General features: G+C 39.8%; 2 protein-coding genes across 3 annotated transcripts; both read left to right on the top strand.

Annotated features, from left to right (window-relative positions):
- Nucleotides 1-13,854: 13,854 nt before the first annotated feature.
- On the top strand, nucleotides 13,855-31,929 carry LOC127463088 (transmembrane protein 68-like). The gene is made up of 7 exons (XM_051772141.1): nucleotides 13,855-13,987; nucleotides 19,845-20,175; nucleotides 21,370-21,534; nucleotides 24,257-24,450; nucleotides 29,340-29,400; nucleotides 29,801-29,940; nucleotides 31,825-31,929. The coding sequence occupies exons 2-7, from the start codon at nucleotides 19,848-19,850 to the stop codon at nucleotides 31,927-31,929; spliced, it is 993 nt and encodes a 330-aa protein (XP_051628101.1). The 5' UTR covers nucleotides 13,855-13,987; nucleotides 19,845-19,847.
- Nucleotides 31,930-35,503: 3,574 nt separating this feature from the next.
- Nucleotides 35,504-56,582, top strand: LOC127463083 (transmembrane protein 68-like). Of its 2 annotated transcripts, none has more exons than XM_051772127.1 (7): nucleotides 35,504-35,687; nucleotides 39,618-39,948; nucleotides 42,297-42,461; nucleotides 48,264-48,457; nucleotides 50,620-50,680; nucleotides 52,515-52,654; nucleotides 54,315-56,582. In XM_051772127.1, exons 2-7 carry the CDS (start codon nucleotides 39,621-39,623, stop codon nucleotides 54,417-54,419), a joined length of 993 nt encoding a protein of 330 aa, XP_051628087.1. In that variant the 5' UTR covers nucleotides 35,504-35,687; nucleotides 39,618-39,620; the 3' UTR covers nucleotides 54,420-56,582. The 2 variants fall into 2 exon arrangements, with proteins under 2 accessions (XP_051628087.1, XP_051628076.1); XM_051772116.1 differs by lacking the exon at nucleotides 35,504-35,687 and adding an exon at nucleotides 35,730-36,024.
- Nucleotides 56,583-72,089: the final 15,507 nt, after the last annotated feature.

Here is a 72,089-nt window from a genome sequence, read left to right as displayed (position 1 = left end):
AAAAAAATACAAAGAAGGCTGAAAGAAAGTTCCCCAAACTAGAAATCAGTAAGACACATTTTGGGGAAGAGAAGGAAGCAAAACAACTCTGTATTATGGCTATGCAATTAATCAGGAAATTACTGATCTTGTCAGAAAAAAATCTCTGAACCCATTACAGTAGTGGTGGTCATAGAGCAACTTTAAAAATACACTTTTAGTAATTCAAGCCGGATATATTTAGATAGGGAAGATTTTGCCAGCCAAGATGCTGAGACTGAAGAACTACAAATGCTTTCTTGCAAGCAAGCTACTACAGGGAAATACTTTCAGTTAATGGGTACTAGTGGCAGACCCTAGGTCTTACAGGGGAAGTCATAGGATTGAATACTCATCCCTCTGGACTGCATGTGAAATGACTATCCTTGAGAGAAAATCAGAGATGGCTAAACATCCTGTAGAGCAGGGATAGACAAGATGACCTCTTGAGGTCTCTACACTGTATTTTTATACTTTTACATATATATCTCAAGGTTTTAGTTTTTATGTGGGTTTTTTTGGTTGGTTGGTTGTTTTTTTTTTCTTTTTTTTTTACAGGAGTTCCACTGAATTTTATGTGAACCTGCTCAGAATTTGGATATGGTGTGATAATTTGGGAGGACAATAATAGGGTGGATATTCTGATATCAGGATGTTATGAGTCTCAGCAGAGCTTTTTGAAAGTTTCAGACCACTGTTGTAATACCTGGCTATTTTTTTCAAAATCCTGATGATCCTTTTGTGGCCATAAGGTATATACATTGTCAGAGATGAAAAAGACATTCTATCCTCCATACTTAAGACCTGTTTTTCATAACCAATTGGGAAAAGTGGCAGTTATCATATGCATAAGTTTTAGAAATGCCTGAGGGACTCCTTTGAACTTTACACAGTAATAGTAGTATGTCAATAGAACCTGTTTTTCTAACCTAGCAGATGTCCCTTCGTTGTATGCTAATGAATTTTGTCAGAAACCACCTCTAACTTCCCTCAAAATCTCCATTTATTCTGGGAGTAACCATCTTACTAGATTTCTCCAGCTTTGTACACAGGCTACCTTCTCTGAATCTGGTGCCAGGCCTTTAATTCTGAACAATTAATTTCCCTTTTAAATTATTAGGAATAATTTTGTAGAAGATAAGGAAAATAAAATCTTCATTAACAAATAGAAAGAGGGGAATATGAAGTGGTAACCTTGTATTAAAATACATCCCATCCTGTTGAATTTCAACATGACATTATTTCAACAGATAGTGCAACTCCCACTATTACATGGAGGGAAATACATCTATAATGCATGTAAAGCACTTCAGAATTTTTAATCTGGTTTTATAGAATTCATAAGTAGTTTATGCAAACAAGGGCTAAATAGAAAGGACATTAAGATTTGCTGATGTGAAGTCACAAGTTGCCAACCTCTGGTTCACTACTACTGGCTGATCTCTTTTGTAGAACAAGGCATAATTTTACTCTTATAGGACACACATATTAGTTGATGCAAGTGGGTGCAGATGCATCAAGACACTAAAGGTACTAAAAATTCATTTAACATCACTGTTGTTATTCTAAAAAATTATTCTTAAATAGGGATTTTTATGAAAGTCCTCTTAGAAAAAGAACAAACCTCAAGATCTCAGTCTGTATCTATACATATATAAAATATATAAAGAAAAATATTGATGCAGAATGGCTCTATAAAATGTCAACTGTTACACAAAATTATTTACAGCCACTGCTCTACCCTCTACCCAGGATGATTAATAAGATTATTTCCACATCTGGGTGGTGTTAATGGAAGAGTTGATTATTTGTTATAACTTTGACTAAACTGTTTACGAAATATGACGTCAGTATCATTTATATGACTTATAGTGTTTAGATAAATGACAATATATTGGTTTCAGAGGTGATCTTGACCCAGAGATGTGAAATCAATTAGTGGTTTGTTCTCTCACTTTTACTTGAATGAGCCTGGCAAGTTCTGAGCAGGATAAAAGGGGATCCTGAATCTCAGTGAAGTCCCTGACTTTAAAGAGCTTTTTATACTAGCCACATTTGTGATGGTCAGGAGATACTTTATCACTGAGGCTTCATTGCATGGAGGCACATTCTCTGAGATGAGAAAACTAAGAAGAGAAAAGCCTATGCAAATGTTATTTTTTTTTTATTTAGCTACTGTCAGCTGCACATTTAGCAGAACTGCCTTGTTGGGCGAATGATTCAAACTAAGACACTGTTCTGCTAATCCTACAGGCTATAGGGGACAAGTGTTTTGTTAGGTGTTTTTGGACTATATTACTAGAAAACAGAACTTCTGAAAGTCCTGTTAACTGAGTAGGCCATCTAGACATCTACCTATAACTCATGATGATGTAGAAAACACGCATGTAATGACAGTTGCACTTAACTGCAGACACTTCTCAGCAATAATCTCTATTTTTAAGATTACCTTAAAAAGGACATCTTTTTCAGGCACTGTTTAACTCATTAATTTAACTACATGTTCTCGAATATAAATGGTAAAAATTTCTGTAGCTTCCTACCTGAGGACGGCATGAGTAAGGACATCCTATCAGGAGCAATGGCATTTTGTTTGCAATTTCAGTTGTTAGGTTTGGAATTATGTAGAAAACCAGTACCACTGATGGCTGGAAACAGGAATGATCTCAGCTGGGGGACTGAGTCACATAGCAGGCAGGCAGTCAAAAGGCCTAGGGCAGCAGATGAAAGAGGATATTAATTCAAGATTAAATCTGTAATACCGTGACCAAATCACCAGGGAGTGCACTCTTTAGTATTCACCTTTTACCTAACAATTAGTGGTAATAACAGAGCATTTAAAAACATATGGATATTTTTATAATCTTCCACCAGAATTAATTACTTCACTCCTTAGGGATTAACAAACCTTTTCCTTGGCCATCAAAGGTCAGTAGGCTAACACTGTTTCTGATGTGAGATAGTCCTGAGTCAAAGCTGCTACTGCATTAAAAAACTGGCCAGACTATGCCAACTGCTAGGTATTCTCAGCAGTAAAGTAACTGGAGTCTTGAAGGTGTGCAATCCAGGTTTGCACACTGGAGTGTCCAGTTTGCAGAGCTTGATGATTTTTCACTCCTGAAGTGAATGTATCACTTGTGATCCCTCTTGCTCTCTTTGTGGCCACCACATTAGTTCATGGGATGGAAAATGTCTAGCACCAGCTAAACTCTTTCCTGATGCCAGAATCTCAGATGCCATGTTCATAGCAGATTCTAAAAGAGAAAGGAAGAATACCAACAAGCAAATATCCACAAGGGTAATTCACTTTAAAGGAATGCAGCTGGGAGAAGTCACTCTCTTTTTTAATTTCATGTGGCTGTAAGGACCTGAGTGTCCTGGTCGATGGCAAGTTGAATATGAGTCAGCAGTGCCTTGACAGCCAGGAGGGTCAACTGTGCTCTGGGAGGCATCAGGCAAAGCATCACCAGCCAGGTGAGGAAGGGGACTGTCCCACTCATCCCTGCGTGGGCTGGGGTGACAGAGCATTCCACCTTAGCAGTTGCATAAAAAACCTTGATGCAATCTGCTCTGTAGTTACACTGTCCACCTGGGAAAATAATAGTGTTACAGGGGTAAAAAAGATGGACCTTTTGGTATCTGCAGCATACATCTCAGTTTCAGAGTTCTAAAGTTTAGGAGAGAGCACAGGTAATTTCTCTGATTCAATTTTAACATCTAGAAAAAATTTGTCTCAGAGGTACCCAACCAAAAAAAAAAAGAATACTACATTTGAAGAAGCAGCTACACTGGTTTTTATCTCTTCCAACCTCATGGTAGCTGTTATCATTGAAAAAATCACCTTTCTGAATACCTGTAATGATGAGTAAATTTCCAGAGGCTCAATAGATGGATACAGGGAGTCTCCAAATACTGACATCAGGCCTTTAATAAGTGACAGTCTTTTGCAGATGGGAACAAGTTGGCCAATCCCTTTAAAAAGTTGTGTATAGTTCAATAGGAAAATATTGAAATATATATACTTGTGGAAATATTGAAATATAGAAAGGCCATGCAGTGGATTAGGTTAATTACCAGATTAGCTACCAGATGATATAGTTCTTGACTGACCTAAAAAAGGTAGGCTCCTTCCATTCTAACCGAGCGTTCAGAATGATTACAAAAAAATTGAGCAGGTAGAAATGGGCAAGAGCATATTACAGTACTTATTACAGAATACTCTCAGAAGAAAGTGTGAAAAGGATGACTTTGTTGTTCAAATTATTTGATTTGAGGTGGCCGTGCATAGGAACATTTATATGTTGGGCATGGGAATGAATATGTGTGAAAATACAATACATATTTTTAAAATGAACTGCATCTAAAATTAATTACATTTTCATTACATGAGCAGCATTTAAAATATGAACTACATACTTGTAGAGAAATCTTATTTTAGACCCTTCTTTAAGGCTGTGAAGAAGCCCTAGAGATACGTGAATAGTAAGTAGCCTTTCAGTAAGTAGCCTCACACTGCTAGAGCACTGTAGAAAGAGATCAAATGCAGATGAGAAGCCAGGATCCTGCTCTGTTGAATTGGCAGTGTTACTAAAAATATCTGTAGCACAGTGAGTGAAGTAAAAATGAATGTGGTTTAACACATTGCAGTGGGTCTACTAAATTCAGATTTTATTCTGATACATGTAAAAAATTGTATTTTTTCCTTTGTGGATGACCCTATTTTAGAAACATGTTGAATTATTTTTTTAACAAAGTCAAAAACTTGGGTTATTAAAAAGTTTTTATTAGTAGCAACTGCAGCTAAAAATGTGTCCTGGTTTCTAGTAGCTGGTACAGTGCTATGTTTTGAATTTAGTATGAGAATAATGTTGATAACACACTAATGGTTTAGTTGTTGCTAAGTAGTGCTTACCCTAAATCAAGGACTTTTCAATTTCCCAGGCTCTGCCAGTGAGCAGGTGCACAAGAAGCCAGGAGGGAGCAGGGCTGGGACAGCTGACCTAAACTGGCCAAAGGGATATTCCATATCACTGAGTGTCATGCTCAGTATATAAACTGGGGGGAGTTGGCTGGGAGGGGCCGATCACTGCTCAGGGATGGGCTGGGCATCGGTCAGTGGGTGGAGAGCAACTGTGTTGGGCACCACTCGTCTGCCTTATGTTTTATTCCTCTCTCTTTGTTATCTCCCTTTGTGCAAGTTTGGAGTTGGCTTCCTGCCAAATCTCCGAAACTCGACAACAGGGTCTCCTTCCCAGAGAGGGAAGGAAAAAAAACGAAAAACCAGGCAGCCAAAGTTCTAGCCAAAATATATATATATATTATGTATAAAACAGAGATATACAATGAGAATTATATATATGAATCTATGACCCCAAATAGCTTCCCGAAGTCGAAGGGAAGAGGGGGGAAGGGAGAAGGGAAAAGGATAAAATAGGGTGAAAAGGGACAAATAATAAAACAGATCTACACAATCTAAAAACCCAGCAAAGCTGAAGGATTGGCAAGAGCTCGCCACTTCCCTTGAAAGAAAGCAGTACGTCTGGACACGGCCCAGCACTCCCCCCTCACACGTGGTCGATAACAGCAGTTACTGTAGGCCTCAGCTCCAGATAAGCCAGGCCCAGACAGGGACCACCGTTCTCCAACCTCGCTGGAAGAGAAGAGAGCGAACTCTCTTATCAATGCCTTATTTATACCCTAGGTTACGTAAAGGAATAGCATGGAATACTTCCTTGGTCACCTTCCCAGTTCCTTCCTGGTTACAAGCTGGTTTCCAGGAAGGCCTAGACTGAAACCATCACACCCTTTTAATTGATATTATTGTTGTTGTTATTATTATTCCTTACTTTATTTAAATTATTAAGCTGCTCTTGTCTCAACCCGTGGGTTTTACCTTTTTCCAGTTCTCCTCCCCATCCCACCTGTGGGCCAGGGAAGTGGAGTGAAAAGTGGCTGCATGGTCCTTAGTTGCTGTCTGGGGTTAAACCATGACAAAATGCAACCTTAGGTAATGGTAAATCTAAGACAGAAAAAAGTCACTGTCTGGTAAATCAGCAATTTAATTCTTTACTAGTCATAGAGGTATTGAAAAATCCTGGTTTGATCAGACACAAAGTGTGGCTGATCTCTGAAAATCTAGAAATTGAAAATTTAGAAAATCCCCACTAAGCTGAAGAGGCACTTTGGTACTTTTTCTGAAAGCGAAAGGGGATTGAAAGATATGCAGGGGAGATAAATGGTTTAAGGCAGTCTAATTAAGAAAGTATGAGGATTTGATTCACTTTATCATTACTAAAATATAAGCTTAATTTTTTCCCCATTTTTCAGTTAATAGCATTGTCTTTGTGAAATTACTTGAAATAATGATTTATTATGGTTTAATTGCAAAAATTACATTTTCCATACTCCTGAAGAGCTCCTAAATTTTTTTCTTGTGTCGTGAATTGAACATCAAAAATTGCAACAAAGTAAATGGATGTGTATCAGTGATTACTACTAATTTTAATGGAATATTAAAGTGCTTTAATTTATCATCTTTCAATTCCTCCCAACAGACACTCCTTTATCTTCTGAAATGTCTGTTTGCTTTACAAAAGACTCATGACAAAATAATAATAATAACCATCGTGTTGGAGTGTTGTGAGGGAATCTATATCGCTAGATTTTTTTTCTTTTAGATGGATACAGACAAACATCTATGAAAAAACAGAGGTGGCACTGCCTTAAGCAAGGGGAGAGATCTGATCACTGCTTGAGGTGACCCAGTCCCTTCTAGTTCTGCTCTGTCCATAGAGTGTTGAGCCTTTTCTTCCTTGAATAGAAAATTTTGTCATTATCTGTGTGAAAGGGTGGCTTACTAAGGAGATGGTTCAAATGTCTTAGTGACACTGGACCAAGCATGTTATTGAGGCATTAGTCTGTTGTACTTTCTACCATGAGAAAACTAGTAAGAAACTACAGTTTCTGACTCCTCATCAACCTACAAGTGACGTTTGTCACATTTCTGGTTGTGTTTTCTGGGGTTTTTTTTTTCACAAATGAAACACTCCTGCAATCTGAAATGATGTTGCAATATTTTCTCATTTGTCTTTAAATATATTCCTCTATGAAAAGTAGTGAGGTTTTTCTCAAAAAAAACCCCCTCAAACAGGCTCTAGGGTTTTCTGTCTGCTGTGTCTTAGTCAAGATTATAATTCATATAACCGTTTCTTAGTGATGAAGAGAAAACATTTATAAAATTTTCATTTTAGGAAAAATACTTGAAGGTACATTTTCATAAATGTCCAAACCAAATAGTGTCTTGTTAAGCACTTTTCTCTTAAATTCCTGAAGCATAAAGCATCCTAGGCAGATCCACTCAGCAAAACCCATGCTCCTGTAAGGTTTTATGACCTTTCAACCCTTTAGAAGGCTGCCCTCTTTGGTATGTACATCCTGCGTAGGCAAGCTGAAAGGGTGTATAAAGGGAGGCATGTCACCCACCCTTGATATTACAGCTCATCTACTTCATTTTCATCTGTGCAAATTCTACCCACTCAGGCAATTGCTACATATACACCCACTCAATTGCTTGCAAGAGAAAGAATGTTATTACTACAGTATTTAACTGAAGTCAAGTATTTAACTGAACTAGAGCAAAGCTGCCTAACCTCTTGACAATCAGGACCTGAATTATATTCCAATATTTATTTTGGGATTTGATGGTGAATACACCTTATAATGCTTAATGTGGTGCACAATCAGTGCAAAGGGACCATCAATTAGCCTGTTCTGAAGTGAAGACCTCAGTCCTGACTGTAGTCCAGCCACGGTATGAGCCTTATAACCCTAAGTAATGGAAAGTGTCTAATGAGATAAGGCCGTATTTTACTGTGTCTATAGGTAAGTGAGTTTAGAAAATAACCATATATTCAGGTGCACATAATAGTTAACAGCCACGTACTTTGCATACATATCTGTCAGTAACATCACTACAGGGCAAGTACACTAAACACACTTCAGTCCTGCTAAAAGATGTACACTTATGGCCATCACTAGTATTTTGGCTACTCACACCACACTGGGCTTGGTTCACTCAGCTTAGAATGACACTGAGTTATCAGAGGAATTATGTATGCATGCTTTTGCTGAGGTACCACGGGTGTTGCAACACAGGAAACAGTGTGCAACTACTGCAAACGTTTCTGAACCTCTGTTTGTATTTGGGATGAATTGTTTCTTCCTCCCTCTTCTCTGAACTTTATGACAGCAGGTTGTGACACGATTGTCATAGTCTAGAGGAAAATTTGAAGTATTTCTATCCAATGAACTATATATTGCTCTTGGTTACTTTACCAACTGCTTATTGAGCTTAAAGCCATTGACTTGAAGGCTAAAGAGTCCACCGCGACACTGGATTGAATGGAGGGAAATCACCAGATGTATTTCTGACCTGGATTTAGGCTGACCTTCTATGAAGCATAAAAAAATGTAGCGTGTCTGTGTTCAAAAAGAGTGCCACCAGTTAACATCTAAATGGCACAGGGGTTGAACCAGATGATCGTTAAGGTCCCTTCCAACTCAAACAATTCTTTGATTCTATGATCTGCAAAGACTGTTCTCTCTATACCTTGTATTTCTCTGAATATATAGTATTAATCAAACTACAACTATAACTAAACAGAAAAACTCACCCTATTTCCCCTACCTCTAGGCACATAAATAGCTCAAGGCTATCAGTGCAGTCAATGAAATTATATAGCAACTGCAGAATGTGAGGAGACTGGAGAAATGCAAGGGAGTAGTGAAGGTTGTGGGAAGGAATGGGTGGGGGTTGTGAAACATCAATAGAGTTTTACGGATGTGAAGAAACTGGGGAAGAGTTTTTTTTTTTCAAAGTAGCCATGGTATGTAAAAGAGCTGGGAATGGACAATGGCGTTTCCAGAGAATGAGGCTGTGGAGATTCAATAGAGTTTTGGGTCAACCAAGGGATGCTGGGAAGGGTGCATCTAACCAGAAAGGGAAGCTTTCTTTGCTGACGCTATGATAAACTGGGCAAAGAAACTAGGAACCAAGGTGATGGAGACAAGGCAGAGTTTGTTCAAGTGAGATGGATTAATGTTGAGAATAGAGAAAGAGAGATGTGGAAAGGAGATTATCTCAGCCTAAGAACTAGTTTGGGAAAAATCGAGAGTAAGAATAATGCAGACTGAAATTAGATAAGAAAGAAAGGAAAAATTACATGAATGTCAGTCATGGCTGGGCTTCGCAAACGAAGATTTGGGGATGAATGTCAGTAGAGTGGAGATATATTAGAAAAGAATGCAGAGGACACTTTAAAAATATTAAGGTACAGAGAAAAGAGAGATAACAATACCTGCTAGAGACAATGTTTCTTTATAAATTGGAAGAGGCCCAAAAATTCCTGATGATTTGTTACATCTCTGCTATCAGGAAATGATCCGCTGAAAACCATCAATTAAGTATGCATGACAAAAAGGCAGGTTGAAAACTAGGCTGTAGCAAAGAGTTACCCTTCCATCAAGCGGCAAAATCCAGTCGCAGTGATTAGGAATTTCCAGCGTTGTGGGCTGACAACCACTGTCCCTGCCAGCAGTTAGATGCCGAATCTGGAGCCAGCTGGACTACATTGACCCCGGCGGAAGAGAAAAATAAGATTGAGGATATGAAAAAGAAATGAGGAGACTTGACCAACAAAGTAGCCTCAGCTCTCATAATCTTGCATATGTCAGAGGGATGGCTTACATAGAGGATTGGAGCTCTTCCTGGAGCTAGGAGTGCTGTTGCTCAGGTCAACATCTTCTGCTTCAGGGCAAATGAACTGAGTTTTTAGGCCACTGGAACTTAATGTCAAGTGACTTTTTGTCTTCCTCCAGGACAGACACGATATTTGCAAGCACAGGCTAAGGTTGAACCCTCAGGCAGAGTCTGGCTTGACTTCTGATTTTACGTAGGCAAAAACAGAACAAGCTTTCATACTTAATGTCCAGATTGCCTTGCCTGAGCAATATAGCTCCTTACACCATCTACAGTCAGCAAATTCAATCCATCTAACAGCTTTCCCAGAATGTTATTCGGGAATGTTTCCTTCAGGATCTAAAGAAATAGCTCCTTTTCTTTATCTTCATCAGTGAAACATCTCTTCTAGAAAATAAAAAATAATTATTCTCTGTCTTGGATCCCACCTCTTCAGCTTCCAAGCCTGCCTGCAAACAATCCCACAGCTGTGGTACTATCCTGATTCCCACATTGTAGCATCAATGATTGATATGTCTAGAATAACGATTTTGAAGAAGACAAAAAAAAAAGATTTCAAGTTCAGCTTATTGAAATTTGAGACCTTCAACACAGTCATCTCTTCCCATCACTCTACAACATTACTGGCTAAAGTAGGAGCCAGTCCTAAGGACACACAAAGGCCAACATGCCACAAAGGCCATGCTCCAGGACAGGGTCAATTACTAATCCTGTTTAGGTCTTAGTATTCATGCCTAAGCAAGTATTAAAAAACAGGAAACAAGACTGAGGCACTTTTTTAAAAACAACACCAAGTAATCACTTTCTTTTACTAAAAAACTTTACAGCCTCCAAACACAAATGGTCATTTTATGGTAAGCATAGAATCACAACCATTTAGGTTAGTAAAGATCTTTGTGATTGAGTCCAGTCATTAACCTAATGCTGCCAAATCCACCACTGAACCATGTCCTATGCACCACATTTACATGTCTTTTAAATACCTCCGGGGATGGTGACTCCACCACTGTCCTGGGCAGCCTGTTCCAGTGCTTGATAAACCTTTCAGTGAAGAAATTTTTCCTAATATTCAATCTAAATCTCCCCAGGCACAACTTGAGACATTTTCATCTCTCTCATTACTTGGGAGAAGAGGGATCACAAGATTTGAGGTGTGGCCTCATTGATGCTGAGTAAGGGGGACAATCCCTGCCCTAGTGCACACTGGCCACAATATTGCTGATACAGGTCAGATGCCATTGGCCCTCTTGGTCACCTGGGCACACTGCTGGCTCCTGTTCAGCTGCTGTTGACCAGCATGCCCAGGTCCTTTTTCACCAGACAGCTTTCCAGCCACTCTGCCCCCAGCCTGTAGGGCTGTATGGGGTGGTTGTGACTCAGACACAGGACCAGACACTTGGCCTTATCGAACCTCATACCGTTTGTCTTGCACAATCGTTCAGACCCCTCTGTACAGCCTTCCTACCCTTCAGCATGTCAACACTCCTTCCCAGCTTAGTGATCTTTAGTATCAATCTGCCAGTTCTCCATCTCGTTACCTTAATTCAAAATTAGAGCAAAGTAGTTTTTCAGCCCTATTAATTTTTTATTTCTATCTCACCTTGGTTGCTACTTTTATTTTTAGGTGAAGTTTAACATATGCTCCTGATTCACAAGATACAGTTTATTACACCAATCAGTTCTTTTTACTCCATTTCTCATAGAAACTTTACAGTCATGATAGTACACATTGTACACTAGGTATTGGTAGGTATTTTTGAATCTTCTTTCTAAAACTTTTGACCATTGTTTTGCCTAAAAATTCCAGACTGTTTCAAATTTTGTACCTCTGTAATATACTTTCCCACTCCCTGAGATTCAAATGCCTAAATTCTGATTTCATATAATGACATGAATTTCTCAGAGTAGTTTTGTCTATCACTAGAAATCCCTCTTCATATCCAAATCTGCTGCTAGAGGCCCCTATTGGATTCCTAATGATACTCTGAAAAAGTCTAATACAGTTTTCTTCAAGATGACTTGCAAGAAAAAAAATTAGAAGTCAAAGCAAAGATAGCAAAGCAATTTTTTTTATCACACTATGCTATTCAGTACTCTTTATTCCAATGCATTTTTCAATATCTGTATTATCATGGCTGTTATTTCATTCTAGTTCTGTTCTTCAACAGCAGTTTTTGTTCTTGCATTTCTATCCAGACTCTTTGCACGACAGTACACCATCATGAAAATACAAGAAAATGTATACACGTGCATATATACATATATATACACATACAATCCTAAACATCTACTGGTCAGATTATGTGACCAATACATCTGTTCTAGAACAAGCAGCAGTCACAAGTATTGAGGCCATGTTGCTGAGAACACAGCTGCGCTGGGCAGGGTACATCTCCAGGATGAAGGACCACGGCCTCCCTAAGATCTTGCTTTATGGTGAACTTGCCACCGGCTGCCGCAAGAGAGGAGCCCCGAAGAGAAGATACAAGGACTCCCTGAAACAACATCTCAGCCTTGGCCATATTGATCAACATAACTGGTCTACTCTGGCCTCCAATCAGGAGGTCTGGAGACATGTTATCTTCAATGCTGCTGATGCTTTTGAGAAAGCACGCAGGATCACCCTTGAGGAGAAAAGAACGCAGAAAGAATCGTGCCTTGCAGAATATACCACCTAAGGAGTCTTTCTGCTGTGCCTTTTGCAACCAGACACATCTATCTTGTTTTGGTCTTTTTAGCCACCAACGTGCTTGCAACAAACGTGGGTAGGGCCCTCCCCAAATCTTCGTTCGCAAAGCCCAGCCATGATGATGATATATGCATGCAAACAAAAAAAAATACTTTATTTCAGCTACATTTGGTGTTGCCCAGTAAGTGTTATCTGCAACACTTTATCTGCACTGGTCATCTAAATGTACTTTTGCCACATAAAGACTTTATATCTGCATTCTACTGACCTCTCTACTAGCAAAACCACTTCTCCAATGATTTGCTGCTTCATGCTAGACAGGAAATATCAAGTCTTTTCTTCCCTCACAAGAGAAGCTTTTATTGAACAAGTCTGTCTTGAGTCATAGTAGCCAGAAGCCAATAGGAAAGCATCTCCGGTGGATGGTTTTTTGCAGGTTTGTAACTACTTCCCTTGAACCACAGCTACAGCATAGTGCATGTGTGGGAAGAAATGTACTGCAGGCACGTGTTTTATTTCATGGGAGCCATGCAAGGGCTGCAACTGGGATGAATGTGGATGTTAAGAGGAGATGCTGAGACTAGAGCAGTGCTTGCTATCCTCCGAGTCTTCTGAAGAGCAGGTGGCAAGCTAATTGCTTGTGTCTGCTGAAGCAAGCCTCTCAAAAGTTCGGAGGAAGTCTTGATGCTGAAGAATCCTCTTTGGGAATAAATCCTAATGGACAGGCGTTGGAAATCTCCTTTACAGTATTACTGAATATTTTCAGTCAGCAGAACAAACCCCGACAGCAAGTCACCGTTATTCCTCAGTTTCTTGTTCTGTATCAAATCAAATCAAATCAATGAAATTCTATCAATTGTCTTAAACAGGTTGGATTAATGATTTTCTGAACTTTAAAAGTGGTACCTATTGGTCTTATCAGTCTCAATAATACCTCTGTCACATAAGCGATAGTGTGAACAACAGTACAACATAAAGGTATTTTTTATGTTTCAGGTTTCCTCTGCTTAATTTAGCCACAATAGCACAGTCCATCTCTGTATTACTTTAATTATACCTCAAGTCTGTGTGGTACACAGTTCTCCTAAACTTTCTGAAGAGATTCTTTCCTTTGCAAAACCATTCTCAAAACCATTCTCTTTGCAAAAATATGTTCTCAACTCAGCAGTCAATGACACTCTGAAAGTTTTCTTAATCAACGTAGACATGAATTGGCTGGAAGCACGTCCCGGGGAGGCTTCTCTTTTCCAACCAGGGAACTGCACCGAAGACTCCGCGTCTCCCCTGTCCTCCGGTGATGGGAAGCGGCGTCTCCACCCCTGCGCTCCAGGGCGGGGCCCCCGGCGCCCGCCCAAAGATTTTTATTGTTGAAGAATTAAAAATGGAGATTTCAGCGCGCAGCCCACTGGTGCTGCCAGGCCCAGCCCCGCCTCCTCGTCCCTGACGCGGGGGTGGCAGCGCGTTTATCCCGAGACGGGGCCCCATCCGCGGGGTCCGGGGGACGGCGCGATCGCTCAGGGCAGGTGAGCGGGGCGGGGGGACGGGACGGGACGGGACGGGACGGGACGGGACGGGACGGGGCGGAGGGGGAGGTTCTGTCGCCCCGCGGGGAGCCGGCGACGGGGGAGGGTCCCTGAGCGCCTGAAATGGGAGAAACCGCCCGAGTCTTCTCAGTGTTGACGTTTGGAAACGTTAAATGACGTTTCCAGGTGGAGGAAAAGGCGCTTGCTGTATTTTACTTGTGCCTGAGCAGGACGGGTACCAGCACTGAACTCAGATCCTGCTCCTCATACACCCGACCGTGTGTGCTCGCAGCTCGGAAAGCCAACCATATCCTGGCCTGCATCACAAGGGTGGCCAGCAGGCTAAGGGAGGTGATTCTGCCCCTGTAGTCTGCTCCAGGTGTGAGACATCACCTGGAGTACTGCATCCAGCTCTGGGGTCCTCAGCACAGTAAAGACATGGACCTGTTGGGGCTAGAGAAGGACCACAAAGATGATCAGAGGGCTGGAGCAGCTCTCCTGTGAAGACAGGCTGACAGAGTTAGGATTGTTCAGCCTGAGGAAGAGAAAGGTCCTGGGAGACCTCGTGGCAGCGTTCCAGTATCTGAAGAGGGCCTACGAGAGAGCTGGAGATGGACTTTTTGTTTGGGTATGTAGTGACAAGGAGGAATGATTTAAACTGAAAGAGGGCAGGTTTAGGTTAGATATCTGGAAGAACTTTACTGTGAGAGTGCTGAGACACTGGACCCGGTTGCCCAGAGAAGTTGTGGATGCTCCATCCCTGGCAGTGTTTAAGGCCAGGCTGAATGGGGCATTGAGCAACCTAGTGGAAGATGTCCCTGCCCATAGCTGGAACCAGTTGATCTTTAGGGTCCCTTCCAACTCAAAACATTCTATGAGTCTATGATTTTATTATTCCAGCTTTTACCTGCCACATTTCTGGGAACTGAGCTGAGCAAGTATGCTCGGTCAGGGTAGTGCCTGATTTCCACATGCTCAATCAAACCTGAGTGGGAATTCAGTTACCCAGATTTGCTGAGGCTGTAAATGGGAAACAATACTCCAGGTTAGGTATCCTCAGTGTGTGCAAAAGGTGGAATGTCTGTGAAAAGCTGGGATACTGGGCACTGTAATTGCTTGTAGTTTCTTTCCTGAGGGGATAGACCCTTCATTTTTGGAGTGGATGTACTGAAGATAGGGAAAGCTCTAGAAACATAGGAGTGTACAAGTAGGGTGGATTTATGGAGCCAAATAAAGTGGGTGTTGACAGGGTGAGATCAGCAAGAGAGTAATTTTCCATGAAACTGCCACAAAACATCCAGGAAATGTAAAACTGGAATGTCATTTACATTGAAAGGTAAGATGCAGAACTGTAACTGTTCGATGAGTCCCCTTGTGAAACAGAGCAGTTGAGTTTAATGAAAGAGTAGAAGCCTGCCACAAGAGAACAGGTGTCAAAAAATAATCTCAAGAAGAGTCTGCAGTTACTTTACACTGATCTTCCCACTATGCTCTGCTATACTACTGCCCGGAGCAAACTGGTGAGCACCAAGACCAATATTATAATCCTTCAGTCATTGTTGAAAGCCAGATACAAGGTTTTAATTTTGTTGTAATAGGTCTCTTGTGACAGCTTTGTTCTTCCCTGGGATTATAGTGTTGGTAAGATTATCCTTATCAACAAATGATGCTTCATCAAGAGCTCAGGATCTGAACAACTTGTAGGAGACTTTTGTTGAAAGGGGAGCTCCCCTTTAAGTAGGGAGACAATAGTTTAATTTCTCTCTGATATCATCTGTAATTTATGTTATAGATAAAGCTGTTACTCTGGAATTCGATGTGCTTTATAGGTGGAGCCCAAACAAATACCTCATATGTCAACGCACATGTTGTAGAGAACAATGAAATCACTCAGAACAGTAGCTCTAAGTCCATCACTCGATAAGATGAAAAAAATGTAGACAATTTAAAAAATGTTTGGTTTTTTTTCAATAATAAAATACTATACCCACTTGTTAACCTTTTGTAGGATATTCAGTATTGAAGAACATTGCAGCTGCTCCTGGCTCAGATTTGATAAAAGCATAAGAAAAATTTCTCTTTTAAATATTGACATTTAGGGCAATGAGTAACAAAAACAGTTATGAGCAAATATGTTGCAGTAACACTCTTGCATTGTCTCCTAGTGCACGATCAAGAAGGTTTTTAGTAGTAGCCTTGCAATAGGCACTCAAATGTAGTAACTTCCTATATGGTGTTTGATAGAAAGAAAGCTTCGAAACTGTGTTTGTGGTTTCAGCAAGGGACTGGTGAGAGCCAGTAGAACATGGAAAAATAGAAGTCCTGTCCTGTTGTAGTCCTTTGATGCTATAGTGGCATTAAAGAGGAATGATGTGACTCACATCATATGGTCCAAAAACCAGGGTCCACGGTTCAGTGATCAAAGTTCATTCTTTCATTATGAATTATTGGAGGTAGTGTACCACTGAACTGAGTGAGAAGGAACTGAACCATGGTTGAGCAAACAATTTCCAGAAAAAGCCATACCACTTCTAGTTTTTCCTCAATTTATCAATCATTTATTCTTTCTCCACTCTTGGATTCAACTGGAATGATGTTGAATTAGCTTGTATCCCACCCACCCAGACTAGCTGGCAGGAGGTGAACTCACTCCATGTGTACCCAACTACTTGTGGGTGTCTTTGGTCCAATCTGTACTGTTAAAATCTGTTTTGTAGCTTTTTTAAAAGTATGATTTTGCACATTGAAGTATTTTATTTTCTTTCTAAAGCTTTTTTCAGTGTCTACATTGACCTTAAAATCAGAAATAAATAAGTTAAAGTCTTCATTTATACTGTAGTCTGTGAGCAAACAAGGTTAAAGGTAGTGATCTTCCAGCCAGCAAGTGATTTTCTGTTAGATAAAAATTGGGATGGAGGAAGAGGAATCAATGGGATGTTACATTGTTTACACTGATCAATGTAAACATCCTATTAATACTAGAAGAAAATTCAGAAAATACTGAATAATGTAGGATGTAGACTCAGTTCTTATTTGGTGGAGATTCTGCCACTGATGGATATTTTTTCGTCATGTTAGTTGATGACATCATCCATTTCATATGTGCTCCATTTAAAAGAGCTATCAAGCATCATCAGTAATATTCTTGCATAATACCCGTAGGCCAACTTAAGTTTGGGCTGTTCCCAAGGCTGGTTTTGCTTGTGCCAGCATTTTCACAGGCATCCTGTTAGCAGGGAGCCAAGCTGATTTGTTGGAGACCAACCTGGGGGTGAGAACATACAGCAAGAGGCTGGTGGAAGGGGCTGGCAACTTTCAAGTAGCAGCTTATATGTGGCTTAAAGTGACTCTTTGAGAAGCCCCTGTAAAACTGTATGTGCATGACACCTGCACAAGCTATGAAACCTCTACTTCCTTCAAAGAATGGTGGTGAATTTGTTTACAAGGTCTGTTTCCCACAAAATTGTAGGGTGGTATCAGTGACCTTCATCACATACCAGCTTCTCAGTTATCTTGCCAGAAGTTTATCTGGCTGCCGAGTCTGCAATTACTTGTGTTTGAGGGTTTACGAATAATCTTAAATCTGTTCCAATCCTGTGGATTATCTCTAGTCTTTCAAGTTACTAGAAATGAATATCGGGGGCCAGAGGGAATTTCAGGTGGTTTTAAAATGAATGTTAGGTACAAGAAGGTACCTGTTAATCTTTAAAGTGTTGGTAGATTGATTATACGATCTCTTGTTCACCAGTGATCCATATATCCAAATTAATCCCCATATCATAAAGGGGTTACTATTGATGTACTTACTGTGGATATGGATTTTATCTGTGATTTTAAGACAGTTTTGGTACTGGCTGTACTAATCTCAGTTCCAGATCTGAAGCCCCCATAATGATGCAAAATCTACTCACTTCCTTCACCCTCTGTTGCAGGCTGAATGAGTTATTCCAGGTACTGCTCAGTATTTTTGATTCAGTATCCTGAGACAGGCCATTAATGTGATCTCCTGGGCTCTGTCAGCATAGCATGCTTTGCACGCATTGAGGATTTGTAGTCCGTGCTCTTATCAGCAACTTTAAGCAATTAAAAACTTACTGTAGAGTAGCACCACACCACTAGCTTTATCCTTCTTGAACACTGTCTCAGCAGAGATTTTAATGTCTGAATCATGCAGACTGTTCATTTTTTTGCTTGATGTTATTGATAAAATCGCTTTTCAGTGACAGTTTCTAGATTTTCCTATATCTTAGTCAGGCATATAAAGGATATAAACACTCATCAGGATATAAACAATTCTGTATTAATTCTTGTGACTTTCTTTTGTTTACACCATGCTGAGCATCTTTTAATACAGCATGTACTTCCTTTGAGCTCCTAGTTTACTATCCTTCCAGCTTGTACTCTGCCTATGAAACTGTCTTTGTCTTACACCAAGAGATTCTCTTCTGATTCTCTCCCCCATCTCGCTGCAGGGGGAAGTGAACAAGCGGCTCTGTGGTGCTCAGCTGCCTGCTGGGGTTAAACCACAATGGTCCTTTTTGGTGTCCAGTATGGAGTTTGAAGGGTTTAAGATAAGGACAGATTTCATTGGAATGTGGAAGACCAGATTTATAGCTACTGCAGCTACTCAGTGCACAGGGCTTGTCATGGGGCTTGCTTGCCTTACTGAATGTTAGACTCTAGTGTTTGTTTGTGGCTGCCTTTTGCTTTTGCTGTTTGCTGTACTCCTTCTCATCCGTAATTCTGAAGGGAGCTGTGCTTTATACCAGTCCACCCCTATATTCTACCCAGGGCTTCAAAGAAGGAAAGCAAAAGTGGAGTGATTAGGTGCAGCAGGTTTGCTCATGTAAGTGTGCAGCTGAAGACATAAAGTTAGAAAAGTCTGGGCTTGCTGTGTTTTATGATCCTGGCACTGACTGTGGCAATTACGATTTGTTTCTTGTACGTACTTGTTCTGGTGTTGGAGCAGAAAACTTGTTAAACAAGTAGCAGCCTGATTGAGGCAAATAAAATCTGTATTCAGTTATGGATTACTGAACTGGATTGCAATGTTTAAGTCTCCGGCTAACGCTCAAAAATCTTAAAAGCAGCCAGGGGTGCTGAAGTGCTCTTGCATTCCAGGGTAACCACTACCTGTTGTTAGGCTGAGAGGGTCCACTGTAGGAACAGACTAACTTGAGAGCTCCATGTGGCAAACGTGTCAGTAAGGCCATGGAGCCCTCTTGGCCCTTGCTAGGGCTGGAAGATTGGAAAGAAGGGTGTATTGGAATTGTTGTATGGATGAGGGGTGAAGAGCTGCTTTTCCCAGTGCTCCCAGCAATACCAAATGCTGCCCCAGGCACTTACAGGCCTTGTGAAGGAGCCACGACTGCCCTGGTTTTGCTTGCTGGCCCTTCAGCTGCTCACTCTGCTGTTTGATCCCCTTACTGCCAAAAGGGGAGGGAGCAGAAGCCTAGGCTGGACTCTCTGCAGAGGATGGGGAGAGCCTGCACCTCTGGCAGCAGTCTTGGCTAACACTGCTGAAAATACTTACCACTTACCCTCTGCTGAGATTCTAAAATGTAAGCTACACTTACACAGAGAAATAATCTGATCAGCCATGTTGTAGGGATCCTAAGGCTTCTTTGGACTCCAGCCCTTCTCCTTTTAGCCCATATTATCTAGCTGTATAAAAAGGATCCATAAACACATACAGTAATCTCATAGCCAGCAGCTATCTTAGCATGACAGAGACAAAATGTTTGAACCTGTGCTATGCCAAAATAGGCATCAGGTGTACCTACAGAAAGCTTTTTGCCTAAATTGAGAAACTTCCATGATTAGAAACTACAGCTGAGTTTTTTCCTTCTCCATGCAGGACATGATAGGTGGAAAAGAATCCTGCACTTCAGGACCGATACCAATGACCGACCTCAGCTGCCTTGTCTACGGACTGGAAGAATGGACTGTTGTGGAGTTCCTGAAGCAATACCTTTTTCATTTGATCATTGCCTCACTCACAATTAGTGCAATATTAGTTTTTTTTATAGTTCCTTTAACAATTGGCTTTTTCATTTACCTTTCTAATATTTCACTTTTAATATATCAGAGGAACAGTGAGTTAGAAGCAGATCCCTTGAGTGATGTTTGGGACAGAGCAAGGAAAACCATAGCAAGCTTTTGGGATATATATGCAAGAATATGGCATGGTAAGTATGACATGACTTGTCTGAAGCTTTGAATTACAGTAAGTAGTAAATACACAGTAGTTTTAATTTTAATTTTTTCTTCCAAATGGATGCAAATAAATTACATTTATTGTACTTTGTATGGCATCTAACCCAAAAGTTTCTGTCTCGAAGACTGATTGCAATATAGAATAAGCAGAATGAAAGGGAGAAATTAATTAATATGGGGTAAATTTCTCTTAAGTGGATAGGCAGGTGCATTTCTCTGTATATGGTATCAGAGTGAAATGCAATGTTGATGTTAGTTCTAGTTGGAAATGTAATTACTGTATTTTTAGTTGGTAAAAACTACTTTGTGTTGTGACAATTAAAAATAATTTTAAGAGCTATATGGATGAAGAAGTAATTAGATATCACATCTAAGTTTGTACTGTGTCAGAATTTAAAAACTAACCTGACTTTACAGAATCATTACACTCAACCTTCAGATACTTTCAACACACCCCACTCCGTAGGAAAATCCTCAGCAGCCTGCTAGGCTCTTGTTCTTTCCACAGACGTGGTTTAAGACTATCACAAGGTAACTTTACCATTCTAAGGATGAAGACTAATAGCTGTGTTGCTATCCTGCTATGCTTTTCCCTTAATCTTTGAACATCCTGGATATAAAAATTTCTTCACTTCTTCCTAGGTCTCTGCCTGCTCCAATCCCATCCAAACAGCTCATGACAGGAGCTGTAGCAGGGATGGAGATGCAGGCAGACAAGATGGAACACAGCTCTTAGTTGGCAGAAGCTATGGCTTTCCCACGTCTTTGTATACATTAGCCTTCTAATCTGGCTCCACCTAAAACCTAACTCAAACGTAGGAAGAGCCAGGACAAGGATTCATAGAAGTCCATGTCTGTGAGGAAATTCCCTCCCACTGTGAAGTGAATACATTTCACTCTCGTGTAGAGAACCTCTCTTTGGAATTCTTACAGATTGTGGTTTTAATTTAAACATCTCACCATTCTCAAAAATAGAAACATTTTATTATGTAAAATCCCAAACTCTTCATTCTGCCTGATACAGAACCTAATTATTTTAAATGCTACTGCAGAGACTTTCACAACTCTCTGGAAGTCATTTAACAAAGGACAGTAAATGGTTTTCTTTAAACTGCCATATGATTAACAGATATCATTGTCAGTGTAATATTTTCCATTCCAAACAGGTTATGAGCTTCATGGTGTGGAAAACCTACCAGAAGGACCAGGCATTCTTGTGTATTACCATGGAGCTATTCCTGTAGACTACCTTTACTTTTTGTCGAGGCTGTTTCTCTGGAAGAAAAGACTTTGTCTGTCAGTAGCTGATCATTTTGTCTTTCGTTTACCAGGTAAAAACATGTTCCCTTGTATTTAAGCATTCTGGATTCACCCAACCTGTTGCTAGTTTTGGTGAACTTTGGTTTTGATTTTAAACACTTTGCTACGCTTTAAAGAGAGCTTTCAAACTAAAAGACTGCTTTTAGACTTTTAAACAAGAACTTGGTAGATGTAACAGGACAAACAGGTAGAATGTCCTGTCATTTCAGTGAAAACATTGGTAAACCCTCCAGAACCAATGAATAGATTTAAATTCCTTTTGAGATGTAATGTCACGCCTCAGTAGAAAGTGCTGGGTAAGACTCTATTATTGACCTAGTGCTGAGTGGTCAGCAGTGGGTTATGAAGTGCAGAAGAGCTCAGGGAATGGTAGGATATCAGTTACCTACTTGCCCTCTACATTGGGTAGGCATTGCAGTGGAGTATGACTTTGTTGAAGATTTTACTCTTGAAGAGAGCTCTGTAATACTGGCCACCACAATATATTCAACACACTGTACACTGAGAAAGAAAGAAAGAAAGAAAAATTCCATAATGAAAAGGAGAAGATACAGAGAAACAAAAAAATGTCAATTTTATAAAAACAAAGCATAAAGAAGAGCATCCCAAAGGAATATCAGGGAGATTATTTCAAGGAACCTTTATACTACTTATATTAAAAGCTATTATAATAATAAAGAGTAAAGGAATCTATTTAGAAGTAGAAGGATACTCTTCAGAAAAGGAAGTTTTGTTCAAACACTGAAAACAAGTAGTATGAAGCAAGTTTGATGTGAAAACCATGTTCAGGTACCCCTAGAAAGATGACAATTTTTTACAAGTGCATTTAGTAGGTACTAAGTGGTACTAAGCACATCAGAAGTATGAAGTTGTCAAGAGAAGACTGGCTTTTTACAGTACCCACAAAAGAAGAGAAAGCTTAGCAAAATGTTGCAACAGAGACTCTTTTTAAGGGATAAATAAGAGAGTGCTGTTTCAAATTGAAGTGTCTGTAGCACAGATTTTTATTAAAAATGTATAGTACACCATTGTCAGGACTTAGTAACACACTTAGCTGTGCAATTTCTGGACTATTGGTGTCTGCATAACATATTGTTTGAATTATGTTCATGCTAGAGGAACAGAAGGTGCCAAATATGGTGTCAACCTATAAAAAGGCTACAAAAAGGCATTTGGTAAAAAAGACCACAAATAATTGAGATCAGACCTCTCCATTGCATTAGTAGAAAATGTGGCTAAAAGTAATAGCCTGAGCATAATTTCTCCCTAACGTGCTCTACCATATTTACTTGCTTTTTGCAAAGAAATGTTACACTTCATGGATAGGTTCTTTAAAGAATGCTCATGAACATATGCTGAACCTCAGTTCAATTTATTTATAGGATTAATCACAGTTACAGGAGAATTCTTGTGAATTAATAACATCTCAGAGTAGCTGCAAAGTAATAAAGTTACAAAAAAAGAACAATGATGATCAGAGGCCTGACATAGCTTCCTTTGAAGAGACAGTACATAAGACAGAAGTCTTAAATGACTGAGGGATGCAAAATTCTGTGTGATCTGGAAAAGGGGAATAAGAAGTGAAAAAATGTTTATATGATACATTATAATTCCTAACAGTTAAAAAAGTTTTAAAGCCAAGCAAACGAAGTACCTCTTCACTTAATAAGGATATGGCATTCCTGACTGTAGGATAAAACCAAAATATATATCTGAGTTCACAAAGGGCTTAAACAAAGTCAGCATCTGTCTTTGACAGAAAGATCTATCAAACGTGGTACCTTGAATGAGATTAAATAAAATTACAAGATTCAGCACTGTGTTTTCCATAGTCTTCTAAAGTTTCTGTTGCAGACCTTTGTCAAAGGTCTGGTGCTAAGCACCAGTTCTGGCAGTCCATAGTTATTGCTTACGTTTACTATAAAAAAATTTCTTCGCAAATTATGCTGTTCAAACAGTGAATTTGCAGATTGAGGAAATGCTTGTTTGTGGAAAGTTGGATGGGAATTCCAAACCAATATATTTACAATGTGAATATAATATAAGAAAGCATAGAATGCTTCCATCTTTCTAAATCTGTCTTTTAGAGAAATCCCAATTACGGAAACAGAGGAAGGAGATTGACTGAAATGTTCATGTGGTGCTGAAATTGCCCCGCTGACTTCTGTCATTCATGCATCTTAAGTCTTATAGCAGTCCAAATTGATCCACGTAGTTTGCAATTTAACCACAAAATACACAATTTAACAACTCGAAAACTAAATGTTTAAAATGTTAAACATCACATTTTCTTTTAAAATAAATAGATGCTTCTCAAGTATTTATTTTTGCAGTAATCTTTATTGTACTGATTTTTTCCCCTGTATTGAAGTATATAAAAAGAAGGAGAGAGGAATAGACACTTGTTTTCAGATTTCTAGCTATGATGCACAAGTTTTGCTTGCAAAGTGGGTGTTTTGATAAGTATAGAAAATAGCATGTGGAAACATTAGTCTATTGAGATGCTCCTGATAAGATGGTTCATCTTCATAACATTTGGGCAAAAATATTTTCATGTCTTTGTCATTTTGCCAATATTTCCTCTGTAAGTGTCTTACATCCTTCATAAAAATTTGTCTTAGTCTAAATATATATCTAGTACATTTTCATTTAGCTGTAATCTGGTTCCTACATGCAAGCAGTGTTTGTGATATACTGTTATAATAATATGCATTTGCTACTTATTTATTGCAGGACTTAAATTATTATTGAGAGTGACTGGTGTTATACCAGGCACAAGGGAGGAGTGTCTCCTTGCACTCAAGAATGGATACTTGGTGTCCATCTCACCAGGTGGAGTTAGAGAAGCACTATTCAGTGATGAAAGTTACCAGCTCATGTGGGGAAATAGAAAAGGTTTTGCTCAGGTTGCTCTAGATGCAAAAGTGGTGAGTATTATTATTATTATTATTATTATTATTATTATTATTATTATTATTATTATTATTATTATTACTACCACTAACAATCCCAGTTTATACCTTTTGCATACGTGCTTCATTATAAAAGGCAGCTTAGGGGTATTTGCTGGAAAATCTTCCAGGCAAAAAACATGGTTCAGAAGTAAAGATTTCTTTACCTTTTCACATCACTTTACTCAAGCACATTAATCCATAAGGAGCAAGGATTTTGTGGAACCACTGAACTTTTTCTTGACTGTTGCAAAGCATCCATCTCTGCAGTTCCATGTCTACAGTTCCATCATGCAGGTATCCAGTGTCTCATCTTGGCTGTACTTCAGAAATCTTCATTGTGGTCCTTCTCCAGATTCTCCTAAGGTTTCATTCTTTTTTTCTCATCCTACTTACATCTTAATTGCTTTTATATACCCAGACATTTTCATATGGCTCTTTAATGTATTATCTTTATCTTTCTTCTCATTTATTCTGGGAGGGTCTAGGATTTTGTCCTTTCCCTTACTTTTCTTCATGTTTGTGAAAGATAGCATCAACTAACCCAAGGTACGTCTACATCACTATCTGAGTTTGACTCATGTGGGCACTTTTGAAGCAGTTTTTTCATCTCACTCACCATTCTGTCATTCACATTAAGGAACATTAAGGAACCTGAGCTACATTTCATTTGGCTGAAAATAAACCAGGAGTGGGACCTAATACTCTCCAGTTGCAAATGAGCATTCAGTCAGTGGTACCAAAGAAGAATTAGTTCTACATAAAAACAGAACACTGAAATGTGTTCAGTGTTGATGTCAGATCCTCAGCATCCTCTAGAGGTGTGCTTCTATTGGTTTGCACGCCACCACTATACACATGACCAGTGTTTCAGTTACAGTTTCCATATGGGTGATAATCTTCAAATACAACCTTCTACCAGTAGCTCTGACTTCTTCTGTCTAAATCCACCTATGAACCTGTATCTCATAGGAAATTATTTTATTTGAGTTGGCATACAGCTAAATGAGCAGCAACCCTGTCTTTTTCCTAACTGCCACTTCTCATCCCCATCACCACTAGATAAAAGTTTTCTGCCTTAATTGAGACTTAACATACCTGGGGCTTTTTGTGTCTGACAATACTGCTGCAAATCCAGGTTTCATCTGTTCTGCCATGAGCTTTCTGCTGCTTTCTCATGAATTGCACAACCATCAATTTTACTTTTATTCTTATGAATATCTCATCAATTACAGTGCTCTTTGACCTTCCACTTAAACTTTTCTGTCTATATAAGAGAAGCTGTAAAGGGAGTTGAGTTCTTCCCATGAAATTTGAATTTCTTACCATTCCTTTCAGATTTCTGTGCAGTTATATCTCTTTCTCACCCCATCCAATCTGTTGCTTCTCAAGCTTTGTTTTGGTCTCTTGTGCTATAGCTCCTACTGCAAAGTACCTGGAGTTGCAAAATTCATGCTTCAGGTTAATATTTCTTCATAACTCTATCTCTGAATTTTTGTGGGGATATAACTAAACACTAGAATTAACTTAGGGGCACTTACCCAGTGGATAAAGTAATTTTAGGCTGGGAGACCTATTTCTACATCAATGTCTTGCTATGTGGCCTTTTAAAAAGTCATGTTTGATGTGATTCTGTTCCCTTTCCTGTCCTTTTTCTCAGAAGTGTGGGCTGGTAAATGTTCCATACTTTATATATTGTGCGGGCCCGTACAGCACTGCTACTAGGAAAATACCAGAATGTGAATAGGATAAACTTAGTCCATTCATATGGACATTTTGAATTCCCTTATAGTATTCTTATGTATTAAGTGAATAATATACTCAAACAGTCAGAAAGAAGTGTCACTTTAACAACTTGAGTGATTTCTAGTGATTTTGCTTTCATATCTGATTTTCAAGCTACTTCAAATATTTGAACAATCTATTGCCAAATGTTTTCCCTTCACCTGCAACCTTACAGTAATACAGTGTAATAGGTTGTGGGTTTTTTTAAATAAAAATTGAATCAAAAAACTCTGAGTGCCCTTACATAGACTGCCACCCTGATCAAAACACATCACAAAAATCCTCGCTAGTAATCCTCTTAATTCTACCAGTTTTACATAACTTAGAAGCACATGGAAATAGTGCTAACCTAAAATTGTTAGCACCTTCTATTGACAAAATCTGTGGGTTTTTAAAAAAATTTTATTTAATGAATCGGGTATTCATTGAGGATAAGATTCTTTCAGTGTGAAATGATCCTGTGGTCATTTGCATAATGTTTGGTAATATATAGGACTGTTAGCAGGAGGGTAGAGAGAATTTTATCCTTTGACAACTACTATCCTATCTTACCTTTACAGTGCTGTGCACTCTTGTATTACTTATTATTGTACTCCTTCAGTTTGGGCTTTTTTTAATGATCAGAAGGTTTGAGTGGATCCCTGTGTGATAGGCATCATTGTAATTAGCTTGCATCTTTGATATTTCTCTGGAAATCTGTGATTGGACACACCTTAGGTAACTAAACACTTAAAAAAAAAAGTACCGTGCGTTTAACAGTAGAGGAGGCAATATTAAAGTAGCAACTGGATCCCATCTTTTGACAAATTTTAAAATGGATTGTTTGTTTGTTCTTGCTGCATCCTTTTCAATACTGACCAGAACAGTCTTGTACGTTGACCAAAGACCGGGCATTGGCTCATCTAACTATCAGAACTTGTTCTATAATGTAGCAATTCATATATATTTTGCTAATACTTGCTTGGATCCTGAATGAAGGCAAAATAGAATTATAAGGGCCTTTTTTGAATTTATTCTACATACAGTGTAGCCATCAACCAAAGAACCACACGCACTTTATTCAAAATGACTACATTGTGGTTAATAACCTGCCACAGATGACTTGAATAGGGATTTCAAAACCAACTTTATATATGAATAGACATTCCCACTCTTCATACAATATTACGGAAGTTCAATAGTTCTTTCATTGAAAAAGTTGAAGAAAAGCAAACAATGAAGATAGGTTCAGCCTCAGTCCTTGCCTAAAGGTTTCCACATTCAGTTTCCACTTCATCTTGTGCAATTACTCTGCTTAAGGAGCCAGAGAAGGAGAGTGTTACTATTTAATGTTATGACTCAAAGTGCCTCTGGGACATGTATTTGTCTCCATCAAATTTATCTATGCCAGGGACCTGACCTTCAGAAATACCCTTACCTTCAGAAATACCTCTGCCTATGGCTTGGTTTGACAGGTTAATGGAGAGGGTTGATCGTTTCTGAAGATCCCTGAATTTTATCTGTGTCAAAAAATTGGTTCCATTCTATTTTGGTAAAAGATAAACAGAGACTATGGTTTATAAAATTCTCATGTATGTGCAAGGGGTTTGGACTACTTGATCTCCAGAGGTCCATTCTAGCCCCAGCTATACTGTGATTCTGTGATTTTCAAGCTGACTGGTTGTGATCCAACTCAATTCCAGCACGGCAAATATAAATCCGTGGGTTACTGCAGATCTGACTGTGCTGCTTTACAAATGTAAGATTTTATATGTGTACCTGTTTTTTCCAGCTTAGGGACTGAAGGTTGCTGCCTACTCTGTACCTCAATGGCTGATCATTGTATGAGAATAGCCTTTGTAGCTGCCAGATTTCTTTATAGCCTAAGATGTATTTCTCTTGCACTATTTCTAAAATTTAAAGTGTTTTGTCTGTATGACAGAGGGTTTCAAGCATTTTACGTGTTAGACATACAGTATTCAATCAATAGCTGAAGCCAACTGTGGTATTTTTAGTATCCAGTACTCACGTGTTTTTAAAAGATATTACTGGTTATTTTTAAGGGGTTATATCTAATAATTTACCTTAATTTCTCATTCTGAAGGGTTTACCATAAAAACTTTATGTGTGTTTGATATTTCTGTTATCTGTCAGGGTTTTTTTTTTTCCTTTTAGTGGTTTCCAATACTTTGAGTTACTTGTTAGGCTCTACTTAGGTGGTTTTCTTGCTCATTTTTCTCTTGTCCTATGGTTTTCTGTTCTCTGGTAATGATTCTTAACAGCATAAAAGTCTTCTTTCATTACCTTATGGACAAGTAATTCCAACAACATGCTCAAAATATGTTTTAAAAAAAGGAAAGAGGACAATAGTGGCCAAAAAAATCATTGCATATATGGATACAATCACTGTCAGTTTGTCTACAAATTGTGAAATCTTACCTCAGGCTGTAAGACGTGACTGCTTCAAGTGCAGGTATCTCAAGTGTGTTTCTTTTTAGTCACAGTAACGAAATGAACTTGTTCTGTAACTGCCTAAGTATCCACCTTCCAGCAGGTGTGTAGTCCAGGTCAGTGAGGACATACAATTGCCTTATTTGTCTAAGGTATCTGCAGAAATATTTTCCAGTGAAATATTATCCAGACGTGACTGCTTCAGTGAGACCCTTCTTTGAGAAGCAGATGAGCCAACCATGAATGTCTAGTTGCTTTCTGCTAGACTTCCCAAACTGAATACTCTCCTATTCACCACTTGTGATGAAACCTTTAGACAAGGAAATAGCAAAACTTCATTTATGTTCCAGTCATTGGTACTGCAATAAATATATAACATAAAAGTTATATAAACCCTAATACAATGTCAGTAATTTTCCTTGCAGATAGTGGCTTTAAAATAGATATTTGTGGGAGCTAAGAAATTGAATTTTATTTCTATTCTTGAGTTTATTTTTTATATCAAGATTTCCTGTTTGCTACTTAACTGACTGATAATTATCTTCTGTATTCAAGTGATTTTCTTAGCTGCATTAACAGGCACTAAAACATAAATTCAAACCTGGTATAACATTTCCACTGTTTTGGTTTTTTTTTTTGTGATCCCTTAGCCCATCATTCCAATGTATACTCAAAATGTCCGTGAAGGCTATAGGACATTTAAAGAAAGAAGTAAGAAGTTAAAAATATATTTTAAGTATTTGGAATGCTTTTTCCACTTTTCTCTCAGATTTCTCTCGCTTTTTTTCTTACATTTTGCTTTTCAGACTTCTGCTTGCTTTGCATTTTCTAACACAGTTGCTATGGGTTAGAGGTATCTCAGATATGGAAATAGCTTGTGCATAACTGGTTTGTGCTGTGTGATTTGATTCTTTAATTCAGTCTTATTTCAGTGATCTATTAGGTCTATTGAGCTTTATTTTGGTGGACAGTTACCTCAATCCTGTAACAACTTCTTGGCTGTCAGATAAAGTATGCATTTTTAATAAGTCTTCGACATTAATCAGATTTCAAGTTTGGATTGTTTTCTGTGGCTGTAATCTCACCTTTTTCCTCCCTTAAACTATTTCAGGATTTTTTAGACAGTTATATGAAAGTACTCGATTGCCTTTTATTCCTCCATATGGAGGACTTCCAGTCAAATTTCGCACGTACATTGGGAAGCCAATCCCTTACGATCCGAATATAACTACAGAGGAATTAGTTGAAAAGGTAAGTTATTTCTCCTTGCAAAATTGAGCTATGTACTTTGCCTTCTCTTATATATGTACTTGAAGCTAGGTTTTTTCATGCTTCAATAAAGACAAATATACTTGTTAAAGCTATGGGCAGTTGAGGTCCGTGATTATTTAATGTAGGGATACCTACAAGTAAGTATTGACATAGTAATAGTTGATTGGGATGCCCTCATCCTTTCAGAATGTGTGAACTCTGTCTTCTTGGCATGTTAACTTTGTTTCTCCCATGCCTTTGGTAACTTTGATAACTGAAATGATGTAAACTATGTTTTAAGTGCAGTTTTCAGTAACCATGAAAATAAATTTCATAAATAACAAATAACTTTGAGCATCTTCTCTAAATAGCATAGGGCTCTAGAAAAAAGTTCCACAAGAGCTTCAGTCTCATTGTCAAAAGAAAAATGTTAAAAAAATGAGTTGCATCCAAAATATAAAAATATTTTGAGTACCTATAGCTTGGTGAAATCAGTGGTTCCCAGGAGCATAAAGGCGTTTGTAGATCCAGAGTTTAGGCATTTTTCAAAATATTAAGCTAAACAGAAAACACAGTTTTTAAAATTTGTCATGGAAGGTGAAGAGAGGGCTTTATGCAAAAACATAAACAAATCTATGAGCTAGGAGCACATGGATCAAAACACTTGTCATGAATCACTGATGAAAAAACACCTTGCTGCTCCCAAAAAGGTGCAAGAATGCCAGCTTTCCTTTCTTTTTTTTTTTTTTTCCATCTTTTTTCTTTTCTTTTTCTTTTTTCCTTTTTTCAAGGGTCTGCTGCAGATTCTGGGCTTCACAAAAGTGAAACCAGAAAGACAGGTTCGGTCTGTTACAAGGGAACTGCCCCAGCAAGCTGTGGAGTTTGGTCTTAGCATATTTAGGAGGCTGGAAGCAATATGACTGCCCTTACTGTTATTTATATTCTTGTATTTTGGGGGAACAGTATTTTGTGTACCTGCAAAACTGAAATTGAAATTTCCCATGATGCTGATTTACTTTGTTAAAATCAAGGTTTTGGCCACCCACTTTGACCACCACCCACTTCAGCAGGAGTACAGTTAGGTCTTCTGTGCCTTGTATTACTTAAAGAAAAAAGCAGGTTAATGGGCGTTTGAGGTGAGCAGTGCCTGGCTGACCTCTGTTGGATCCTGCCCTGGAAAGGAATTAGGACATGAACCTGTCAGGAAAGGTTCAGCTACTCTTTTCTTATATTCCCAGTGATATTCTACCATGACTCTGGGGTAGATAGTGGAGTAGATCAGTACCCTTATTTCAAGCTTAAATACATAAAGAAAACCAAAAGGAGATAATTTCTTATTTCTTTTAGAAATACAGAATATTGTATGCATTCTCTTCCTGAACTTGCATTTGAATCTCATGTAGAGAATATTATGAATTCTCTTATTATATGCGTGCTGCATATGATCCAGTTACGGAGGAATTCATGTTGGGAAGGACAGACAGAGGTTCCCGCTCCAAATTCCTAGTGCCAGTAAGGTCAGCTATGGGATCAGATGAGGTTAGTCAGGCTTTGACCAGCATTTTTGATGAAAACCTTCAGGGATGGAGATTGCACAAACTTAGTGTTTGTATGTGTTAAAGGCAACTTTGACTTAGTAATGCCCAGCTTTACTAAATCTCAGTAATTTGAGCCTATCCAAACTGCAATCAATGTTTTTGTTCCTTTCCTTTCCAAGAAAAGTGTCAGTAGGACAACTAGCTAATATAAAAGACATTTTTTTTCTTAGACTGGATCTTATGAGTGAATTTCCCAGTGCCTCTTGAACTTCTCAGAAGTCAGGGGTTATACTATTCTTCCATGCATAAGCAGGTCTGTAAAGGCAAATTTCTCTTCTCTTTTCAGACAAAGACTGCTGTCCAGGCTCTCATAAGAAAGCACCAAACACTTCCAGGCAACATATGGAAGGCTTTACTGGAGCGATTTGATAAACGTCGTAAAAGCGATTAGAATGCTTATGTTTATTTTGTTGTTTTTACAGCATACAGTAAAAAAAAATGTCCTACAGCACTGGTGACTAATAGTTGGTGTTCAACCAGTTTAATTTACAAGTTTCTACAGATTTGGCAGAAGAAAACAGTTAACCTCTCGAGAATATCCTGAACTCAGAAAGACTAAAGAAGATGACTTACGTATAATAGCAATGCAACAGCTAAATTCCCCAAAAGGAAATCATGTAGCCAGGGTTTCCCTGGCTCCTAAAACAAGTACATACTTACTCAGAGAGCCTTAGCAGTTTTGTCTAGATCTGTGGTTTTGTGTTTTGAGCAGATCACAGTCCAGTCTCAGAGAAGAACCTCAGAGTCAGTGTTGTCCCACCAGAGACCACTCCACAGTGGGCACCTTCCCTGTTGGACCCCATGCAAGACAGTGTCAGAAGAGAAACTGTCTCACTTTAGCTGATGATCTGCTGCTTAGGCATTTTTCTAGAGACTACACAAAGAGACATAATCCCATTAGAACAGATAATAGACTCCTACAAACACATCAGAATAGTGATTCGCACCCTGGAAAGCAGGACTGCTACATCCAAGACTTTGGATGTGGTTCAGTGTAGTGCTATGCAAGTACATGCAGAAAGTAGTTTCAAGTTTGATCTGGTACGTGCATGCACTATTGCACCATACCATAGTTGTTTAGTGGATGAGGCTGCCCCCAGCCTGAAAATCCCTGGATGTAGCGAGTGCAGTATGGATGTGCTGTATTTTTCTCCCGGTGAACAGGGAACAGACTGTAGGGGTAGCTTACTTAGGCAATGCAACCCTGAGGCTTATCATCACCGGTGGTTTGCCTAAAAATGCAGTACTGCAACACTGCTGTTTCCATACGGATTTAACTGAAACGTCTGTTTGGAAAGGTAGACGTAGGCAGTGTTGTCATCCTAATGCAATTTGTGGAAAACTGGAACTTGCTACAAAGTGGAATGTGTTTTTACAGGCTGTGGGATGTTGTTACGGGTGGGAGTGGGAGAACTTTGTGTAATCTATCCAATATGCCATTAAATGCAACCAAGTCTGTTAACTTCAAACACCAAGAGAGGTAATTTTTGTGCCTCATTTTTCATTCTTGTGCTTTTAATACCTACATAATCTTTCCCCTCAACATCCTAAAAAGTTACATAGTATCTAAGGGACTGTATACACCATTTGCCCATTTTTCATTAGAAAACTAAATCTACTCTTTGGATTAGAATAAATTCTTCCCATGCTGCTTCTCCACAAATATTTTTTGCACATCTGGAGAAGGGAGCAGATAGACAGGTGAGTTATTTCCCTGGAGCAAAAAGACAAGAATCCTGTCCTGAAAAAAATCTCAAATCTCTCCTAAGGTGTAGGTATTTTTATTTGAACACTTTAACTATAATTGCTGTATACAGGCAGAAGGATTTTTCTCCCAGCAGAGACTCGACATGCACAGGAAATGATAAACTGAAGCAAACCAAGATGCAGACTGATACACCTGGACAGGAACAGGAATTCAAACCATGAAGTTGTATTACACAACTAATTTCTGTTAGTTGTCTTCTGTCACAGTTGTTTGAAGGGTATTTTCTGGGATCTCAATACGATAGACAAAATTATTATTGAGAAAGAGGAGTGATGTATATGTGATTTTTCTAATAAAAAATTTTAATCAATTTTTTCCAGAGACACTGTAATACAGCTCTAATAATAAGCAGCTACTATACTATTTTAGTGGATCCCTCTAAATTTTTACTATTTTTAGCACAACATTATAGAAATTAGTACTAGAAACTGATATTATAGAAACCAGGGCTTGCCATACAAATAGAATTGTAATTGCAAATCAAACCACTCCCCTGCTACCCTTATTTTTAGCCTCTCCATCAAACAACAAAAAAGAAATTAAAAACAGCAAATGCAAATGACCTGTGCCTGCCTCAAAATGAAATTAACATTTACAACTCTTTTTGGGTATAGTTTGCCCAGTGAATAATGCAGGGAAATCCTGTTTTCATAACCTTTTGCATATAAGGTTTATCCAGCTCAAACTACATGCTTTTCCATTGGGGAAAAATATCCTACTGGTAACACTGGAAAAATAATAAGATCATAGAATCATAGACTATCCTGAGTTGGAAGGGAACCACAGGCATCATCAAACCCCAACTCCTGGCCCTGCATGACAGCCCCAGGAGTCAGACCATGTGCCTGAGAGTGCTGTCCAAACACTTCTTGAACTCTGGCAGGCTTGGTGCTGTGACCAATTAATTGAGTGACAGTGCAAACAGACTTATACAAATGCACAGCTGAGCAGCCGCAGACGTTGAACAGGCAGATGATGTGAATGTAGAAGACAGCCAGTCGGAAAAGAACGGGAAGCACAGATCTGAAAGAGCTCACAGCCAGTTCTGGCCACTTCACCTCTGCTAAGGTTGAGGAAGCAGCCATGGTGGAGTTACATGTCGTCCCAGAAGGTAGGGAAGCTACATCAACCTCTGTGTTTGGAGCTGCACCTGGCGCCACTGGAACACTGCTTATTTCTTTGACTGATTTTTATTTTTTCTTTATATATAAATCCAGGGATTACGTCCAAGTCTGCTGACCAGTCAGGAATACCTCAACAGCTCCGTGAATGCCACGTTCGAAGTGCAAGCTGTCCAGAATGCTGACTGCCTGCAGTGGGAAGGAGCGGGTAGTCCTCCAGCGGTGGGTATGAGTGGGTACTCCTGCAGCTGCAGGTACGAGTGGGTACTCCTGCAGCTGCGGGTATGAGTGGGTACTCCTGCAGCAGTGGGTGTGCGTGGGTACTCCTGCAGCAGTGGGTGTGCGTGGGTACTCCTGCAGCAGTGGTACCAGGTATGGCTGCTGTTGCTGCTGCTCTGGCACCACTGGCGGGGCTCGAGAAGTGGGCTTACACTCACCCCAGGCTGGCAGGTACTGGGAAGGGGTGGCTGGGAAGTGAGTGGTGCTGAAGGCAGCATGGTGAATGGGTGGGACCCAGTATTTTCCAGCGAGCATCACAGCTGAGCGGCTGAGGGAGCTGGGATTGTTCAGCCTGGAGGAGGCTCAGGGTGGACCTTATGGCTCTACAGCTGCCTGAAAGGAGGTTGTAGCCGTGTAGGGGTCGGTCTCTTCTACCAGACAACCAGTGACAGGACGAGAGGACATAGTCTTAAAATGTGCCAGGAGATTACACATTGGAATGTGCTGTCCGGGGAGGTGGTGGAGTCACCATCCCTGGAGCTGTTTAAGGAAGGGCTGGACGTGGCACTTAGTGCCATGTTCTAGTTGACACGGTGGTGTTCAGTCGTGGGTTGACCTCGAAGATCTCGGAGTTGTTTTCCCGCCTAATGGATTCTGACATCCCGGGATCCCGGGCCGCCCCGCCCATGCCGCCCGCTCCGCCAGGGGGCGCCTCCCGCCCCGCCCGCTCTCGGAGAGCGCGCGCGCGCCCCCTGGCGGTGCCCGCGCCGCTTGCGCCGCGGCGGAAGCGCCGGGCGGTGCGCGCGGGACGCGGGTCCGGGCGGGTCCCGCGCCCCCGGCGGCGCGGAGTTCCCCGCTGCCCACGCTGCCCCCGCGCCCCCGCTCGCTGGGCGCCCTCCCGCCCCCGCCCCGCCGCCGGAGCCGCCCCGGTCCCGCCGCCCCGCGGGCACCCGGCCCCCGCGGGGGCGGCGGGCGGAGAAGTAAAACCGGGCTCCGGCAGGGACGCGGGGCCGGAGCCGGAGCCGCCTCCGCCAGGGGAAGGTGAGCGGGCGCTGCCGGGCGCGATGCGGGGGCCCGGCCCGGCCCAGGCCTGGCCCCGCCGCCACCCCGCGGGTGTCTCCCGGAGGTCTTGGTCACCCCCAGGCTCAGGGCCTGGCTTTGATTCCCGTCGGGACGGGGGCTGCGGGAGCGGGGCGGCCGCGGGCGCTGCGCGGGGGCAGCCGGGCCGGGATCGCGTCCTTCGTGCCAGGAAAGGGGGCTCGAGTCCCCCCCCACGCCTGCAGAACCAACGTAGTCCCGCCGGCACAGGAGCCAGGCCAGTTCTTGTGCCAAAACAAGGGCTAAACCACGCTGACTTCTAGGATCTCTCCAGTCGCAGGTGCCATTACCAGGATTATCAGGGTCTTCTTTTCTTTTTTTTTTTTTTTTTTTTTTTTTTTTTTTTTTTAATTTGTTTTTGTTTGTTGGGTTGGTTTGTTTGGGTTTTTTTGTGTATGTTTGTGGTGGCATTGCTGATTCTGGTGGCAACGCTCTCCGCAGCCGTGTATTTCTGTCGGCAGAGGCACGTCGTAGCTCGTGCTTTGCAGTGCCTTTCTTGTTTGGAGATACTGGAATGTCCTCCAGAGGCTTCCCTTAGACATTTCGTGTACGTGCTGGAATCGTGCTGTGCGCGGTTTACAGCAGTGTGCGTTGCTGTCCGTAATTGCTCCTTCTAGCGTGATCAGTAGGGTCTCAGTTAACCAGGATGTGCGGACTGCAGCTGAAGACCACTGTTGTAGTTTAGTTAAGGACTTTTCTGGGTTATGTGCCAGAAGTCAGTGGAAGGAATTGTTGTGTGTTAGCCTTGTTTCCACCTCACCATCAGCGTAAAGCCTTAAGAGTAAGCGTGAGTCAGTGTGTACTGTCGTTAGTCAAATGAGAGACTGCATCCTTTTGAATGAGTAGAAACGTGTGTAAGCTGCTGTATTAGGAAGTTAGAACTTTTAATATGTAGTTTGAACTGCACAACAGCAAGTGTGTCAGTGCTGTCAGTTAAAATATGAATGTGCTCATATTACAGGGAGATTCTGCCTGTAGCTTGGCTAAAGGTTGGACTTAGTAGTACTACACTTAGTTGTACTGAACCCCGTTGTAGTTTTTAGATTTGGATGATGGCAGATGTCAGAGAACCTCTGACAGGGAAGGCAGGGTGGTCTCTGCTTGGATGAGGTCCTTATCAGAGTGACATTGCTGGTGTGTCTAGAAGACAGTGTGCTTTATCTTGTAGTTTTAACTGCTCTGTGCAGTTATAGGGCAGGTAGCTGTACAGTTGGAACAGACCAACGTGTTGTTACCAGTTAGTAGCATATAAGAACCATGTTGAACCTGTATTCAGTGTGGAGCTCCTGTGCTTTTTTTGATCATGATCTGCCTTGCCTTCTTCATTGCCATTGCAGCCACATTGCAAGGACCTTACTCCTGCTCTTAAGGAGTAGTTGTAGGGAAGGGGAAGTAGAATCTTTGCAGCAAAGGGATAGGAGGCAACAGGCACAGAGCGTAGTAAGGGAAATTCTAACTAGAATAAAGAGAAACATTTTCACCATGAAGGTATTCAAGCACTGGATTAGGGGCCCAGCTTCCAAAGAAGCTGTGGAATCTCTATCCATGGAGATAATACAAACTGGACTGGATATGGCACTGAGCAACATAATCAAAATCCTTAGAAGAGATTGGACAAGTGCTGTTCAATGAGCCTTTCCAGTGTGAATTATTCTATGATTCCCTTTAAGATGAGTAAACAACACTGTTCAGAGTAGAGCTGACTGTCCCTAAGAGAAGACAGTACTTTAGATCTTGCCTCTCTGGCTGGTAGCACACAAGATGTCAGATTTTAATTTCTGTTCCAGGTTAGCACATAAATATGCAAGTAAACTTTTAAAACTGTGATGATTGCATTTGAGGTATTGCATGGAACATTACAGGCAAAAGGACACGTAATATTTTTGCAAGCCTGACATGTGTAGACAGGACTTTAAATTTACTTGATGGGGATTTTGGGTTTGGAGAAAGCCATAAACAATTAAAAATACGATCAGTAGGAGAGTACAGTTTAAGTAATCTTTTAAGCTACATAATCACCTCTCAGTTTTGAAAAAATGTTTCTGTGCCATAACCCATGCTCCATATTGTTCTCTAGGTGGTAGGTGGAGCCACTGTAGAAGTCCAGGCATAACAATCTGATAAATATTGTGGTGTTGAATGCTACTCCTAAATCCTGCTTGGTCTCACAAGTTGTGTTTCTTATACTTGCTGTGGGTGTTTGCTGCCTGACAGGTTCTGGAGTTCAGCTCTGGCAATAGGAATGAGAAGGAGCTTTCTCTTGCTCTCCCACGTGCTCACTCTCTCCCTTCCTTTCCCGCTAATGCACACCCCCAAACACAAGTGCATGAAATCTGTGAAGTGCATGTCACTAATGCTATGTGCTTGTACACTGCTGAAGATAAATCAGCTGCTGGTCGCATTGTCATGCTGAGTAGCAAAGAACATGATGAGGAGCAAAATATTATAAGCCTGAATTATAAGCCTGGAACAGGCATGGATCGCTGAAGCAAAATCCTTGTGATGAGATCAGCTTTCTTCTCATTAATAGGAGTTATCTTGAGCAATGTGGGTGGAAGCCGATTTCAAATCCAAAGGAAAAGGGACATCCTTGGTCTATGAGAGTGTGAGGGAAAACTGAGATGGGGAAATAAGTGAGATGAGTTCTGGTATAGTACGTGTTTCAACGTCTCATAGCAAATGTGGAGTAAAACTGATCTGCTTCATAACTTTTGTTGTCATTGGGGTTCTGATAGTATCAACAAACTTTCTGAATTTCAGTCATTTGTTGCATGCAAAAACAGAGCAAGAGTAAAGGCATGATTGACATATGTCAGTCTAATATCAGAGCTCTGCAGTCATACATGTTGTAAGTCACATTCTAATAAAAAACCAAACCACAACAACCTTGAGCTTAGATTCTTTCAGAAATATTGTTCTTAATGTGTTTCTCCATACAATCCTGTGTTATGGTTGCAACGTGTTTTTCTTCTTGGTCCTGACTAGCAGAATGTCAAGTCTTATCCTAGTCTAGAATAAAGTGGTTGGTTAACTTTTGTTTCTCAAGATATTAAGCACTGTAGCCAAAATAGCCAAGCATTCAGGTTGTCTTGTATTTGTAAGGTGAAATGAATAGCAGTTTTCCCCCTAAATCATACAAAACTAAGAAAAGTCTTTCTCCAGAGTTATAGAAAGCCTGAAATACCAACCCAGAGAGGTCTAGTCCAGGAACTTCTTAGGAGCTGGCACTGGAGAAGAGAAATTCTTATACATAGACAGAGTAAAGCCAGAGCAGTTAAAACTTTTAGAGGACTTTTTTTTCCCCCCATGTCTTTCCTGCTACCTCTCTGTGTTGTGCTCTGGGTCTTCCAGATACAGTTAAAAGTCTCTCCAAGCCGGAGAGTTTCTTATTTGAGACCATCTTCTTACTAAGTCATCGTATGGTGACATGAGACTGTTCTGTTTCTTGTTGTAGTTAATGCTTGGGAGAAGATTTCGTTTTACTATAACAATAAATTAGACTAATCAATACAACTTTCTGAGAATTGAAAATACAGTATTAATTGGTGTTGGTAACAATATAAATGTTCTGAATCTGTGTAAGTTGAACAGTTTTCAATGAGATAAAATCTTAGCCTGAGATTAAGCTGTTGCACTGTATTTCTAAATTAGAATTGTCAGCATTTCAAGTACACAAAAGAAAAGGACTATAAAGATCAAGTAAAAATTTAGCTGCATGATCTGTTACGTTTCTAGTAGGTGCTGCTGGGGTGTGGGGTAAGTGGTATGTGAATAAAATGCATATGTGCATATATGAAATACATATATAAATAAATAAAGACAGGTCTATCTTTTTAGAAGATTTATTCATCTACTTTTTTTTTTTTAAAACAGGAAATGACAGGTGGAAATGAATCCTGTATTGCAGGACCGATACCTATGTCCTTCTTAACTTGCCTGACTTACATTCTGCAAGAATGGACTGGCGTGGAGCATATTGGAGATTATCTGAGTTATGCATTCTACCTTGTATGGGTGCTTTTTCCACTTGCAGTAGTTTTTATACTTCCAGGAGTTATTGTTGCCCTCTTGTACATTTCCATTCTCCTTCTTCATATTTATAAAAGGAAGAATGAGCTAAAGGAAGCTTATTCTCACGATGTTTGGATTGGTGCAAGAGAAATGTTGGCTACCCTATGGGATGGACACGGAAGAATATGGCATGGTAAGCAAGATCTGACTTTCATTAAAACCTGCTGAAGCTCTTATTCCTCATTTACCTTTCAAGATTATCATTATATACCTGATTGTTGCTGCTGTTGCATGCTAGTTTTTTTTCTGTTTTATCAATGACTGCCAGTGGTGCTTGAGAGAAAAAAAAAAGCCATTGAGACTTTTTTTGTATTGTAAAATTTTTGCCTTATGCATTTATTCCTTTGCTGCTACAAATGAGATTTTTCTTCTGGTTAAATATATAGGCTATTTTTAATTGCCTTTTTTTTTCCTATGTTTTATAACAACCTCTGGATTGTCTCATTTGAAGAAGACCTGAAATGTCCGTTATGTTAAAAATTAGATCAATTATCTGTATTATTTCATAATCAGTGTATAAAGACTGGAAGTTAAATGCCAGTTCCTTAATAGCTAGTATGTCAGCACATATTAGCATAATTTAATTGCACTTAAACATTTTTTTACATAAAGTGCCAAGTGAGGGCTAAGAGGAATGCTAAGTGTCAATTCACTCACTCGTTGCTTCTTGAAATTAACTTTAGAGCCTGTTACAGAACTCTACTTTTTTATTTTCTTTCTGTCTCTGTATTTTGGACAGCTACTTTCTCTACTAGAATGTCAAAACTAAGGGCCCTGTTCCTTGTTCTTCTACTACTATTTCTTTATAAAGACAGACTTAATAAATGGTTTGGCTTTTCTTTCTAAGGAAATCATAAGCCTCTTTCGGAGCTATTCAGTCTAGATGCAGCTGAAGGAGAAAGAGATGCTTAAGAGCAATTTACATAAAGAACAAATCCTTCTTGAAAATCATCTCTATTTGTTCTCTAGTCAAAGGGAAGCTGGTTTTCAAGGCATTGATAACCAGATGGTGCAGCAGCTGTATCAGATAGGCTTTGTAAGCCTAAGATGTAACTTTCAAATCTAGGAAAGTACACTACATCAAAATCAACAGCTACATCAAAGAGCTTAAAATGCTCACTTCACAATAAAAAGCTATTTACTTTTTTTCATAAGAAAATGATTTTTTTTAAGACCTTGGCTCTTTTAAACCTTAGTAACTTTTTGTAAGGTCCAACTTTTTATTTGCACGGAAAAGATTCTTATCCAGTCCCTCAATGGCAGCTGTGACTTTTTTCTGCCCTGCCAGCTGCGTCCTTGTTATCTATACACTTTTCTTCCTAAAGAATGAAATGTTTTGCAATTATTTTTTCCCCACTTGATTAATCAATATATCACAGGAAGAGCTTTTAATCCTCAAGTCTCACAGCATTATTAAAAAAACCAAACGAAAAAACAACCCCACAACCTAAAAGCCCAAAACCAATGCCCCAAATGGGTGCATGGTACCTGTAACTTTACGTTTATTATGGCAGTGCTGTATGTATGATTGGCTGGCATGGAGCACAGTTAGTGGTCACTTGGGGTGGTACAGATGATACACTTGCAATATGCTGCAGCTCCACATGTATACAAAGTATAACAGAGGGAGAAGAGTCAAGAGTACCTTCAGAATTAAAAATAAACTAATGAATAGGAATTGCAAACCTAGTTAACTTTGTAAGTGACAGGATTTGGTTGGGTTTTTTTGTTGTTGTTTTTGGGGTTTTTTTGTTTATTTATTTTACAAAAACCACGAACAAGATACTGTAACAATACTACTGGATATTAACTGAATATGTTCTATGCTGATGCATTTTGATATTTTGTATTAACATATTCTGCACTGTTAAATAGAAATGTAAGTTCAGTAAGAAACTTATTGTGTTTATTTTTCAGCTAAGCATATAATGCCCCAACTAGCTTTTAGTGCTTAGTGATGGAAAACTGGAGCAGGTATAACTTGGATACAAATAGCAAAGATACACTTCATACCCTGGAGTAAAAGGAGACATGTAAATGGATGCTGTCATGTCAAATCTTCTTAAACAGTCACTGGTGGCAATGAACTTCAAAAGGTTAATAATAGCTTGAAATAGTTGTTTTACCACTTCAGCCCTTGTTGTGATTTCTCTTGAACGATTGATTCAGAGGACTTTGCAGCCTTGAAGACAGTGAACTGAAAAAGTAAGGGAAAATGGTATAGTTCAAGACAGTGAGACTGGATGTTTTAATTTATTTTTTAGTTCTTTCTTTAAATGTGGCACTTCTACTTTAAATGAAACTTTTAATTTCTATGGAGTAACTTGTATTTCCTGTATATGGTGCGAGTTGCCTCTTGAATAGTGCAAAGGTCACTTTGCTCTTACCACTTCTCAATACCTATAGGTTTCAGCTTGCTATAAGTTAGTTTCTTTAGGATAGATTTATATCAGACTTTGACATCTGTTACACTTTTAACAGGTTATGAGCTTCATGGTGTCAAAAATATTCCTGAAGGACCAGGGCTTGTTGTGTTTTATCATGGAGCTACTCCTGTTGATTATATCTATTTCGTGGCTAGACTTCACGTGACAATGAAGAGACGCTGCTGTGTAGTAGCTGATCATTTCGTCTTTAGATTACCAGGTAACATACTTCATTATAAACAAGCAGTTTTGGAACTCTTACTTTAATTTTTTAATGGTGTAAGTAATAAAAATTGTATCACAAGAACACAGCTTTTAGAACAGACATTCAGACAAATTTAGTGAAAGTGTTGAAGTAGAGCTGCCTCTCACATATTCTTTACAACCAAGAATGAGTTGTAAACTCAACCCAACCAAGGATGGGTCATACTCCTCTCTGGGTAACACCTTCCAATGACTCTAGGGTGTTTAGAAATAAATAGAAGGAGATCGTAGGAGAAACAGTTGTCTCTCTATTAATCATTAGCAAAGACTTCAATAAGATATTTCTTTTTTATTAATATAGTCAGAATGAGTGGTGTAACCTGATTAACAATTAAACTGTTTGGAATCAATGCCCTTACAGTTAAAAATACTAGTTTGGAGAGACAATGTATTTTCTTATCCCACCCAGTTGAGTATGGTGAGCAGGGGAACCTGTCTCCAGGAAGACTGTTTTGAGTAGAATCTCAAAAAGAGGAAAGCTGTAGAAGTGTCCAACATGTTCACGGTGACACATGAGGTGAAGCATCAGGAAAATGAGAAATATCTTTAGGGCAATATTTTGACTGGACTACTGAAATACACTGCTGATGGGTGAAATTAATTATGTAAGGGGTTTGGTTTTTGTGTGTGTGAAATACAGTAGTACCCAGTCCTTTTCCCAAGTTCAGTTTGTGACTAAAAACTTGTCAATTCACAAAATTAATTACAAGGAGTGTTCCGTAGTGTATTCATGCTTTTAGTGGAAATGACTCAGAAAACTATTGTTTTGTCAATAGTTTTATTTCTTAGTCCACAAGATACTAGTATCTTCCTTCAGCCTTAGTCCCTGAAAACAACACTTTCATCCTGATCGCAGCATGGCTTTGCCTCTACAACTGCTTTTGCCAACAGATTCAGATCTGTGAGTTAGTTATCCAGTCTTTTGTATACAGCTGACCAGTACAGCCTATTTCATAATGCAGACTTGGCTCCATATTGTATCTATTAATACTTATGCACAGTTGTTTATCAGATGGTAGATTATGTTGATTTTCTCCATTTCTACCTTGAAATAAGGTTCTAAATGTGAGTCCCCCAAATATCATTTAGTAGCATTGCAAGACATCTGACTGAATGGCTGATCTCGAAGAACTGAGTTCAGCAGTACAACATCTACCTAACAGCTGGTTTCTACAGGTGTTCCTGAGGGATTGATGCTGGGATCACTGTTGCTTAGTGTTTTTATTGTACCCCTGGATGAAGGGTTGGAGGATGCACAGCAAATTCACCGATGATACCAAACTAGAGGAGCCGTCGATATACTGGGGGTTAGAGCTTGTGTTCAGAGAGACTTCACAGAAATGAACGGGCAGAAACCTCATGAAAGTCAGCAAAAGCAAATGTAAAGTTGTGCATTTGGGATAGAACAATCCCATGCAACAGTACCCTGGGTAAAAGGTGGCTCTGCAGGAAAGGACTTTGGCCTTTGGTGGACCACAAGTTGGGTGTGAGTCAGCAGCGTGTGCTTGCAGCAAAGAAGATGAACTGCACGCTGAGCTTTTTTTAGCATGACTGTAGCCACCAGGTTGAGCAAAGAGGTTTTTTCCCTTGGCTTGGCACCTGTGCAAGCACATCTCCCAATATGGTGTCCAGTTTTGGACTCCCCAGTACAGGACACGCTGACACACTGGAGTGTGTTCAGTGGATGATGGAGGGCTGGAGCACACAGTGTATGCAGTGATGCTGAGAGAGCTGGATTTGTTTGATCTGTACCAGATCAGGGTGGGGGAAGATATTGTTGCTGTCTTCAACAACCTAACGGGAGGGTGCAGAGAAGAGGGAGTCAGACTCTTCTGACAGGTGCACAGTGGTAGAATGAGAAGCAAGACAGACCAGTTGCAACACAGGAAATTTTGATTAGACATGTGGAAAGGTACTTTGCCATTAGTGTGATCAGACACCTGAACAGATTGCTTAGACAAGTTGGGGAATCTGCATCCCTGGAGACTTTCAAAACTCTACTGGGTGAGGCCCTGAGCAGCCTGATCTAGTTGAACCCGCTTTGTGTGGGAGGTTGTACAAGATGACCTCCAGAGCTTCCTTCCAATCTACATAATTCTCTGTTTCTGTGAAGGAATTGAGGCTATTCAAGGAAGACAAGCCCAAAGAGCCCAGAAAATGTTCTGAATTGTTTAAAAAATCTGTGCAGTAATCTATGACTGGCAAGGTAGATGCTGCTTCTCTTGTGAATCAAAGCAAAGAGATTGCATAATTTTGTCCTAGTATTAAGGCTGTCTAATCTTGATTAAATCTTCAGATTAAAGTGGACACCTTTTCAGAAGATGTTTTAACCAAAAGTTATTATACTCAATGCAGGGGAAATGGGGGAGTGATTTGGGGGTTCTGTTAGACACACTTGGATTAGATAATTTAATGATTCTTCTTGTTTTATGATTGTTAAATCTACTACGAATAGCTGTCAGGAGTGGCTTGTCCCATGACTCTGAATCTCCGGTCCATGCCAGTATGCAGTTGCCAGGGTGCAGTCTCATGGCATCCTCTGCACGAGGCACCGCTGTCCTGAGTTAACTGGAGTGTGTTTGTAAAATGTTGCTGTGCCTCTTAAGGGATTCATGAGCCTGCAGTGCATCAAACATGCCTTTCCCTACTACTTAGTCTTGAAAGATATGGCTTGATAACTTATGGAAGGGTTTCTAACCTAATAGAAGACCTCCTATCTGGAGATTCCTACTGAACATTACCTTCTGTGATTCTGTAATGTGTCTTTCTTTCACGTCGTTGCAAAAGGAAATTATTTGATTGTCTCAGTTTATTCTGTGTCGGTATTAAGTATGCTTTTGTTACTTGTATTTTGTGGGAGAAGGATATGAAATATGGTCATGTGGCTGCTTTTTTTTTACTTTTTCTTTTAATAACTTGAGGTTAGCCACAGGGAAAAAACCCCAAACAATATTCCAGGTTTCTGGTTCTTTTGGATTCTTAGCCGTGTAATGCTCAGGAATACATTAATTTTTCTAAGGTTGAGCTAAGAGAAAGTCTTTTCCCCAAGAATACAGTGAGGGCTAAGATTTCACTTGTGTTCTTTTCCATCACCCTCCCCTATAGTATGGGCTGTATTTGGTTCCTAGAGTCATCTAGGAACCCCTGTTTAAAAGGTTGCCTTCTATTTTGGGGCACTAAGGCAACCCCTCTCCTGTAATGTCCCAGAGGAAAGGGGCTGTGACTCCTCATCTGTTACTTTGCAACACCTTGTATATGTGTCTTGTGGACTAGATGCTCTGCAGATATAAACATGTGGTTACCTACAATTGTGGAAGGTTGGATTCAATGATCTAAATGATTCCTCTCTGTCTGTGGTCCTAAAGGTCAACAACCATGGAAAAAAGATGACATACTTGCCATCTTGCTACCAGGCAACTGAGAAGCCCTGATGTTACAGTCACTTGGGCTAAGTTAGAGAAAAGTATATGGTGCACATATTGATAGCAGGGTTAAAGGCATTACTGGGTACTCTCCAAAGGGTTTTCAAACATTGATGCAGACACAGTATTGTGGAAAATAAAGGAAGAGTATGTTGGGGCAAAGGGCAGAGTCCAAGTTAAACTGTGGAATAAAATTAATTTTGGATTTCTTGCTATCCCAGAGAATTAGCATCCCTTCATGCTCTGGAAGGCTGAAAAATTGTGTTTGGATAATTTTGAGAGTTGTTTTGTTGTTTAAAATGGAAAAATAGATTCTTGGTCACTTACATGCAACAGCCAGGTACTACCTCAGTGTTTTTTCTGACTTCATGATGACCTTTGCCTTGGGCACAGGTAGCCTGGCTGTCCCTTCAGGGCCACTGCACTAATTTCTGTCTCTCTGCTGCTCTAAGGGAGACAGGTTCTTCTTCCTTGCTACTGGAGCACAGACATTGATAGTGATGTATGTTCTGCTGCCTAGGTTATGAAGTACAGCTCAGAATATAAAGTTTATACTGAAAGCCAAGGGGGGAAATACATCTGAGAAATTTTGTGGAGACTTGAAACTTCCCCCACGAACTTTTCTGTAGTACAAATTTTTGCCCGTATTCTGTGTTCTGTTCTTTTTTTTTTTTATTGATCCATGAACTGAACAGACTCATGATGTTGTGTCACATGCACCTTCCCGCCCACCCCTTTCTCAGCATATCCAATGAAGAAAAGAAGGTTGGAGTCTCTTTTCCTGCTCAGCCAACCCTTCAACGGTTTTGTCTGTCTCCTGAGCTCACTGATAGGAAGGACTTAGAGACAGGCAGCTTCTTACCACCAAGTACTTTCCAGAGAGCTTTAATTAGTTTGGGAATACAAAGCATTGTAAAAGCCAGCTGTTGAAGATCCCACAAACAAAGCACCTGAAAGAAATGAATTTACTTTAGGATAACTGTATTTCAGGTGTCCTCTGTGCAAATGCTACTAGATGAAGATTGCGAATGTCACTAGCAGTGTGCGAGACGGGCACAGCAAAATATGTGACAGGTGTAGTGCAGCTTGTGTTTGTTCTGTTGTCATGTTTGTGGACAGATCATGATTGTGTATAGAGATGAATCAGGGGTAATTATACTCACACCGACAACAAAGACTAGTTAGAGATCAGACTTTAGTTAAGAATAAACTAATGATGTGTTGCCTCATGCTTTTCTTCTCAAGCCCTTAGTTTATGCGAGCTGTAAGGGAAGACAGATCTATCTTCCTAACTGTATTTCTAACACTTCTTCAGCATGTGAGTGTATGTAACAAACATGTGTTTGTAGTAACAGCTATTAATTTGTTATTGAGAGGCAAACTGGACTAGATCAGTTCTGTTTCCTTGTCTGTGACTGATAAGGTTGTTTGCCTCAGTGGGAAACTTCCAGAAAAAGAAATAATGTTTCCCATGCTGCTCAGACGTCCAAAGTTCCCATTTTGGTATGTAGTACTCAAAAATACTGTATAAATTTGAAATTTATTGAACCAGTTAACAGGACTGATTTCCTGCAAACAGAGGTTAATGCTAGTTATGTCCTTTAATCTTAGTCGAAATTCATCAGGTATGCTCCCATTTGATGCTTGTAACCAAATTTTTGATGTTCTGCTGTTTCTTGGAGAGTGGGGTCAGTATGACGTTTCAAATTCAAGATGATAGGAGGAGTTTATGTAACCTTAGGTTAAAAAAATCAGTTATAATATTAACAGAAGATGAATATACACAATTCAGGCTTGCCAGATCTTTGTATGAAAGGTACTCACAGACTGAACCAGGGAGTCAAGTGCTGCAGTGATCTGTAATGCAGAGAATGACAAAGAAAATGAATCATTCTCCTTGTGCACAACTGGGCTTTGCCAAAGTTCACAAAATGAAAAAACCACAACGATTTGCTGGTATTGCTTCTCGTTGTATTTTATTTGGACTGTGCTACATTTGAACAGTAGAGCTTGAGCAAGGAGCCAGTGCCCTGGAGCCAACTTAACTCCTTTGAAGGGACACCCGAAAGATGTTGCAGTGCCAATTTTTTTCCATTTAGTCCTCACAGTGAGGTATCACCTCACTTTACTATGACAAAAAGCCACCGAAACCCTAAATCATCAACTTTGCAGACTAAAATCTATAAGCACAACTTAATGCTTCAGTCCCTCTTGGGGTCTTGGGGCTACAGCTTGTTAGACAAATAAGTTTTAGCCAGACTGTTCTGTGTTGGGAATCTGTACTCAATGGTAGTATGAATGAACATTTTCTGAATTAATATTGTCTTACCCTACAGGTTTTAAGTTATTACTTGATGTACATGGAGTTATACCTGGACCAAGAGAAGCTTGTGTCAGTACTCTGAAGGAGGGCCACCTGTTAGCCATTGCCCCAGGTGGAGTTCGGGAAGCACTCTTTAGTGATGAGATGTACACTATTTTGTGGAGTAATCGGAAAGGCTTTGCTCAGGTGGCCATTGATGCAAAAGTGGTAAGTATGACAGGTCATGGAAGAGAAGCAGAGAATGCTAACTTACTGCTACTTTCTTCCAGGGAAAACTGTTTTGATTATCGTATATTTGCTGTTACATTGACTGTCATGAGTATGGTCTACTTGTTCTCATAACTGCACTTCAGTACTCTTTTTGTTGCCTTTGATAGATAAGAAGGCTTTAGAGTCAGCTAAAAATAGTGTGGTCAGGAAATACAGAGTTTAAAAGAATGAGAGATGAAATACAGGATGATTTCTGTTACAGGGGTCTGCTGTTTTACACATAACTGGTCAGGATTGTGATGGCTTAACCCCTGACCAGAATGGTTGGGAAGCACAACCTTACATCAACATTTCTGTTGCTCCTTTCACTGAAGTATGCTGTGACCCAGTAGAGTATAGACTCACTGGCACTATGCACAGTATTGGCATTTTATAGTAGTAAAATCCAGGGCATACAGTGGGAGCAGCAGGAGTACACTGGTGTGAACTGTCCCTTCAGTTGTAATGTATAGCACTGTGCTTGGTCAGCAGGCAGATACTTATTCATAGGGGACCAACTGTGAAAGGCAGAACAGTGTGTAATATATTTGAATTGTAAGTATTTTAATAATAATTTCAGAGTCCCTCTCATTCTATATTTGTACTTGAAAGGTACGTGGATATGTCTGTAGCTCTGCATATACCCAATTTAAAAGTAAGTCTCACACCAAAAGTTTTATGTTTAGGTACTGTCAAAGAGAGACTAGTTAAATTTGTGGAATTTATGCAGAAATAGAATACTTTTAAGACTCAAGTGTATGTCGCTTTTCTCACAAGGAAAATAACACTGCTTTAACAGGGTGTTTTCAGCAGGTTTAGATTTTACTAATGTATTGTAATAGCATGTGAAAGGTCATACCTGAGATTCAACTATGGCTATACTCATTACATTTATTTTATTGAATGTGTTCGGTTCCTTTTATGCACTCAAAAGGGTGTTGTAGCTTCATCACCCCCCCCCCCCAAAAAAAACCAACTGAGAGATGCAGTGAAAAAGGAATAGTGTCAGAGGCAGGCTGAAAGTGGAAAAAATATCTTTATTTAGATTAAAAATGAACTTTAAGTCACCTTGAATTGTAAGCAGAACTCCTCATGGACAGAAAAATGTGTCTGAAACGTCAGAAAAATGTGTCTAAAATCAGAACTTTCAACTCCTTGAAATTGTCTCATTTCAGCAGTTTGTTTGCCAGAATTTTTGTCATATAAGCTAACTTGGTACATACAAAAATCTCTACTTCTGTGTCAAAAGTAAAATGTTCCAAGTAAGATTTTTCTAGAATAAACAAGTTTGTAACCATTCAGGTTATGCAACTGCACTTCCTTTTATTCTCTGTAACTGCATCGTATTATTTACAGACTTTTTTTTTCCCCCAAAAAAACCCCAATGTGATACCTTTCTGAAAAGTTTCATGTACTAGCTCATCTCCATGCTTGTTTTTAAAAAGTTTATAAGAATCTGAGTGCATGAAGATCCCATGAAGAGTTCTGTATTTCTGATGATGCTATGTACAGTGGATACATGCCATAAAATGATAGTGAAAAACTTCATATAGTAGTTGCCCCCCTCACGGTTCTTGTAAATCTTGACAGCTGTTTGCAGTAAACAAAAACAGCAATAAAAACTTGAAATATTGAACACCATTCCAAGTATTCATCAGCAGAAATAAATCATGGACATGTATGACACATCATGTGTGAAGCAATACCGTCAGCGTAGCAGAGACGAATCAGACAAGTTTAGTGTCCTAATCCTGTGAATTCTTCCCTTTGAGCGTAACTACAAATTAGGTAAGAGGTTTAAACACTTAAGTCACAACTGTGCAAACACTGCTAGATGGGGGAGGGACTCCTAAATGCTCCATAGGTTCTGAAATTCTGGACTGCTTTGAGAAAATGGACTTAGTGAAACAGTGACTCCTTGAAATCTTGTAGTATTCTCCAGTTTGAAACCTCATGGCAGAAAGTCACAGAAGAAATTAAGAATACTTGTTTTACTCTCTATATGTCCTTGTCTGAGACAGTCTTCTGGAATTAATTTGCTTGTTGTGTTTAAGTGAGGTAGAAGATTTTCAGTTAGAGCTATCTTCATTAAATTCTTAATTATTTTTTTTCCCTTCTAGCCCATCATTCCGATGTTTACACAAAACGTTCGAGAAAGCTTTAGGACATTAGGAGGAATAAGTAAGATATTTTCTATTTTTTTTTTGTAGTTTCTTTTTGCGTATGTGTTTAGCCTATCTCTGTAGAAATAATTCCCATATAAATTTCAGATTTAATGCAGCCTTGTTTCTTGAGGTTTGCTCTCTTTTAGAGTTCAGAGATGTTATTAGGATTTAATATCAGCATTAGACGTGGTACTGGCTCATCTAAATTACTTTCCATGTAAGTGTTCCTTTACAGAAGCAGTAGAAGAAAGGAAAAAGGAACCAGAAAAAGGCAGAAAGATTTACAGCGCTTTTTTCTCTGCTTATATCTGCTAGGCCGATGCTAGGTTTTCTCCTGTCTGTTAAGAAGCAAAGCAAACAGGTTTGCAGCTGACACATAATTCCTTTAAATGTTCTCCTAAAGCTCTGTACTTACACCTTTGCCTGTGGTTAAATTTTGAGTGATTTGGACTATTATTTAATCTGTAATTGCTTTACTATTCTGCACTAGACCTGTAGTTCCTTACAAAAACTTGCATTTGCCAGCTCTTTTTCCTCATCTCTGTGGGACTTCTGGACAGAAAGGAATAGATGGGCCTGTGTCTGAAGCATCCAACTCTGGGATGATTAGATGTCCACATCTCTGCTCATTTTCTAGTGTTAAACTCCCTTTTTTTTTAAGCTCTTCAACTTACTGTCTAGCAGAAGGGGCCTGAACTGTCTCTTCCACACCACATGTTCTGCCTCAAGTATGGTATCATCACTTTCATTAGAGGATTACAGGAGCAACACAGTTCTGTTTCTCTCCCCTTCTAATTAAGAACTAAATATTGCATGGAGAAAACCAAGGCATCACATGCAGATGCTCAGAATAATTCACACATTTGTCACGTACAAAAATAAACAGCAATTAATTGTTGCTGTGTTCAGGAGAATCATCCCAAAGAGAAGAAATTTAAGCCAAAATCATTCATGCTCCTTGCATACTACAACAGATTGTTAGAGGAATTGAACTCTCTTTATCACTGGAGGTGTTACTCCAGTTTTAGTAGTTTTTGAATACTTGTTTTTATAGGTGGTGTACAGATAATTCCACGTCTTGATTGATAAGGATTTTCTTATGCCAACACATCAGTTAATGGAATTTCTTGTCTGCAATTGAGAAAGATAATATTAGCAAGCATTATTCAAAGAATGTCTTCTGGGTACATTTGGGATGAATGCTTAAAAGGTGGCATGTGGCAAAGATCATGTGTCCTCTTAGAGCTGATTGAAATACCTGGTTTTTCTCTCTTTTTATATTGTGTAACTGCAACCAGTGTGTGATCTGAAAGAGCAATTCAGTGTGTTAGTATGGCTGACCTTTAGGCAGATAAGGCTATTTCTGATTCTCTAGACCACAGTGGGACTGACCAGTGCAGTCTTCCAATACTAAAGCACTTAACTAACCTGTAAAATGAGCTGAACCTGTAACCTGCTTTGCATAGCATTCCTGTCCTCTCCAGACAGGCAGCTGTTGAATTTTTCTCTTCTTCCTTCTTGTTTCAGCTACTCTTTGGAGGAAAGATTCCACACCAAGTTAGGGTAGAAAACAAGTCTGATTTTAGCATTAATGCAGCTTTTGGAAAATGAAAGTCAAAGGTAGAACAACAATTGAGATGACACATTGTTTTGAAGAGTCTGGTTTGGGGGCTAGATTACAATTTCAATGTTGAGACATATGGGGAAAAAAAACTTTACAGAATAATTTCTCTCTCTCTCTCTCTCTCTCTCTTTCTCTCTTTCTCTCTCTCTCTCTCTCTTTCTAATCCATTCTCCCCGCTCCTACCTTTCTTTCTCCTGCTTTCCCCTAAAATTTTTTTTCACATTAGAAATATTTAGGTCACTATATGAACGTATTAGATTGCCATTAGTTCCCCTGTATGGTGGGTTTCCAGTCAAGCTACGTACATTTATCGGGGAACCCATTCCATATGAACCAAATGTGACTGCTGAGGAACTAGCTGCAAAGGTAAGATATGATATAGATAGATATAGATTTTTGTTTTGTTTTAAATATTGAATGTTCTGATAGAAAAAACTGCAATAGATTTTTCAAGTGATTTCTGCCTAGGAGCCAGTTGTAAAAATTGATGGAATCATTAGTTAGTTTTGGACTTGTTTAAGTCTGAATGGCCTTAAATACTATCTTTTTATTACTACAACTTGCAGCTGTTCTAGGTCTTCTGAAGTTTATTACACCCTCTATTTGCTTTGAGAAACAACTTGCTTTAAAGACTGAAGAAGTTCAGTCAGATAAGACAGCTCTGGGTTGATAAACAGAGAAGCACTTCATCCAGGAGGAAGTGTTCTACATCTTAGTCTTTTCAGAAAGATACTGATGAAACCTTTCAAACGTAACAAATCTGTGTTCACAAGCTGTTGGAATTTCATGCAATAAAAAAAAATAAGTGAGATAATTTCACTGCTTTGTTTAGTGTGTTTCTATTTCCTCTAGTTTCTCACACAACAAATTAACTTTTAAATGTTCAGATTTAGGTTCTTTGTAGAAAGGATTGTCAGGTCCTCATGTTCATTCAGTTTATTAATAGATTTCACAGTGCAAGACATAAACCAGTTAAATGGTGGAGCAGTGAGATGGAGGGGGCTGAGATAGCCATTTTTGAAAGCTCCACAGATGGTCACTCAGAACATTCTGAAAACTTCTCTTGAGAGAAGGAGACTTCTTGACTATGCAGGTGTTAGTTTAGTTGTCTCTCCTCGTCTGTTTACCCTCTGATTAGATATCTGCAAAATGGCTTAAATGTTTATCTTAAATTGTTTATCTGCATTATCTTAAGCCCTGGTTATGGAAAATTGGTTGTTTCTTTTGGGGGTTCAGTCTGACAGGACTTCAGAATTGTTGGCTTTCAGGAGAGAATGTGTATTTCAATGGCTTTCAAACATGCATTGGCATCTTAATCTGTGCCAACCTTCACTTGCTTCTGACTTAAATGCAAATTCTGCTGGAAAAGGCCCCCTAGAATGTGACTTCCCTAGAATCCTAATTAGAGTGATTTTAAAGTTGTATCTCATGTATCATGCTATGGCACAGTATGCATTTTTCAATTTTATATAGAAAAAAATTAAGCTCACTTTTTTTACCTAATACAAATTTTTTAGATCTTTGGAAACACTTAGGACCAGATCTATAAAGTCCTTCTCCAGGACTTAACAGCTGATCATGTACTTCATATGAACAGTGGGAGCTTCTACCAACAATCATCTGCCCTTGCTGACCATTGGTTTACAAAGGCAATGTGTTACAAAGACACAATGGTGTTTCCAGTGCTGCTTCTGAGAGTGTGTAGAAGGAAAGTTCATGGACACTGGAAGAATGTTACTGATGCAAACCTGGGTGTTTTACTCTGTTTGTCATTTTATTTTTGCGTATCACTAATAGAGTTTGTGAACTCAGCTACCAGAAAAAAAAGGAACTAGTTTGTTGGTCTGTTCCATGGCAGTGTAGCTGCAATCAAATCTTGTGGGGTTAAATATGGAAAAATAGTATTTTGTACTTGCAGTAGTTCTGTGGCATTTGAAAGGATGAAGAAGAGCCTAGAAATTGTGCTAATGTGTGAGCTATGTAAAGATGATGTAATCTGACCAAAACCTTTTCTCTTTCCCTACAGACAAAAGCAGCGGTCCAAGCTCTAATAGAAAAACATCAGAAAATACCAGGAAATATATTTAGGGCTTTAATGGAACGATTTCAAACATATAAGAAAGATGATTAAGGTCTCCTGAACTTAAACTACTATAAACTACTCTTTAGTTATAATATTCTTAAAGTCACATTTGCAAATTATTAATTCTTCTAATAATAGGTTTTAAATACTGTCCTAAAGATACTGCTGTATAATTTAAGATAGAAATCACTTGCCCTTGCCCTTTCCCCTGTCCAGTATCAAGCTCAGGAACCCAAACTTCAAATCATTCATAATGGAGCAAAGTTTAATTTTTGATAAATGCATTCCTACCTTGAAAGTGTCTGGGTCATTGTTTTTTGGTTTGTTTTTTTTTGGAAAGCCTTTGTGTACATGGTCTGTCCTTTTTTTGGTGCGTTGACATCTCTCCCACCCCCCTCACCCAGAGATGGAGTCTTACTGTTTTTATCCTCATTACTGTAAGTAGGTTTTTCAGGCCAGATTAATGCTGTGCAACACGTAGGAAAACTCTCTGTAGGTTGTTACTCTAACACTGGTGGAATACAGTCAAGCTTTGGCCCGCAGAACCTCTAGCAATGACTGCAAAACCTGTGCTGGAAAGTGTTTGGTTTTACTGGGTGAGCTCAGAAAGAATTTGGAGAAGTCAAAATTGATTAGAGAACTGCAGCGATCCAAGGAAGTCTGTTACAGAAACCACTCCAATGCAGTGAATGAGAAGCCTGCAACACAACTCCTGTTTCAAGCCAAGCCATATTGGATATCTGCTGTTCACTAGAGACTTGTCCTGTGTATTTCTCATTTAATCTACAAATGCTCTTTTGAAAGAATGAACCAAGCATTTAAATATCAAGAAGTGGAAATGGGTGTACTGTTTTGTAAGATGAGCTCACCAAGGTTTATTTTGAAGGGAAGAAAAAAATGATTACAACACTCTTTAAAAATAGAAGTTCTTTTGAAAAACAGGATAGACATTCCCAAATAACCTTTAGATCTAGTATGTGGGTAAAGTGTTAAACATACATATTCTTCAAACAGGTATTTACATAAGTTATTAAGTCAGGGTTGAGGCGGAAGTTCCATATACTTTCCTTAAGTGAAAACAATTGAATCAACAGGAAGGAGTTGCAGGATTGGGCTATTGTGCATTTACAGCAAATTGTATTGTTATATTTTTTCTGAACTAAAACCTGTGCTTTTATTTCCAATTAGGAAATATCTGAAATATTTCTTCTGATTTCCAGCAAGTTTAATCTACAGTTCTTAAATTAACATTTGGGACGGTTTTGGTTTTGGGAGGAGGACAAATTCCTTAAGGAAAGATAAAAGAGGTTTTTGCTGTATGACATTGTCTCCTTTCAATATTGTTGGGGCTTGACCTTTTCTTAAAAAACCTCCGCGCATGCCCTCCAAAAAACCCCCAACACCCAAATTTTGAAGGAACAGTTGTATTCGATTTAGTATCCATTCCTCTCACCATTTAAGCACATACATTGCTTTATGCTCCTTTAAATGTTTAAATTAGTGACATTACACAAGTGCATGTGGATGATGCCCTACATTAGACACTTTTGCATAAAGTGATATTTTACTATCAATTATGGTTTACAGGAAGCAAAAAGCTTACTTATGATGTTATTTTATATCAAAAACATTTTATGTGGTGTTAAATTAAGTTTTTTTAAAGCTTTGGGAAGAATCATGTTATACAAAAGCAAATGCCCATTCTAAAGTTTTTTAAATGACTTTGGTTTCATTTGAAGGCAGGATTGTGTTCTTTTTTATTTATTGGTATGTGTTTAAAAATATTAACACAGTATATCATTAAAATGATAATGCCAAATTCCTGCATTGGAATATAAATTAAGTATGACCTTTTTTTTAACTGTCCAACTTGAAGAAAATGTGCATCAGTCTATATTGTGAACATCTCAAAGGCAGCTGAACATATTTTGTGTTGAGGTTGCATATATGTAAAAGAAAACTCAGTCTAAAAAGTTCTGTTAGACATGAACAGACATTTTTTATCAGAGATTTTGTAAAATTTATTTTACTAAATATGTGGGCTGTTCGCTGCAATTTTGTCCCTTTAATTATTGAAAGATGAGTAAAAAAAATGAAGGGCAGTATTGGTACTCTTTTAAGTGTTCATATTTGTATAGGCCTTTCATATTTATTTCTATATATTAAAAATGTATAGCAGACACCTTTTGAATAAAATTGACAACTGGAATAGACTTTTGAAGTTCTGTGTTGTGTTTGAACTAAATGGAATGATACGTGGCCTGTCCTGCTGAGTCTTCAGTGGCTTTGAGCAGCACGTCATACCCTTGAGAAGCCCTTCTTGCCTAATGTCTGCATAGGGGTGGAAGGATCAAAACCTCAGAAGGAATGAATTAAAGGAAAAATAATTCAGACAATGGTGGAATAAAGGACAAAAGTCACATAAACAATAGGGACTGAGTTTTAATAGTTGCAGTCAGTGCTGCAGGAGGCCTTAACAGGCACTGCAATAACACTTTTTTTAAAGGTCCTGCAACAGAAAATAGGTCATAAATACTGACTAGTAAGGTTTATTTGTACATATTTAGTGTGTGAATGCCTACTTTATTGCACTGAAAAAGGGGGCAGACCTGGAATGAGACTGTCACAAATAAGGTTATAGACCAGGCATCCTTTTAGCTGATTTGGTTTACTGTGCATCAGGCAGAAGTATTCAAAGGAAATTTTAGCAGCTTGAGACTAAACCACTCATTACCTGGTTAGCCTTTGGATATGCTGAAGACATCACATGTTTTTCTCCATGCGAGCATAAGCAGGGTATGTATTTTTAGGTTGTTTGGAAGTAGACTGACTGCTGTACTGACAGGTATTCATGATTATCTCTCAGCAAGACCCAAATCTCCTACTGGTCAATTTACTGTCCTGTTGTGTAATAGCAGAGCTCAGTCTGAACATCTATTATTAGGATGCTTTCACATGAAATTAATCTCTGCAAATGCAAGGTAGAGCAGTTAATCAGCATTGTCAACACAACTGTGTGGTTTATCCAGTATTGGGTTTGCTGTACAAGTATACCATTATGTTGCTTCATCCTATTATTCTGTATAAAAAGATACAGCTATGATGACAGTGTGTTAGCTCTAGAGGGCTTAATCACTATTAAGCCCAGCATAGACATAAGAATGCTTTTTTTGGTGTTACTTTTGCATGAAAAAATTATGGTACCAAAAGTAAATGTGAAAGTGCATGGAATTGCTACATGAGTGTAGTAGCACTGAAAATACATGTGAAGTAAGATAATTCTGTGAAACATGTCTGCTAAAACTTAATGAGGCAATCCAATGACACTTTCTTAGATCTATTCCTTTCACTTTTTTTTTTAACTCAGAACTAGGCAAAAGAAATGACAGCCTTAAGATTCTGAAGATGATCAGAGGGCTGGAGCACCTCTCATTGAAGACAGACTGAGAGAGTTGGGGTTGTTCAACCTGAAGAAGAGAAGGCTCAGGAGAGAGTTTAGGACAGCCTTCTAGTACCTAAAGGGATCCTGTAAAAGAGCTGAAGATGGGCTTTTGACAAGGGCATGTAGCAACAGGACAAGGGGCATTGGCTTTAAACGGAAAGAGGGCAGTTTAGATATTAGGAAGAAATTCTTTACTGTGAGGCTGGTAAGGCACTGGACCAGATTGCCCAGAGAAGTTGTGGATGCCCCATCCCTGGCAGTGTTCGAGGCCAGGTGGATGGGGCTTTGAGCAACATGGTCTAGTGGAAAGTGTCCCTGCCCATGGCAGGAGGGTTGGAACTGGATGATCTTGAAGGTCCCTTCCAACTGAAGTCATTCAGTGATTCTATGATACTTTTCTCCTCACTCATGGGTTATTTGCAGTATTAGCTTGTCTGCCTTTTTTTTCTTTTTTTTTTTTTTTTTTTTTTTTTTTTTTTTTTTTTTATTTTTTATTTTTTGAGTAATTTTGTTTTGCACAGGTGGTTGCAGATTTATCACTTACAACTTTGAATTTTGTTGCAGCATACATCACATGCATACTGTATGTTGCTTCATGAAACATTTTTAAATTGTTATAATCATCCCTTCATGTCAGAAAATTGGTCAGAAAGATGTAATAAGCTTTGAAACTGTAAGGATAGTTTTCTTAAAACCTGAAGTGTTTGCTAACACTTCTCGCTTTTACGTCTGTGTGAAACATTACAAGAAGGTGAGATGCCATTTGGAATTAACATCAGGCTGCATATATAAAGCAGACCCCAAATTTTTTTCCCCGCTGTGGAGCTGAGTTGGCTGTTGTAGAGTAGATCCTTTTCCACCAGGCCTTATGTTACAGCCATCATGAGAGAAAGCCCAGAACTCCCTGTTGTCCATACTAGTTAATGTAATGAGAGAATGCAGCACAATTCATCAAATCACTTTTGGCTCCTGTTTTCTAGCTAAAACCATGGCATGCGCTGGGAACAAGAGGTGCTGAAGTTCTAACAAAATACAGATGAAAGTATTGCATTATTCAGAGAAGATCTTAAAAGTTTAAAAAATAAAAGTCAAGAAACAGAACCATTTTTACCTAATTCTTTCTAATGGGAAGCAGAATGTGCCAAGCATCAGGGAGGATAAGAATTTACAACTTTGTGTCATCTTTACAGGGAATTTGTGGCAGATGAATTGGGATGAGTCCCATTGCAGATGGGGCTGATCTTCATATATTCCAGAGGGGTTTGCTTTTCTACTTCTTCCAGTAGTGTTTTCTTATGGTCAGGTCTACACTTTGCTCAGAGCAACTTATTTTTCTTTCAGTTACTTCCTAAGTGGGAACAGAAATGGAGACCCCAATAAACATTTGTTAGTTCTCTTTTTGATCTACTTGAAGTCTACCAAAGGTATATGGAAACTTTTCTGAATTCTTATTTCAACTGCTGTAATGGAGTTGCCAGCTCTACAGACATTTCTTTAAAGTGATTTCTCCTTACCATATAAAAAGCACTCTACTGACAGATCCACCAAAACTTTTGAAGTGTCCTGTCTATTCAGAAACAAATTAATTTTTTTATGCCCATCATGCAGTGGATTAATTTTCTGAACTAATGGGCACAGCTGTTACAGGCTTGCTTGGTTAATGTTTTTTACCATAGATTTCCACATTCCAGACACACATTTTGGTAATCTCTGGATTTGTGAGAACAAGCTTGAGGGAAAAGACACTACAACTTGACTCAATTCCTGAAGGTATTAATGAAAATATAAACCAAACTCCACAGCTTAAGCAAGCACACACAAACCCCAAACTACTTTTGGAATTCTGATTCTGCACAATCTTGACTCATGTTTATGGAACCAAATTTTCCTGGTTCTATTTTTGTCCTTGCAAAATCTGGTACCAGCGTAGAAGCACAGCAGCTGTGATGGCATTTCCCGGACTTAAGTTGCCATCTGACTTGAGCAGTGGTGGGGGCAGTTATTTGGGAGGAGTAGGCTTAGGAGAAGACCTCAGCAGCGCTCAGGGCGTGTCTGAAGCAAAGTATAACTCAGTAGCATCTAGTGGAAGATGTCTTGTAGTCAATGCTGTATTAGACTTGCTCGTCAGGTAGCAGCACCTCCAGGCTTGCTGCTTCCCCTCAAAAACAAGCTTGTCATCATGCATGCTACCCAATTCCTCTCTCTGTCACTAGCCTTGGTCTGTAATCTTTCCTGCAGATTCCCCTGCTCCCCATGATGTTCAGGATTGTTCAGGACAAGCCTTGAATGACACTAAAGCTTTGCCTTTGCAAGGGGGCGAAACCAGCTCGAGTGCCTGCGAATCATGTCTCATGGGGGCAGCGCGTGGTGTGGTGCTGTGGTGGGGCTGCCTTTGCAGGGCAGTCAGAGGAAGGGGCAGCAGCCAGGCTGGTCCAGCCACCCCAGACAGTTTTAAGAGGTGCAGCTGGCCCAGCCACCCTGTTTTCAGTGCCTTATGTGCCCTGGAATATCTTTTTCAGCCTGGGTTCTGGCTCAGGTGTGGCTGAACACACACAGGAAGTTAGAGCTGAGGCAGTAACGTGGTTCTGGTCTTTATGCACATCCCACTACTTCCTTTAGGATCCCCACAGAGAGCAAACTTGATAAGGGAAGGCTGCTGTTCTAATGAGGAGGGAGCTTTATATGAAGAACCTCTGGTATTTTTCTGTCATTGTACAGTATACAAAACCACCATTTCTAGAAGTCAATAAGCTTTCTGCATAGCAGCTGTAATACATGAACCAACAGACAGTCTTATGTGTGTAATTTATCCACCCTTCTGTGCAGCAACGGGATCACACATAGGTCTGAAGTTGTGCTGAACACACTACTTTCAAGCTGTTTTGGTTACTCCGTGCCCGGTGCTTCATTTGCAAAGCTTTCCTTATGAGCCAGTGGGTATCCAGCTTGACAAGCATTTAAAATTGGAGGATGGCTTTTTTTGCTGTCTGCAGCAAGGTGAGTCAGGAGAGCCTGGTATGTGGGCAGCTATGCACCCACGAGTGCCCAAAAACACACTTCAAGAAAAGATGAGAGTAGAGAGCTGACTTAAAAAGGCAGCCAGAAAAATCTCAGCCACTGGAATACATCAATCTGTCTTTAGTTTCTTAACTCATAATATCTTACCATTAACAGCTACAGGATGAGATACTGTCTGACTTAATTTACACAGCAGCATAGGTAAGTGTACCTGTGTGTGTATGTGTGATGCCCTGTTTCTTTGGTATAAACAAGAGCATGAAACCTACTTCAGCTGCTGTTGCAAGGCAAATAGGAGACCATTATTATTCAATCCACCTGAGCTTTTCAAATGTCAAGATGATATCGCTCATGCTTGCTTTGTCATTATTATGCTTAATCATTTTTATTAGCTGGTGAACCAAGCAATTTTGGTAGATGTGCTGATTTCTAACAGATCATCCATTCAAATCATGCAGGAAAACACAGATAGCAAGCAAGTAATTATTTCCACAGCCCAAGCTCCTAATTTTAGTGCAGGTCTCTGTAATTGTAGGAACTGTGTCTATAGGAAGTTTTCATCAACGAGGAATTTGTCCACCTCTGAGGAGTTGGGCCCCATTTCCAGTGTCGACAGCAGCTGTGTTAGCAGCATGCTCACACTGGAGCAAATAAAGCCAGAAACACTCAGGTTCCAGAACAATGTTTCCGTATTTGTTATATTATGTATATATATCGGGATATTCCTAAGCTCCAGAGAAAAAACACAAAGGACTTACAGGTTTCACAATGAGGGAAACTGCTATATTTAAATATGAAAGGGCAATTTCACCTGTAGGAGGGGGACATCCCAAAAAAGACTGAACTTTTCATATCGGGGTTTTCCTTCCGAAGGAGCTTGATTGCTTTGGCACTCTCTCCTGTTTTGACAGTCCCTGCTCCTTTCCAGGCAATGTGCCAGGCAAGAGACAGCAGTGGAGACAGGCAGTCAAAGGAAAACACACGAGTCTATATTATCGGCTCTTTTGGGACAGAATGAGGACCTGCTTCCATCAAATTTAATCAGATTTAATACTCAACTGCTGTTGAGCAGATACTATTTTGCAACTGGAGAGAGGAAAAGATATTTGGCTGAACACAGGTAGGCTGTGTTGGGAGAAGGTGGTGGTGATTCAGCCCAATATAAATGTGCCACTGCTGGGGTGGGGCAAAGACAATTTTAAGAGGTGCAGCAAGTGCTGGCAGCTGCATCAATAAATGAATAAGTCAAATGAAGAAAACATCGCTGGCTCCAGGTAATTCATATGCCCATGACCCAAATTTCCCTTCCTGGCATCCCATAATGCTCTGTACTTGTGCTGGATTTACCATACGTATCAGCAGAAAAGCTGAAGGTTTATTTCTCCCAAGAATCCATTTGTCTAACAACAGCACATCTATAATGGAAACAATTGATCCTATACAGATTGCTGGACTGTTTTTTTCCCCCTCTTCATTACATGCATTTTGGTCCTTTTTTTGGTGAGCAGTGCTGCCCCATTACAACCATCCTCATAAAAAATCACCAATTTAAGCTGCCACTAGCACATACATTACTTAGCAAGGCAGATTGTCTGAAGTTAGAAAAACTGTCAAAAAGCTAGATGTATGAGAAGTAGCTGAGGTCACTTGGTTTGTTAAGTGTAGAGGAGACTGAGGCGAGACCTTGTTGCAGTGTACAACTTCCTTGAAGGGAAGAGGAGGGGCAGGCACTGATCTCTTCTCCGTGGTGACCAGTGGCAGAACCCAAGGAATGGCTTGAAATTGTGTCAGGGGAGGTTTAGGTCAGATACTAGAAACAAGTTGTTCACCCAGTGGGTGGTTGGACATTGGAACAGGCTGCCCAGGGAAGTGGTCACAGCACCAAGCCTGACAGAGTTCAAGAAGCGTTTGGACAGTGTTCTCAGGCACATGGTGACTCTTGGTGCTATCCTGTGCAGGGCCAAGAGCTGGACTTGATGACCCTTGTGGGTCTCTTCCAACTCAGGATGTTCTATGATAGCTCAGCATGGCTTAGATAGTGCAGTTATTCCCCTCTGTAAGATGAAAGTTTTTTTATATGCGTGATCCCTAAAGATGTCTGCCCTGGCCAGCCTGAATGTAGCCCTCCCTGTCTGACCACCTTGTGGAGTTAGGTCTGCTCAGTTCACAGTTACAAATGCCATAATTTCCATAGCATGGAAAACCCCAAAAATTGCATCTCCTTTGCTGATATCTGAGGGCAAGTGAAGGAACTATCTTTGCACGGGGAAGCTTGCAGTGTGAAAAGTTGTGCTAACATTTTGGCTTCCGTTTTTTTCATTTTTTTCCCCCAAGCATTTTGGCTGTAAGTTTGCAGTCAGTGTTTCTGATATCAGGAACAATAAGGGCATGGGGAATTTAAAAGCACTGCTGCCTTGGCGCAAGTGGAAAACCACAATGCTGAAGCAGAGGTTATTCCTTTGAACACTCTGAGCATTCACACCAAATACTGCACTCGCGTTCTGACAGTTTGCAGGATGAGCTCAGATTGGTGCCATGTACCCACTTAGACAGCAGCAATGCAAGCTGGCACACAGGGAGCCAGTTATTCGTGCAGCCTGATGTAGACTGAAAAGGCCAGTATGAAAAAGTTGTCTTTGCAGCCTCTGCTTAAAAAAACAGATGTGTGGGACCTGGAAAATGCCAGAACACGGAGTACTGCCCTACCACAGATAAAAGCTCAGCTCTGGCAAGGCAGCAGACAACGGTGCCCAGCTCCATTACTCACCCTTCCTGACTCCATTACTCACCTGTCTGACTGGCTGTATCTGCTTGCTGGCTCTGCCTAGTCCTGCTGCATGATTTGATCTGTATACCTATGCCTAGACACCTAGGTGCAGAGTCTTTGTATATTTGTCCCAGGCAGTTAAAAGATAAATAACAGGGAATCCTGAGCCTAGAATCTTCTCTGCTTTCTTTCCCCTACACTAGCTGCCTTTATAAGAGGCAGAGCATCTCCCTTGGGATCTGTCTTCTGGTATAAATTCAAATGGCATCCTCTTTAATACTTCTTTTGAATTGAGATAGTAGATAATGCAGAGCAAATTACTGCTTCTGATAACTCAGGTTTCAGAGAAATGTCAGATAAAGTCTTCAAGGCAAATTGTAATGAACACAAGACTTTTATGTTCTTCCAAGATTTTTTGTTTTTCTTTAAGGCTGCCCTATTTTTTCTTCCTCTTCCTTTAGGAAATGTAAGAGCTATGATCTCAGAAGATGTTGCACATGTGCACACAAGAAAAACTACTCCAAAGGATAAAAGTGCAACCAAACAGTTCTCTTCCTATTTTAATTCTGCTTCAAGCAGAAATAAAAAGAAAGTATATTATCTCTCTGCACAGTTAGAAGCATCCTGTAGCATAGGCTGCTGGTGAAAATGAATTATCTGTGCAAAAAAAAGTTAATTAAAGAAAAGGTTTTAGAAGATCTATATTCAAAACAATAGTTGAAAAAAGTTAAATTCAAAACTGAGCTTTCTCATATCCTACTTGCATGCACTACTAGGGGAATGGCACACCTGATGGGAACACAGTACAGTGATGTGTCAGTCACTACTGAGGGAAGAGTTGTGCCATGCTGGATCAGATCATTAGCCATATCACCATCTAAACCAAGGCACACACACTGGTGAGGACTGCAAAGTCCTGCCAGACAACTTGCCCTTGTGCAATTCCATAGGGCTGCATGGTAGGTGAGACAAATCCAGACAAAGCAGGAATGCCCATGTGCCCTGCAAGAGGCACAATATTCTTTAAAATGGGCAGAAGCCAGAGGTGACATCATGTAGGTGGCTGGGTGACAGGATCAGACAGAAGCAGAAATGGTCCTTTTCCATTCCCTGCTCCCCAGCCCACAATTTAAATGTCACCACTGTGGTGTGTCAGAGATCCAACTGGGAACTGAGAATGTATACTGTGGACCACACTTTTTGGATCCCCAAATTTCCAAGAACATTTCTCATTTAATTGCATATTTTCTGGAGATGTCTGGTTCTAACAATTCATACAGGGAAATCAAAGATGGAAGTTTCACCCTGCAATTCTTTCTGCAACAAAGCCTCACAGAGGTGCTCTACAGGTAAGGTAAAATAATTTTATATGCTACATAATACACCACTTTAATGAAATCCTGTCCCATTAGGGTGTTGAAGAAGCTGTTATCACTGAATCTCATGTTTTATCAGCACAGTGTAACAGTTTGGGATAAGGTGATGTGACTAAATGTGAAAAACTGGTAACTATATAAATAGAATGAAGTTGGATAATTATAACTTTGAAGATCAGATGGATCAAGTACAAAACCTAAAGCCCATCTAAAGGATGAATTTGATTCCTTATTAGTTACAAGTCACACCTAGTAGTTAATGCCACTTTAAAGAAAGATATAACCATGAAGGATAATTATTCTTAATAGCCAGTGATGTCCTACCTGCTTTCTGCTGGGGCAGAGAGGGGAGAGCTGTAACCCCTGTGTGAGCACCAGTGTTTCTTACAGGAGGCAAAACAGCTCATGTCTGCCTTTAAATCATACAATGGAACAGGCTTCAACCTCATTTTTCCTTTACAAGCATGGAGTACACTGCACTGTGTATGCTGCTCACACGGGTAAGATATTTGGAGGTGCTCATTAAAGGAGATTGAGTTGACAGGGTGGTGTTGGGTCACGGCTTGGACTCGATGATCTCAGAGGTCTTTTCCAATGTGGTTGATTCTGTGATTCTGTGATTAAGACATGCCATATGCTTTATGCTATAGCAGAGTTTAAGCACATGGCAATTATTTGCGTTCCTTGGAAATGGTGAATGCTCTAGGACACTATGGCCCAGCTAAGGCAAGATCTCCTTATTTTGGGTTGGGGTTTTTTTTTAGATTTTAAAATATGGGATAGGCGAAGCCACATACAGAAGTCAAAGAAATTACAAGTCAGCACAACAGATCTTGGGGTGAAATTGTAAGCAGAAGATGGCACAGGGTACCTAACAAAACACTGACCTGCCAGAGAAGTGCAGCAATGGGTTAATTTTCCTGATTTTATCAGGAAATTGTTAGAACATTGCTCAGGACATCAGGCCTCAGACAAAATGCCACACATCTGTAATGTAAACACAAAGCTCCTTTCACAACTGCTGCACCAACACAGTCAGCTGGTATCAAAGTCGGCATGAAAAGGTGACAGCATTTGAAATGTAGTCTCAAACATAACAGATGGCAAGCTGAGCCCAAAGCAAAAACAAATTCCTAAAGGAAATCACAAAAACAAATATCAGAGACAAACGTGCATTTAAAATAAATGAAGAAACACACATAAAAAGAAAATGCCTTAAAGCGAGAATCTTGGAAGAGTTACAAAATCATCAGACTAGAGAAAAAGATCAGTAGGGACAAATGTGAAATATGGAAGGGCTGAGTTGTGTAATGCTGCTTACTCAGGCTGAAGGAGACTCCAGATGTTCCCTCTACTCTCATGTAACTACAAGTTGAGAAATAGCTGGTGAGGCTAAGCTGAGGCTGGTCACAGTGCCTCTTGTCTCAGAGAAGAGAAACTACATTCATTTCACTCCAGTGGTGGATCCACTGGCATGGCAGAAGATTGCACAAAGCTAACAGAGGAATAAAGTAGGGCTAATGCTGGTGACAACATAGAGGAACTACTAGAACTGGCTACTGCTAGAGCTCTATTAGTCACAGATGTTAAAAATGAAGTTAGGTTCATATTGAAATGATCTGTGGAGTTTAATGAATTGATAAAATTCCAAATTTGGACTCCTACATTCTCTAGAGACACAGGAAATTTCAAATTAATACAAGATTAATGTGCTTAAAACAATGAGATAGTTTGGTGATGAACTGCAGCAAACCACAATATCATTCATAATCCATTAGCTCAATTCCAATTATTTATAATGGTAATGGTCTTATCCTTCCATGTTTTGGGACATAATCAGTGAGCTTGCTTTCCATAAACTGGTCAACTTGCTTAATAATGTAAGTCCTATGAGTACATGTAGCAGTCACACAGCACTGGAAAACAGCATGTATATCTTGGGTGTGATCATGGCAGTGCAGCTTGTGCTCACAGCACTTAACAAGAACCTGATTAAAAATAAATGACCTGGTTACTGAAAGACATAGTGAGTATCACTTTGCCCTCTTTTTTTTTTTTTTTGTGTAGGCTCTTGTGAATGAGAAATCCTTCCATTTTGGAAAAAGCCTACTGCTGAAGAGCAGGCTTGAAGCCCACGACATGCATGGCCCAGTGTGCTAGGTGGCAGCAAAGGCAGGGAAAGCCAGCTTTGTGCTCTACATCCTCCAGAGCTACACTTATGTCAGTAAACTGAGCTGCCTTCCCATTGAAAAGAAACACAGATGAGCGCATGAGAATAACGCTAAACCATGCATTGTTGTGTGGGCAACATACTTGTTGTGTACTTTAGACCTTGCTTAGCCCAAAAACGTGCCAAAGAGTAGGTCTCCAACCCATCTTCACATTAAATTTACCCGCAGTTCTGTACTTGACCCTGGGTCTGAAATACGCCCAAAGCAACAATACTACACATCAGTACTTACTTTTCTGCTTTCTATCTTCGTTTATTAAATCAGTGAACAAGTGCACTGTATAGCTGTGCAACATTAAGGAGACAAAAATAACTTATCTCTAATCTACTGTCCCAAGTTTCTGATTGCTGTAGTAGGAAGAGACTGCTCCTTCCCATGCACACAGATCTCTAGGTGCACTATTAGCAGTATTAAGCCAAGCCTCTTGCTGGCTCCCAGGCTAAGTAAAGTAGGAGAAAACCCCTGCTTGAATAATTTTGCCAGGACATTTGGGACTTTTATTTTTTTTTTTACTGGAACTGTAGACATTTCTGTATTCTTTTAAGAGACAAGAAGTGCTCTGAATAAGCACTTTTCAAACCCCTTGCAAAACTTTTCTCTCCTTCCATTGTTAAAAATCTAATTAAACTGTCTACTACCTTTGTTCAGACTAAAAAGAAATTGCTCTGATTCTTTCATGTAGGTTTTCATTAAAAGTCCCCTGAAGAAAGCTTTTTTCCCCAGAGGTAAATAATTTGCATAAAACCATGCCAAATAAATCCCTTTTACCCCAAGCTAACTAGACCCTGCTGTAGCAGCCCACTCAGTTAATGTGTCCCATGCAGCCTGTATTTGTGGAGAGGAGTAGGAAGCCATGTGAAAGGTTAGAAAAGTATTTAAAAGTGTGTTTCTATTACTTGCCCACTGGTTTTGGAGCCTTTGGTGACGAGTCACAGGTTTACAGGGATTGAGGATTTAGGGCTCATGTGAAATAAGCCAGTAGTGCCCCTGGGTTGCTGCTCCCTCCACTGTGCTTTTCCAAGTTAAAATAACAAACTACTTGAAGGTGGGACAACACCTTCAAACCCTTAGTCAAACAATAAGAGATACGTGAGAAACAAAACCTCTGAGAATCTATCAGTCACATATCATCCCTGCTTCCAAATTCACTTTCACAAGATATATACATACATTTCTTCTTCTCTTTGAACTCATGACAATTATTTCATTGTTTTGTGGATTGTTTCCCTCTCATCTCCCTTTCTTGATCACCTGAGGGAGGCCAAGAAGCAGCATCTAAGAAGGAGTGGGAACACGGCAATGAGACAGAAAGGCCAAGGGATCTAGGTGCTGGCCTTTATTGCACAAACTTTGGCTGTGGCTTGAGGTGGCATTGCACACACAAATGTGGCAATGAAGTCTAAGAGGGCTATTAAGCATATTGTAGATACTGCCAAAGACAGCAACAACTTGTGTAATAGTTTAGTGTTTTAAGCAGTTGCCCAGGAGGCAGCAGTAGAAGCATCTGCATCTTCCTTGAAGTTTTTCCCAATGATCGGGGTCAGGACAAGACTGGGGTGAGGCTCAGGTCTCCCTTCCCCACTATTTGATACTTATCACTGAATGGCAATGCTTTCAGGAGTCTGAAGGGGGGATAAAACCTATCCTCTGTGACCAAAGCCCTTCTCAGGTGCTAGAGAAGTCCTGGGTTTCTGCACTCCCCCAATAGCCCTGAGATCAGAGCCCAGAAATTCCCCTTTCTCGTGTCAGGGTCAAGCTCCTCTTGCATTTCCCTTTCTTGGCATTGTGGACTGGCTGGGGGAGCAGCTGGGGAGTGTGGTCGTGTGTTGGAGAGCACTTTGGCTCTAAGTGGCCAAGGAGTGGGGAGGACTTGCTGACCAAAATAGCAGGGACAGTTATTTTGAAGGTCTCCCTTCAAAGACAGCAGTCAGAACTTCAGCCACAGTGGCCAGAGCACTCTTTTCTGCTGCTCTGGGAGAGATGCTGTCAGGATACCTCATGGTTTCCTGGGAGTCTTTGCTGGGACAACGCCTGTAACGTTGTCCAAGTCCCGGGTCAAGTTTTCTCCCACTCCCAGAGGTAACCTGGGAGCCACTTGCATCACTCTCATGCTCAGAGATGGGAGTTCTTGTGATAATACTGCCTAGAAGCATAGAATAATTACCAGTGGAAATGATCTCTGACAATCACCTGTCCAAAACTGTTGTCCAAGCTCGGCCAGCTTTTGCCTTGTTTGCTAATAATTTCAGAAGCTCAAAAGTTAGCATCCTTTTTCTGATCCACCAGGATAAAAGAGTTTTAAAAAGGACTCAAGAGACATGGTAAAATGACCACAGTGTACTTTATTTAATGATTTTGGTACCTTGTGTTGCAATAAAATAAAAAAAATCTACAAAATCCAAATATATAAAATTTTCAAGTTTCTCTTTTAAGTTTTACAAGAAAAATCAAGTTGTAACCGAGGAAATTTGTTAGTATGAAGCACTACTTTCAACTTCATTTCATCACAAATTGCAACTTACTTGACAGACCAAAAGAACTATGGTACTGCAGTACATCAAATACTTCACACACTGTGTTCTTTACTATAGCACATGTAACCTCTGCCACAGAGGGCAGTGGTCTCTAGCCAATAAAGACACTCTTCACAATCTGAACTCTAAAGGAATGTTTGTATACATGGATTCAGAATATATATATTTACAGGAAAATTTTTCTTTCTGTTTTTAATAACTCTTTTGATTCTTCATTTCAAATAAAATACCAAATACATTTTTACAATGTTTACAAGTCAAAGCACAAGTTCTGCAATGATTATCATTCACCTTTAGTCACTGTGCTTGTACTGGGGGGATATCTACACTGTTCCATAAATACGAATGTGATCTTCCATCACTTTATTTCTGCAATGGTGGCTGAGGAGTATAAGCACAGTAACAATTATTTTAGCACGATCAGTGTATAATGCAACAGTTTACAACAGAGAACTGAGAAACTATTGGTCCATTCTGTTCAATTTACCGTTTATCTGCCAACTGTTACCTTAGTCTTTGTCACATAAATTGTGTACAAGAGAAGAGTTAAATAACACAACTTGACTAGGAAAGAGCACACATTTTTAAGGCAAATTAATAAGCAGCTTATGGTGTTTTTGTTAAACTATACCCCAACAGAACCTAAAAATAAAATGTATGTTCTGCAACTGTTTCAATAATTGTCTTCTTAAACTGATCTTCTCTATAAATTGATCAACATGGCTTTGAACCTGGTTATTCAAAATTGAAAGAATTCCTCCCCCCAAATCCCCAAATATAGAAAGTGCATGATTTCATATGTGCCAAAAGAAAATAAAAGGCAGTTGAGGTAGTTAGATGTAAAATGTATTTATGAAAAATAATTGAAAAACTAAACCCAGGACAATTACAGTAAAAGCCCACTCATTTAGAATTAATTTGATATCATGCAACAACTAAAAGCAGGAAACTTTATGATTTCTGAAAAGGAAAGTAATAATAACATTGGAATAAACAGAATATACTATTGAAATTTGAATTTCAAGTATTTGAGTGTATTTGCATGTGCAATTTTTTACAGGCTTTATATAGTATTAGGAAGTCATTTACTTTTTATCAGGCATCACATGAGGTCTGGTGGACCGCTGGAACTGAAGCTTCTGGAAGGCAGAAATATACTGTGAGTGCCTGAAGATGTGCCACCATGTGTGCCCAGAAGCACCACCATCTCAGCCCGGGCGAACTTCTATGCACCCATCCTCTACTGAGGTCACCTGAGACTCACAGGGCCAGGGACTACGCCTCCCAGGACTGACTGAATAAATATCCTAGGAGCCTGCCTGGGATGTACCCACATGTCTGGATCAATGTGGGATGTGCCCATGTGGTGGGGATCCCCCACGTGATGTTCCTGCAGAGCTGGTGTGTACACACCCAGCGGCCCCACACACTCAGAAGTCCCCAAAGAGAGGACCAGCCTCCACCTTGGACCACAGAGTTACAGCCCTTCTTAGGCCTTCCTGCCTGTGCCCAGCACCATTGCATTTCAGCTCTCACAGGGACCTTTTCTCATCTGGAGAGAGGGACAGAGTTCCCCCTCCTGCAGACAGGACAGTCTCCAAGAAAGTGTTACCTTGAGTCCACTCAGGATGAATAGGGATTTGGGCTGGCATCATGGTCACAGGGCTCAAACTAACAGCCCCTGGCACAGAGACAGACCCATCTTTCCCTTCCATTCCTGCCTAGGAAGAGAAGCAGGCAGCTTTCTCTAGCAAAATGCCCAACTGGAGTGTGTGGGTGCATGAAAAGTCTTCAAACTCTGGGAATGAATTTCACAAAAAAAAAGCCTACTTGTAGGAGACAGATGAATTTGGAGATGTGTTCCTGTCTTCAGTAGCAACAACCTAATAACATCCCATTACTAAACATGCAATATGTTGGCTCTTCCGAGTCCTACTGTTAGATCCCTCTGCTAATGATCACAAAATGGGTAAATGCAATTTGGTATCATGAATTCTGTACTAGTAACCTGGCTTGAAAAGCATCACAGCAGGGAGCATCACAAACTGAAATAGTTTAGGTATTTGTTGGTGGTTTTCCTTACTTTTTTTAGTTGGCCTGTAAAAGAGTAGGGTTTGTACTTCTGAATTGTGTACATATGCTATTTTTCATTTTTATTTTCTATTTTTAACAAGGAAATCCTGAAGCCTTTCTTTTTTCTTTTTCTTTTCTTTTCCTTTTAATATTGTCTTTCTAATGCCCTTGTATTTTAATAATGACTTTTAAAAGTGCTGTGTGGATTTGACCAACTTCATCTCTGGCAGCCCAAAATGAGGAGTCACTGATGTTCACAGACTGCTGAACCTGCATG

This window comes from Manacus candei, unplaced genomic scaffold, assembly GCF_025592945.1.
Source record: "Manacus candei isolate 608988 ecotype Guabito, Panama unplaced genomic scaffold, ASM2559294v1 h1tg000008l, whole genome shotgun sequence".
Lineage (NCBI taxonomy): Eukaryota > Metazoa > Chordata > Aves > Passeriformes > Pipridae > Manacus > Manacus candei.
Note: the sequence above shows the minus strand (reverse complement) of the source record. Positions and strands in the feature narration are given on the sequence as shown.

Excerpts from the sequence above, each read along its gene's own strand:
- LOC127463088 (XM_051772141.1), top strand. The coding sequence starts at position 19,848 with ATGATAGGTGGAAAAGAATCCTGCACTTCAGGACCGATACCAATGACC. Across the intron at positions 20,176-21,369 it reads ATATGCAAGAATATGGCATG|GTTATGAGCTTCATGGTGTG; the intron begins GTAAGTATGACA and ends CATTCCAAACAG. Across the intron at positions 29,401-29,800 it reads TAGGACATTTAAAGAAAGAA|GATTTTTTAGACAGTTATAT; the intron begins GTAAGAAGTTAA and ends AAACTATTTCAG.
- LOC127463083 (XM_051772127.1), top strand. The coding sequence starts at position 39,621 with ATGACAGGTGGAAATGAATCCTGTATTGCAGGACCGATACCTATGTCC. Across the intron at positions 39,949-42,296 it reads ACACGGAAGAATATGGCATG|GTTATGAGCTTCATGGTGTC; the intron begins GTAAGCAAGATC and ends CACTTTTAACAG. Across the intron at positions 52,655-54,314 it reads CTGAGGAACTAGCTGCAAAG|ACAAAAGCAGCGGTCCAAGC; the intron begins GTAAGATATGAT and ends CTTTCCCTACAG.